The 72,089-nt window shown below is 32.8% G+C and overlaps 1 long non-coding RNA gene across 1 annotated transcript; it reads left to right on the top strand.

The window, feature by feature from the left end:
* Window positions 1–39,741: 39,741 nt before the first annotated feature.
* LOC145254663 (uncharacterized) lies at window positions 39,742–71,832 on the top strand. Its single transcript, XR_013863786.1, has 2 exons — window positions 39,742–40,033; window positions 69,001–71,832. It is a non-coding gene; the product is annotated as an uncharacterized LOC145254663 (long non-coding RNA).
* The last annotated feature ends 257 nt before the right edge of the window (window positions 71,833–72,089 follow it).

Raw genomic sequence — 72,089 nt, 5'->3', positions numbered from 1 at the left:
TATGTACCTATTTACTATGCCTCCCCACGGGACAGAGTTAGACACCAGGGTCGTTTTTTAACGTGGAGAAAAGGTACAAAAATAAAAATTGTCTCAGTCGTGAAGGATTTCTCCTCCACCGAAAGAGAACAAGAAATAGAAGTGCAGCATCTGAAGAACAGATACTACACTTTGATCTTGTCCCGAAGGCCACAGAAGAGCCTGTAAAACATACCCGGGTTGTTTATGTGAAATTTTTACTCTGAAAAAAATAAATAAATAAACGATTTTGTAATAACAACCCTTTATTTTCTTTTCTTTAATTCAAATTAATATTTTATTTTTAGCTTTACGTATGGGCGTAAAAGCTAATCTAAACTTGACAGGAAAACAATTTGGCACACTTAAACAATGAATGGACATTTTTACACGAGGAACGAAATAATGATTACACCGTATTACTATCACCCAAATTCATAGTTCAATGTTTGTAAATAAGTTCATGTATAAATCGTGGTTTTTTTTTTTCCTTTAATTTTGATTCTTTCATATTTTCACATATTTTATTTTGCAACGAATTGAACACACAAAACAGAAATTTTGTCGCTTTACTAAAGAAATCCCAACAAACCGACCAAATTGTTTCGTTTTTTTTGAAAAAGAAATCGTCGTAGTTTTTGGCTTGTTTTTCAAATTGAATTTTCTGGAATGAAAGGTGAGATTTTTTGTAATATTTCTAAATAAAATAATTCAATAACTTTTTCAACAGTGTTAAACATTTAATGGGGTGAAATGTGATATCAAACAGTTTCTATGAAAATCCGACTAAAATAGTTTATAGGCGATAATATTGTTCCTATTTACAATGCCTCCCCACGGGGCAGAGTTAGATACCAGGGTCGTTTTTTAACGTGGAGAAAAGGAACAAAAATTAAAATTGTCTCAGTCGTGAAGGATTTCTCCTCCACTGACAGAGAACAAGAAATTGAAGTGCAGCGAAGAACAGATACTACACTGTGATCTTAACTACTACAAAGGATGACGTCAGTTGTTGCTGTGTTCTTTGCTAAGTTACGCTAAAGATTTATTCGCTTCGGCGAAAAAGCTTTAAAAAACGAAAGTTGATTTAAGAACGAAAACACGGAACCGGAGCCGAAAAATGAAACGAAATAAAATGAAATAGTTTTGTTTCTTTCTAAAATAATAACACAACACTTTTTTCTTTTTACATAATTGTAACACTTAGTTTTAATTATTTTATTTTTTTCGTGCGTACCTAAATAAAATTCAAAAAAAAGTTAGCATATAAACTGAAAATTAGTTCCGTATTTTTTCATGAGAAAAAGAAATATTCAATTTTTACTTTAAAATAATCTCCAAATTTCGAAGATATTGTAGCAAAAAAAACAAAACAAAAAAACAAACAAACAAAAAAAAAAAAACACTATTTCGTTTCATTTCCAATTCCGGTTCGGTGTTTTTATTTTTTTAAATCAACTTTAAGACAAACTATTTTTTCGCGGTGAAATCAACCTAATGATTCATTTTTTGTTGGTCATGATGTAATTTTTTGTTCACTTTATTATTACGCAAAAACATTTAACACTTGTGTTATCTTGAACGACATAAAAAGGACAATCGTGGTTTTAATATCAATCGATTCAAGCCTGACGATATTTTTGTAGTAACGTTGATTATTTTTACATATTTACACATTGATGATATATTCTTAAGATTATGTGTGTAATACTCGAACTGGGTCATCATGACATAATCTTCACAAAACAATGCTTGTGCACTAGGTGTATCAGAATTTTGGGGGAATATTTGACACCCCTAACACAAAACTGCGAATAAAATATTAAAAAAAAACTCATAATTTCTCCTTTTTAAAGTGGGTTGTTTATTATCTTTATGGAATATACTTCTAAAATAAACTATTAAAGTTGTTTTAAAAATAATAGAAATATTATTTTTTATTTTTTAAAAAACAGTGTTTACAAACTGCCGGCGCGCCTTCATGCAGTCATTTTTTTACGTAATGAAATCAATTGAATTTTACGAGTTAAATTTTTTGAATTTTAAAATTTAAAAAATCTATCAAAATTTTATCTATTGGTTAAATTTTTACAATATTTTCAGGGTCAATGAAATTTTATGCTCTTTCCAATAAACCGAATATATTTTAGACGAACGTTTTTTTTTAAATTCATCCCCCTCATTTTGAAATGTCTATTAAAATTTTAATAATTAATTTATATACCAAAGTTTTACATGTCACAAATTCAAGATAAAAGATCAATAAATAATATATTCAAATTTAAAACAAAAAAGAGTAGTTTTGTGCAAATTTACCTGTAAAGTAAAAAGTGTAAAACTTTTTTTAAAAACCACGTTTTTTTTTATTGAAACCTTATAATCTTCTTATATTGCACAGAAAGTTTCGTTTTATTACGAAAATTATTTCTATTTCATTCAGTGTTTTTTTTTTTAGATATTAAAAAAAAAATCACCCCATAAAGTGGTATCTAATTATATTAAATCAAAAACTCGTGTATTTCTTTGAGAAAAGAAAAAAAAAATTCATCAACTGTTTTTTATTTTTAAGGCAAAAAATTATAAGTAAAATGTGACTAGTTTTCAGGTATGGAGGTACACATTTCTTTACACGCAAAGTTAGACGGCTAATGCAGATGTGTGGTTTTTACTTCCTTCTGTCCACCCGTAGTTCAAAACAATAAAAAAAAAACTATTTCTGGTTTTAATAAAAACATAAATGTTTGCATCATGGCGGGATTTTCAAATAGGCGTTTAAAAAATTCTTTTATTTAAAAAATAAATGGATTTTAAAATATAAATATGGATAAATTCTGAACAATGAAGAATGGAACTAAATATTCAATAGTATTTTTATAGGTAAGTAATTTTTTGGAATTTATATCGATTTATTATAATCGGCATAAGTTAAATTTCGTTTATGTTCTTCAAATCTTAAGAAAACCGATTTAAAAAAACAAATATTGCATAATTTGCTATTAAACCTGTTATTTTTTTTTAAATTTCGTTTTTGCTCCTTTAATTGAAAAAAATTAGGGTTTGATTTACATTTTTCAAGTAGTTATAAGCTTCGAAAAGATAGTAAGTTGAATTATTAGTCCTTATCATGTCATTTTTTAATGGCCGCTTCACCTACTTATGCACTTATGTTACAAGGCTTTTTAAAAATAATATTTTAAAGTTAAATTCAAGTCTTACGATATCTGTTTTATTAAATTCTTAGGATCAGGGTTTAAATTGTATATAAACATTCTTTATTTTACACTGAATAAAACGAACGAAATTTGATTTGAACGTCACAAAATAACAAAGATTAACATTTAAAAAAATGAGAAATTAACATGGTGTCGCATATTTATGAAAAACAGGTCTTATAAAACATTAAAAAAATAGGGAGGAAAAACTTAGAACAAATATATATATATCATTTTAAAGATTTTGTGCATTCATTATTCAAGTGAAATATAATTGTAAAAGTCTTGCCTTTGGCTAGAAATATTATAAAAAAAGACATTAATAGGATATTAAAAAACAATACATATTTTAGCGGACAGCAATTAAATCCATTAACTCCTGGTTTGATATGGAACCCTTTAACTGACAGAATTTCCTTTAATATTAATCTTCAATATCGTAATTTGTAGCCCGAAAAAGTAATATTCAAATTATTTTATTAAATTCCTTTTTATTCAAGGAAATATCGATTTTTAATCCCCAAAACTAACCTTGTTTTTAAAATCTTAACTAAATTAATTTTATTCGAAACTTATTTTCCATACAAAATTTTTGCATGAAACTAAAGTCACATTTTTATTTAATATTAACAAATTGTAAAACAGGCTGTGCACAAAGATATTTAATTAACTCTTAAATCATAATTTTTTTAGTTACTTGGATTAGAAATTATATTTTGTGTTCTGACAAAAGTAACGAGTAATGCTATGATTTTATCAGCAATGGGCGAAATTATTACTGCACCATTCTGTAAAAAAATATTCACATTCAATTTCTAAATATATTTTATAAATATTTACTCTTCAAAAATGACATCGATTAAAAAATTATTTTTCAAATTATTAATGGTAAGATTGTCTTCTTTTTTTTTTTTTTTTTACATAGGCATCACCACATTATCAAGGCCAAGAGGCCACTCAAGGATAAGGGTTACAGAGTGTACAGTAGAAATTGGACAATATAGTAATCATTAGTAATGAAAATTTGTTAAATTTGATAACTTATATGGAATGGCTCATCAAGAACTTATTTACGTTAGACTTGAAGACAACCATATTGTAGTCAGCCGGAAAGCAGGAAAACGGAAGACAATTCCACAGGCGTGCAGTTCTAAGAAAGAAGCTTTGTTCATGGAATCTACGTTTAGGTTTAGGCACAGATAAAGAGTGGGGGGAATTATTGATAGTGTTTACAGCTAGACGAGTGTTTCTTGTGAAAGTTTGGCGAGGGGGGACCATAGATTAAAGCTCAGTCGAACACTTTCCATGAAAATAACGATACATCAAAGACAAACTCGCAACATCTCTTCTGTGAGATAGAGGTTGCAAGGAAGAGAAAAGGACATCTACGAGGCTATGAAGTCTATTTTGAACTCTATCAAGGCAGGACAAGTCCTTTCTAGCAGCTCCTGCCCAGATGTGGCAACAGTATTCCATCCTTGGACGTACCTGGCTCTTATATAGATAGAGAATAGCATCAGCAGTGAGATATCTACCGGATCGATAGAAAGATCCCACCATTTTTCCAGCAGCTTTGGCAACAGATTTGATGTACGTGTTCCATTTAAGATCAGGAGTAATGGTCAAGCCCAGAAGCTTGTCAAAACTTGAGGCCTCCTGAAGACGAGAGCCATTCATTTCAATTCAAGTTTTAAGACCGAATCTACTACATTTTTTTCACGAGCCTTACAAAATTTAATCATTAAAACAAAATAAGAAATAATTTCTGAAATCGTTTGAAATTTCGTAGGTAAAAACTGTCCAATGTAAGCAATAAATAATTTTTTTAAATTTCGTAAAACGTAAATAATTTTAATATATTTTCCAACATTTTTTTCCAAAAAATTCAAGAAAAATCGTATAAATCAACGACGTTTGTGACCCAAAATTCAATATATTTTATTTCATCATTCCAGTATATTTTAATATGTAGAAAAGCTAAGATGTACCCCCCCCAAAAAAAATTATGATAAGATCACATAATAAATTTTGTTGTATATTATTTTAGGTGCTAGTGCACTAAGTGATTTGCGCTATTTTTTAATTCATATTTCCAAGTTTAATTAAAGTTTTATTATATGTTTTTTATTCAATTGTAAGGTTAAATTATAGAATAGTTATAAAACACCCTCCCCTCCCCATGTTAAGAATGGCTTTTTAAATAATAACGTTATTATTTCAGCATGGATCAATAAGTGCAGTAGCACCTTATTTTATTTAAGTTTATAATTCAGCTTTTTTTTTTTAAATAAGTCTGTAAAAAAATAACAATTATTTGATTTTTGAAGAATTTAAGAAATTACATTGTTTATGTCAAAATATAGACGAATAACATGCCGTTCCAATTTTCCTAATTTTTTTTATTAAATTCACTGGTTTTGTAGAGAGTAAAAAAATTAGATTTTTTAGAATCTCTCTTTTTGAAAATACTACAAAAATTACAATGAATCAATATTATATTATTTTTATTTAAAAGTTTTTACTGTTATTTGTTATGGAGGTCGAAATTTCCACCTTTATCATTGTCCTACCTACTAAAAATGCATCTCAATTTAAATAAAATCTTTAAAAATTGTATTATAGAATTTGATATTTAGATTTAAGTACAAAAAATGTTCATTTTATTATAAATTTTATCATTTCATTATGAAACAATGTTGCCAATAAAGAAATAATAATCATGAAACAGGCATTTTTTTTGACTGGGCCATTTTTAGTGACTCATTAAAAATGTATGAATTTTTTATTAAAAAATCTCTTAAAAATAAATTATTGAATCTTACATTTTTTTGATTGGGGCATTTTTAGTGACTCATTAAAAATGTATGACTTTTTTATTAAAAAATCTCTTAAAAATAAATTATTGAATCTTACATTTTTTTTGACTGGGGAATTTTTAGTGACCCATTAAAAATGTATGACTTTTTTATTAAAAAATCTCTTAAAAATAAATTATTGAATCTTACATTTTTTTTGGCTGGGGCATTTTTAGTGACCCATTAAAAATGTATGAATTTTTTATTAAAAAATCTCTTAAAAATAAATTATTGAATCTTACATTTTTTTTGACTGGGGCATTTTTAGTGACCCATTAAAAATGTATGAATTTTTTATTAAAAAATCTCTTAAAAATAAATTATTGAATCTTACATTTTTTTTTGACTGGGGCATTTTTAGTGACCCATTAAAAATGTATGATTTTTTATTAAAAAATCTCTTAAAAATAAATTATTGAATCTTACATTTTTTTTGACTGGGGCATTTTTAGTGACCCATTAAAAATGTATGAATTTTTTATTAAAAAATCTCTTAAAAATAAATTATTGAATCTTACATTTTTTTTGACTGGGGCATTTTTAGTGACCCATTAAAAATGTATGAATTTTTTATTAAAAAATCTCTTAAAAATAAATTATTGAATCTTACATTTTTTTTGACTGGGGCATTTTTAGTGACCCATTAAAAATGTATGAATTTTTTATTAAAAAATCTCTTAAAAATAAATTATTGAATCTTACATTTTTTTTGGCTGGGGCATTTTTAGTGACCCATTAAAAATGTATGAATTTTTTATTAAAAAATCTCTTAAAAATAAATTATTGAATCTTACATTTTTTTTGACTGGGGCATTTTTAGTGACCCATTAAAAATGTATGAATTTTTTATTAAAAAATGTCTTAAAAATAAATTATTGAATCTTACATTTTTTTTTGACTGGGGCATTTTTAGTGACCCATTAAAAATGTATGAATTTTTTATTAAAAAATCTCTTAAAAATAAATTATTGAATCTTACATTTTTTTTGACTGGGGCATTTTTAGTGACCCATTAAAAATGTATGAATTTTTTATTAAAAAATCTCTTAAAAATAAATTATTGAATTTTACATTTTTTTTGACTGGGGCATTTTTAGTGACCCATTAAAAATGTATGACTTTTTTATTAAAAAATCTCTTAAAAATAAATTATTGAATCTTACATTTTTTTTGACTGGGGCATTTTTAGTGACCCATTAAAAATGTATGAATTTTTTATTAAAAAATCTCTTAAAAATAAATTATTGAATCTTACATTTTTTTGATTGGGGCATTTTTAGTGACTCATTAAAAATGCATGAATTTTTTATTAAAAAATCTCTTAAAAATAAATTATTGAATCTTACATTTTTTTTGACTGGGGCATTTTTAGTGACCCATTAAAAATGTATGAAATTTTTATTAAAAAATGTCTTAAAAATGAATTATTGAATCTTACATTTTTTTGACTGGGGCATTTTTGTGACCCATTAAAAATGTATGAATTTTTTATTAAAAAATCTCTTAAAAATAAATTATTGAATTTTACATTTTTTTTGACTGGGGCATTTTTAGTGACTCATTAAAAATGTATGATTTTTTATTAAAAAATCTCTTAAAAATAAATTATTGAATCTTACATTTTTTTTGACTGGGGCATTTTTAGTGACCCATTAAAAATGTATGAAATTTTTATTAAAAAATCTCTTAAAAATAAATTATTGAATTTTACATTTAGATTTAAGTAAAAAAACATTCATTTTAGTATAAAAGTTGTGATTTCTGAGGCAACGATAATCTTGCCCATAAAATGAATATTTTAATTTGTGATTACCCAATGAGAAACCACATATATAACCCTATATGTCCCTGGGCCGTGTCCGTCGGGCCCTGGTTGTGATGTACCTCTGGTCATGTTCGTTACTCCCGGCTCACAGGACCATAGATTCAACCTAGCAGGGATACATTCTTTATTGTTTAGTGGTGGACCCCTCAGGGAGACCAGACTCTCACTGGTCACCAGAAAATACTGCTCTGCTGCTCAGGGCACACGAAACGTGGATGACTCTAAGTTTGTGTGGAAACACTGTCTACTTCGGCCATCACTTTGATTTTGTGCTGGATCTGGTCTGTCTCTTCCATCGTCTGGCGTCAGGGCATATCTGAAATAAACTGCATCTTCATTTAGGCTGGCAATCGAGAAGTAAAGAAAAACTCTGGGTCATTTTCTTATAACAAACAAAATAATTATTGATAAAATATTAAGATATACATGGTACATAAAGTTGAGTTATTTGGGTTCCTAATGGCTTCCTGATGCAGGTTGTACAACTTCAGTGTGTTTAAACAATTTCCCAGCTAGGAGCGAAAGCTTCCCAAATTAGCTCTTCTAGGGGTTTGCCCCTCACCCACCGTGCAGGAGGATACGCCGATGTGCACTCCTCGATGCTAACCAGCAAAAGACTCCCATTTCTGAAAAGACAATGGTCTTTATTAAATTGACTTCTTCCTCCTCTGTCATTTGAAGATTACTTCTTTCTCCTTGCCTCTTAATCTCTTCTTTCTCTTTCCCATTATTTTATATTCTTTTTCTTTTCTCTTTTCTTGTGAATTTCTTCTTTCTCTTTCGTACTCATATCTCTCTATAATTCTCTTATTTGCCTTTTTCTTTCTTTCTCTTCAACTCAAATTACTTTTCTCGCAAAGAAACTGTATTATCTCTTAAGGTTCAATTCCCATCACTTGCTTGGTGGTCTAGAACTTAAATATAACAGGAAGGCCAACTGACAACATTTCCCAGACACAAAAACATTTTCAATCTTTTTATTTGATTGTTTTATTTGATTTAATTTACATTAACGTTTTTGTTTTATTTCTTTGGTATTATATTTTCGTCATCTTATAAATTTGTAAGTTAAACCAAAATATGTTGAAAATAGACTAAATGTGAATGCAAACGATAGAAAATGAATTTCGCTCATTTTTCTTTTTGCAGATGATCCTGCTTGAAGACTGTTGCTGAATTTTCTAAAAGATTTACCCATGAAACGATGCATTCTTGTAAAGAATGTAATTATTCTTGTTCTGTTAAATCAAATTTAGTGAGACATATTAAAATTCACACTGGGGAAAAGCCACATTCTTGTGAAATATGTGGACGTTCTTGTTCCAATAAATCAAATTTAGTCAAACATATAAGAACTCACACTGGAGAAAAACCATATTCTTGTAAAGTATGTGGATATTCTTTTGCTGATAATTCACATTTAATAACACATATGAGAACTCACACTGGCGAGAAGCCATATTCTTGTAAAGTATGCGAATATTCTTGTTCCCAGCCATCAAATTTAGTGAAACATATAAGAAGTCACAGTGGAGAAAGGCCATATTCTTGCAAAATATGCCCATATACTTGTTCTGCTAAAGCAAGTTTAAGGAAGCATATTAGAACTCATACTAATGAAAAGCCATATTCTTGTGAAATTTGTGGATATTCTTGTGCTGATAAATCAAATTTAGTCACACATATGAGAACTCACACTGGTGAAAAGCCATATTCTTGTAAAGTATGTGATCATTCTTTTTCTCACGTATCACATTTAGTGAGACATATGAGAAGTCATACTGGAGAAAAGCCACATTCTTGTGAAGTGTGTGGATATTCTTGTTCAGAAAAATCACAGTTAGTGGCACATATGAGAACTCACACTGGGGAGAAGCCACATTCCTGTGAAGTGTGTGGATATTGTTGTTCTCGAAAATCGCATTTAATATCACATATGAGGATTCACACTGGGGAAACGAAATTGGAAATTAAAAGACGTTTCAATTATACCAGTCATCATAGGAGCAACTGGGCTTATGAAAAAGAACTTTAAAAAGTACATAGCAAGCATACCCGGTGAACCAAGTGCAAGTGAAATACAAACGATTGCACTGAAAGGGACGGCTAGAATCCTGAAAAGATCTCTTGGTTGGACTCACTAAAATAGGGGTAAATGTCAGACATCTGGTTGGATGTCCCATCCCCTAGAAGAAAAAGTTTAAGAAAAATGAAAAAAAAAAAAGAGAAAAGCCATATTCTTGTAAAATTTGTGTATATTCTTGTTCTGATCAATCAAATTTAGTAAGACATGTTAGAACTCACACTATCGAGTTCCCAAAATTCACACTTCAAACTGATGAACTAACATAATGAAACAAAGGTCATCAGAACCACCTGCATAATGAAAGTGGCCAAACATTTGAACAAGAACATCTTACAAATGACACAACGCCAGAAAACAAGTCTGCTATAGAAATAGTTCCAAAAAATCGCTAAAAATACACCAAGAGCTTTCATTGTAAAAAATTGGAAGAATATCAAGTATTTTCTGGATTAATTAATCTAGGACTTTATAAATTAGGAAAGCTCTGTAGACTGCCTAGAAAGATCAGAAGAGGATTATAATGGCTGTCCAAGATCAAGACCTTTTTTACATAGGAGTCACCACTTATCAATACCCAGAGACCACTCGTGGATAGGATGATGGTCAATGCTTTTTAAAAAATGAGTGGTCTCAGCAATGACAACAATTACAGGTTCTTCCACACAGAAGTAGAGAGTGTGAGCCACCTTACATCCAGCTGTAACATTCTGAGGGACGGCTACTATACAATGTAACACAATGTAATTATGTACTATAAAATCTGGCAGTTGTATTGACAAGAAGAAGGAAGCAATCTTAGTAAAAGTTAATATTCCCAATGATACTGGGTGAAACAGTGCTAACAGGAAAAAGATAACAACACCAAGCTCTTCTGACATGAAAAGAAATAAAGGGGCAGTAAGAATCTTTAAGATCTCTCAGTTGAAATATATAAGATAGTGGATGAAGATTTAACATCTGGTAGGGTGCCTCATCTCCGCTTAAACATACTTAATAGATAATTGAAAAAATAATTAAAAGCCATATTCTAGTAAAATATGTGGATATTCGCATTCTGATAAATCAAATTTTATTACACAGACACTATCCTCTAGTGTATAAGGTCTCTTTGTATTGGGGGTTTGTCAGGATAACCTAGCATGAAGAGATTTATCTCTCGAAGTTAACCTGACCAAATATTAAAAATCACATAGTATTCGCAGCCTGACTGAATTTACCTCGGTATAGCAAACCAACAGTAGATTTCTTAGGAATGGTACACCTTCTCCAAGTAATATTATCTCAAGTAGCTACACGAAGCTATATTCTCCACAAGACTAGAGGAATTTGTGTCCTGGAATCCAGTAAGAATAAGAGACTATAAAGAAAGATTCATTAAAATGATCAATTGAGGAGAGGAAAATTATGTTCTCAACTTTTTTGCCAACTCAGTGTTGATAAAGAACGTTTATAGGACATTCCAATATCTATGTATCATTTTCATGAGAGAGCATATTCCTCGTAAAAAACGTCTAGAGCCTAAATCTCCCAAGTACCAGCAGGAAAAGAGATTAGAAGAAGATGGTAATGGATCGGACACACCCTGAGGAAACAACCAACAATAACATGCCAGGCCCTGACCTGGAACCCTCATGGCAAGCGGAAAAGAGGCTAACCAATGAACACCTGGAGAAGAAACCAAGCAGTCCAGCTACTCCTGGGGGAGATGGATATAATCACTCAGAACTGTGGATGCTGGTGGGCTGTTGTTGGTGGTTTATGCCCCCCTCCACGGGATCAGTGCAATGATGATGATGATGATGATGAGTTTCTTTTATAAAAAAATTGACAAAATTTTTTACCATATATAGTTATTGCATGTTATCATATGTGATGAAAAATTGTCACTTTTGTGAATTTCTTTTTGCATTTTATTCTTTGTACCCATATACATTGTTCGTTAGATTAAAAGTTTTCCATCAAGATTTCAATACTTTCACTTTGAAAAGAGCATACCCTTTATAAAAATTGCAAGCCATTTTATTTTTCGTTATAAAAATAAATAAAATGTTAAAATATTTACTTTATAATTGTAACACACAAAAAAATAATAATATGATGTACATATAATTAATCAACTAATTAACAATTAATAAATAATTATTAATAACATAATAATAAAATAATATGTTTTAATAATTAATAACATAATAATAAATAATAAATAATAAAATTGAATAAAAATATATAAATGTTTTTATTTAATTTTAAGAACAATCTAGAAAGACTTTTGAGAGAACACAGAAATTTTCTGTTTTCAACTAAAAAGAACAATCTAGAATAATCAGAAAATTCTGTATAAAGGGATGCACCGCTCACAATAAAGTCAGATTTATCTATAATTTCTCATTGACCAAAGTCTTGTATTTTCATCTGATTTTGAAGTTAAGAAGAGTTATTCCCCTTGCACCTTAAGACATTATACACTCAATATTAATTAACATTCAATCTTGTTATATCAAAAACGTGTTTATCTGTAAATGTTACTTAAATGTTTTTGTTTTTTAAAAATAAATATTTCATTTTTATAACTCAGATTTTATTGGTTTTATTTATTCTTTTGGTTTGTTTGTTCATAACCCTAGACAAACGCATTACACTCATATAGAGTTCAAGTGTTCGCCCCAGGTAACGGGCTTCTTTATTTCTGAGAACTTTGACTCAAAGATGTAGCAAAATGTAGTAGGCAAACATCAGGAACAAAGATAGAAAATAGTCAGTTTCGCCCTGCACCGCCCGCCTCTTGAAGAGAGGGATTTCTTGGCTGTAATGACCGTAGAGAAAGAAGAAGAAGGAGACAGAAAAAAGGCAGAAGAAAACTCGCTTCTCACAGATTCGTGGTTCGTCACAAACATGAATCTAAATAAGCAGGTCAATGCTATTTTCGGACAACAACAGTTTTAATGCATGTGCAATGTTTATGGCACGCTGAAAGGCACAGGTGTCTAATTCACCATTTGGTCCGGTGTTGTCCGCATTCATGTAATCTTCCACCCGTCTCGGCAACAGAAGGGCACAGTTTTAATGCATGTGCAATGTTTCTGGAACAGCCAGAATCCAATGCCATTCTTCGACCAGTCTGTAGCTAGGCAAGTTGGTTTGTTTTTGTCGAATATCTGGACACCATGTTCAATTTCACTGATGATGACTGCTTTTGACTCCTGAAAGAGGCGTTCCAGTGTGTCGTCCCAGTTGAATGGTATTCCAGGTTTCAACAGTTGTCTGAATGTTTGCATCCTGTCAGTCATGCTGAAGGCGTATGATACCTGGTTTACAAGTCCAAACCATGATCTCATGTCCGTGATAGGCGTTACTGTACCTCCATCATAAATAAGCAGGTCAATGCTATTTTCGGACAACAACTTTATTAATCCAAAATGATGGAGGTCTGAAATATACAATGACATTATGGTGAGATGTGTATGACATAATAATTCAACTATCTGTTGGATTAATTTAAGATGTGCTAATGGTTAGATTATGATGATGTAATGCACTATCCTCTAGAATCCAACCGCCAGAACCATCTACACACAATCTACAGAACACTGCCTGATTGCTTCCCAGTGTCCTGCCTTTATAGCGGCCAGGAATTATATATTTGTATAATCGCACGAGAGCACATGCGATTCTGCGAGAATTAAAAATAAAAACTCATGGATGCCATCTTGAAACTCTCTTCCGCTCGGCCCGCAGCACAACCACAGACGTATCCGAGGTAAGCTCTTTATTTCCTCTCATTTCAGTTTCCGCTACAAAAGAAAATTAAACAAAAAAAAAAAGAAAAAGAAGGTTAAAAACCAAACAGTCAGTTGCAGAAAAGAAGGTCCTATTGTTTTGCTATCACTATTCGAATTTTTAAAAGCGGAGCAAAACTTCAAACCCGATCCTTACTGAGGAGATAAAAGACTAACACACCTGAATATGAGAAACATACACCAGTTCCCTGGTTATGGATACTTGTTTCTCAAATGGCCTGTTACATCTAAGAAGATGAGAGCAATCTCATGAGAAATGAAGCATTTAAGGAGGTGAGAGGAGTCTACCTTTCCATCAGAGAAAAAGAGAAACCAAACGAAGACAGAAGGCTGGATGGGAGTGGGAAGAAAAATTGACACTGCAATAATCTATGGAAAATACTCAAGCTAAACACGCTAAACTTAAAGAGATGACAGAAGCAGAGGAAAATATTCTTCCGCCTCTGTCTTAATACCTAAAAAAATAAAGGTATAACAAAAGGAATTTGTTTGGTGAGGCTGAGCTAGACTTTATGAGATTAAAGATATCAGCCCCTATGATGATACTCATCATAGGGGTTGATATTTTTAATCTTTGTTTTTTTTAGTTGAAAAAAAAAAGAACATTTCTGTGTTCTCTCCAAAATCTTTCTAGATTGTTCTTAAAATTAAGTAAAACACATTTGCATATTTTTATTTCATTTTATTATTTCTTATTAATTATTTATTAATTATTATAACACATTTTATTATTTATTTTATTATTATATAATTAATAATTATTAATTGTTAATTAGTTGATTAATTATTATATGTATATCATATTATTAATCATTTTATTATGTGCGTTACAATTATAAAGTAAATATTTTAATATTTTATTTATTTAATCTTTAACAGAAGTTGTAAATTAGAAAATCCTATCAAGATTTCTGCAATAGCCGTGACTGTTAAATGCACCACATCACAAATACTGCCAGAACAACACCATCAGTTCTTTGTGGATCCAGACGAAAAGTATGGGCCCATGACATCCCAATAACGATCAACTTCGCCATCTGACCCCCATCTACGAAGTTATTATCTATCTATCTATCTGTCGAGTGATATTGTTAAAATAGTTTATATTGGGAATTATCAATGTGTACATAAATTAGCTAAGTTTAATAAACAAATTAACCGTGAGCAGTTGTGTACATGACAGAGGTCACACGTTAGGTGATGTCTGCTTTGATGATGGCGTAACAGAATTGACTGGTCAAGTGGTCGGGACGATTAGATTGAGGAGTTTGAGTTTGGTCATGAAAGTGAACAGATATGCTTCAAGCCAGGAAGCAGGGCTGTAAAGAACAAGCATGTAGACAAGAAATAGCAGCCTCTATGAGTGACAAAAGATGTCCATTAGAAAATTCAATCAAGATTCCCGCAATTACCGTCACTGTTAAACGCACCACATCACAAATATTCACTTCACGCTTTGGATCCCCTCTATCAAGTAGCACACCCACAGGTCTCCCATCACTATCAGCTGTATATTCACAGCCATTGATTAACTCTACATTATTAAGCTGCTTCATCAGAATGTTGATGGGTGAGGAGGACACACCACAATGGTTACTAACCCTTATACCTAAATCGAGTGAGACATAACACTTTAGTAAATATAGACCCATTCACTGTCTTACTACGACATACAAGCTTTTCACAAATAGTATCTATGAACAGCTTTGTTCTGGGGCACACCTATAAAATAAAAATAAAACTCAGCATGCTGCAAAGGTGCATTTTTACTGAAATTTTTTTACCCCAAACAAGGCACAGTGCCACTAAGCTGTAAGGGGCTACTATTTGGGACAATATTTGCAGATGTAGGTAGTTGGGCAGAGAGATGTCTGCTCACATTCCACTTGGATTTCTGCATATCAGTACAGTCAGGGAAGCAGGGGCCTGAGAGGAAATTCCAAAGTCGATGGAATTTGGTTAGAAGGCTTTCCAACATCTAAGGATCTCTACAGTGTAGGGGTAGGACTTTGCTGCTTGTTTGATTTGTTGATTTATGTTGAGAGGGTTAGGGTTAGGATTATTAAAATAATTGTAAAACAGGTACATTTCAATGATGGAACAAGATTGGAGTTTGGCCAACAAATGTGGAACCTATAATGTTGGCAACTCTTTTTTTTTTTTTTTTTTTTTTTTAAAACTCTATCTAGGAGTGAGAGACGAGTGACAGATGCACCAAACTAAATGTGATAATAATATTCCATGCATGGGGGAATAGTGGCTTTGTAGAGATACAGGATACTCTCAGGTGTGGGTAGCATTCTAGCATGGTAGAGAGATCTCACCTTCCTCACGGCAGCCTTGGCGATTACTATATATACTTAATATATTTGTTCTGATTCATGTTGTTTGTGAATGTTAAGCTTAGGCACCAAGAACCTGTTGTTGATTGATAAGATCATCTTTGAAGGAAAATGCAGAGGAATGTAAGCATTACTTGGATTGATTATCAAAAGACATATACGTGAATACTGCGATGCCTCAATTTATAAAAGATCCAGGTCATAATCAAGAAAGCCATGGCAATAGACCTGTTAAGGAAACTAAATAAAAACCGAAGTGACTACCAACTGAGCCAAGACCGTCAACAAGACCAAAAACAAAAAGATCAACCACTTTTCATGGATGACTTCAGGCTGTATGTCAGTTTAGGCATTGATTTAAGTCGACTCTTCCAGATTTTACATGGCCCTGTCAGTGGGGCATTAGAATACGCCGACTGCCCCCCTGCAGAGGGTAAAAGTCCCTCAATGGGGGTCCTGGATATGACCTTAAACTATATCCAGTGGTGAGGCCCCAGCTTGCGGGCTTTGGGGAGTGTGGAGCCACCCTTTAATTACCATTGCTCCCAGGTCCACTCTGACCCGGAGTGGTAGTACCTGTTAGGGTTTCAACTATGGGTTAAATAGAAACTGACGTGAAAACAACAAATATATTCTATTAAAAAAATTTTTCTTCAAAATCTTTGGATTCGGTATTAAATAACCCGAAAAGGGTTGATATGCCGTAAAACAAAAACAACCAACCAGATTTTACATGCTTCTTTCGAAATAGACCTGTTAAGGAAACTAAATAAAAACCGAAGTGACTACCAACTGAGCCAAGACCGTCAACAAGACCAAAAACAAAAAGATCAACCACTTTTCAGGCTGTATGTCAGTTTAGGCATTGATTTAAGTCGACTCTTTCAGATTTTACATGCTCCTTTCGAAATATTGGAATGGAATTTGGTCTGGAAAAGTGATCTAAGTGCTCAATAAGATCTAAGAAGATGGTTCAAACTGAAAATATACAACTTGACGAGTATACTGACACCAAAAACCTAGAACATGAACGGTACAAATAACTTGGCATAGGACAAAACGACTCAATCTTGTAACAAAAGTAGATTAAAAAAAAAATAGGCAGAGAATACGTGCACCAGGTACGTAAAAATTTTCCAAACACAACTTACAAATAAAAACGAAGTAACTGTCATTAACCAGCTTGTCATGCCAATAGTAACATATGATAATGTCTTTAAAATATTTTAAAAGTTTGAGTAAGTGAAATAGCATGTGAATGTCTCGTATCTGGTAGAATGTCCAATCCCCAGCAAAGACAAAATGATAAGAGAAATGCAATATTCTTGTAAAATATAGAATCATTTTTTTTTTCTCATCCATCAAATTTAGTGAAACATATGTTGCGGACCAGGATATAAAATACCCTAACTCGCTATAAGAAAAAATAATGAAACGAATTGAATGAATAAAACACAGAACTCAAGTGTTGGAATAAAATAAACATGTCGTTTATTTTCTGTTGAGAAATGATGGTCTTCGTGTACACGTTCATTCAGCCATTGACGACTACGTGCATGGAAGGGATAGAGAAATTGCGAAGTGGCAAGCCAGCTGTAGAAAGAAAGGGTTAAACTCAGTAGAAAGTCGCGCACATGTCTGTGTCGATGGGCCTAAGCGAAGGGGAGATAGAGAGAGTAAGTCAATCTAGTTCATGGAGAGGGAAAGCGTATTAAGTGTGCTTGCGCTTGCCCCACATTACAGTAGCAGGGAACGTGACGTTAGAGCATGCGGTCAGTTCGTCGACTAAGCAGGTCGAACGCTGGTCCAGATGCAAAAAGAGGAAGTTGACAGGTTTTGTTGACTTTTATACTAGGGTCAGTGTTCTGACTGCGCATGTCTGGCTTTCACTTTAAAGGAAGTGACGTTTCGCATGTGTGTGTACTTGTGCGCGTATGTGTGTGTATATGTGTGTACGTTAGCGTGTGTGTGTGTGTGTGTGCGCGTGAATGTGAGTGTATATGAGGCTGTGTATATGTGTGGGAAAACATGTTCGAACACATATGAGAACTCACACTTTGTTCTATGACAAAGATCTACAGGTGGGCAGATATATAAAAGACAAGGCAATCAAGCCAGACATTGTAATATGGAACAAGCCTGAAAAAACAAAAAAAACAAAAACAAAAAAAAACTGCGCTCATTATTGCTGTACTAGATGACTACGGCCTTAACAGAGCTGAACGAGAAAAGATAACCAAGTATCAGCAGCTCAAGAATGATTTAATGATGACATGCTCTCTGAAAGAGATAGACATTATACCAGTAGGTGTATCAGAAATTTTGTAGGATTTTTTGACACCCCTAACACGAAACTGCAAATAAAATATAAAAAAAAAAAAAACTCGTAATTTCTCTTTTAAAAGTGGGTTGTTTATTTTCTTTATGGATTATACTTCCAAAATAAACTATTAAAGTTGTTTTAAAAGTAATAGAAATATTTTTTTTTTTATTTAAAAAAAAACAGTAATGAATTTTACGCAACTCAATATTTTTCAATTTTTAAACTTTAAAAATCTATCAAAACTTTTCTATTGATTCTATTTTTACGATATTTTCAGTGTCAATGTGAAATTTTATGCTCTTTCCAATAAACCGAATATAATATTTTAGACAAACGTTTTTTTTTTAAATTCACGCCCCTCCCCCATTTTCAAGTGTCTATTAAAAAGTAAATAATTAATTTACTCACCAAAGTCTTATATATCACAAATTGAAGAGAAAAGGTCAATAAATAATATATTCAAATTTAAAACAAAAAAGTAGTGTTTTTTAGAAATTTACCTGTAAAGTTCAAAGTTTAAAACCTTTTTTTTTAACCACGTTGTTTGTTTTTTCTTTTGTTTTTTTTTTTAAATGAAACCTTGGTCCTTGCTTCTTTAATTGAAAAAAAAATTAAGGCTTGAATTACATTTTTCGAGTAGTTATAAGCTTGGAAAGGCAGGGGGTCGAATAATTCACGCCTTCCATTTTGAAATGTCTATTAAAAAGTAAATAATTAATTTACTCACCAAAGTGTTATATATCACAAATTGAAGAGAAAAGGTCAATAAATAATATATTCAAATTTAAAACAAAAAAAGAAGTGTTTTTTTTAGAAATTTACCTGTAAAGTCCGAAGTTTAAAACTTTTAAAAAAAAAAAACACGTTGTTTTTTTTTGTTTTGTTTTTTAATGAAACATGGGTCCTTGCTCCTTTAATTGAAAAAAAAAAAAAATTAGGGTTTGAATTACATTTTTCGAGGAGTTATAAGCTTGGAAAGATGGGGTGGAATTATTCACTATTTTTCACGACCGGTGGTAATAGCAACAACTGGCTTTAGTGAAAAAGAATCTGGAAGACCAAGCTGTAATGAAATACAGATTGCAGCCATAAAGGGAACATTCTATTAAAAAAAGAGCACTCGGATATAAATCCGAATCATAATGAAATCAAATGTTAGCTCCGGGAGATCTCTTAAAAATTTATCAAGTAAAATTAAAAAAAAAAGTGAATAAAAAGTGACAGCGTTTTATGACGGAGACAGGCGGGCAGATACATAAAAGACAAGGCCATCAAGCCACAGATTTTAACATGGAGTAAAGTGTACTGCACATGAAAACGCCCAAGACAAAATCAACATTATAGATGAATGAGCTGTTAGCACGAGCCAAAAGAAAATGGTCCTTCAACGCTCGCTTTCTTTACAAAAGCACCGTAGGGCATCAATAGTTTCATTGCAGTGTAAGGGAGGTAAGCCTGTCCAATATATTACATGGAGCAAGTCATTATCGATGTCACAGTCGCAAATGACTTTGGCCTTAATAGAGTTGAACGCGAACAGATAGCAAAATATCAGGACTAAAAATTAACCTCTAAAAGAAATAAACATTATACCGGTTGTGATAGGGGCAACTCAACTGGTATGAAAAAAGAAAAAAAAAAAGAAAAGAATCTTAATAAATACTTTGAGACAATCTTGGAAGACCAAACTGTAACGAAATATGTATGTATTCTTGCTCTCAGAATTTTCATTAGTGGACTCACATTGAGGCATTTTTTCTTATTAATATTTTTGAAATATTTGATGACTTGCATAGACGGGAGATATTTTGTTCGTTAAATGTTTAAATCATTTTCATCCAATGTGGCTTTTATTATGTTAGGATTCTGTGAAAAATTAGCACAAGTCTATTTAAAAGTGCAAACAGCAAACATACACAGACGGCAAAAAAAAAAAAAAAAAATCTGCACTTGTAATTTTTTCAAAAACTGCAAATTTAAGCTAAATTTTATGTAACTGTTTAAACAAACTATACCATTGTGCAGACTTTCTTTTTGCCTCCCCAATTTGAAGTTATTTTTTAAATTGACATGAACACTAGAATATTTCAATTAAAAGTCAAATATGAACAGGTAAAATTATAGAGGAATAAAAGGCGAATCAAATGAGGCATAGGTTGTTTAAACAGTTACATTAAATTTAGCTTAAAGTTGCAGGTTTTGAAAAAGTTACAAGTGCAGACTTTCTTTTTGCCGGCACTGTACATTAGGAGGATGCATAGCATGAACAGAAATAACTGAGGAAGATTGCTTGTATTATATATCAACGCCTCGGCTATTAGCAAAAGTGAGGAGTTAATGCCTTGGGTTATGCCAGTGTAGGGTGCTTGATCGACATTCACCGATGCCTGGTATCACAGTCGTGATGTGAGCATAGGTATATGTTTCCCAACTCCTAATAAAAAATAAAAATATTTTGTTGATGTATTTTATATGTACGTGTGTTGATTCAAGAAGGTGATAAAGCTCGTAAGAATATAAAATGTTCAGGAAAGGATTGTGTGGCAGCCGACACTCGCTACAAACACAGGCAGGAGCTACTTCTCTCGACGAGATTTGAAATCAATTTTCTCTCTGGCTTGTCCAATCACAAGCCAGCTCTCTATCACGTGACAGAGTATATAAAAGGTGAAATCTGAAACTCAATTCTTTTTTACTGCTCTGCCCAGAGCACACATCGCCGGGGGATGGGGCCTTTGGCCTCTGGCTGAACGTGAGTACAACAAGCTAACAATGGCTCTCTTCTGACTCCCATTTATTTCCACGTGCTGTACCCGCACAAACTTTATTTATCATTCTACAGGACTACTCTCGTTGATACAACTCACACTCATCCACGACAACATGTAAACACACTGAAGTCTTTGCCCTTTCTTTCTCTTTTAATCAGCTTCCTTCGTACAGACGACTACTACCTATAAACATGCATAAACGGAACTGTTCTCTTCTTCAACCAGCCAGCATGATATTAATTCTATCTCCACACAAGAACACCTCAATCTACTAACCCGTTTCTCCCTTGTACTCTTCTACTAACGCTACTAACGAAAATAACAAATAAAGTTATTTATTAAATGTTAAAATGAGACTTCCATTTCTTTCTCCTTTAATCAGCTTCCTTTGTTCCGGCGACTACTAGCTATAAACACGTGTGGACTGAACTATTCTCTCCTTCAACAAGCTGCAATATATTAATTCTATCTCCACACAAGAACACCTCAACCTACTAACCCGTTTCTCTCTTGTAATCTTCTACTAAACGACACTAACGAAAATGACAAATAAAGTTTGTTTAGAGGAATAAAGGTTTGTGATTTCGTCTTTTATATACTCTGTCACGTGATAGAGAGCTGGCTGACAAATAAACTTGTTTGTTAATATAAAATGAAACTTCATTTCATTTTCTCTCATTTCTATAAATGTTTTGGCAATAAAGTTAATGTTTGTAACTTCTTGTATTGCTAGGACTCTGTATATTTTTCTCTTAATTAGAGTCTGATAAAGCTGGAATGAAAGAAGTGTAATAAAAAGGAGAAAATGGAAAATAATAATTCTTGCTGGTCTGCTACTTCCATGTGGAGAATTTAGATGCGTGACGTGCAAAACGATGTTCGTTGTTTTTTTTGTTTTTTTTTACACATTGATCACCACTTATCAAGGCCCAGAAGCCACTCAGGGATAAGGGTTATTGCAAGTACATTACCTTAGTGTGGAGCTTTGATGAAGTGTTTACTTAAGGGGGCGGTTCATTAGGAATTTGTTAACATTGGACTTGAAGACATCCAAGTTGTAGTCCGGAGGGAAGCAGGCAGACGGAACAGAGTTCCACAGGCGTGCAGTTCTAAGAAAGAAGCTTTGTTTGTTTTACATTGGACTGCAATCTGATTGTTGTTTACAGCAGACTGACTTCAACTGTGATTCATTGGTTTTGGCACCTTTTTTTATAGGTTTCAAACGAAAGCTGTCGGAAAAAATATTTTTAAAATTTACTTTCTTCATAATCCGATTGGATGAAAAAGACAACATCTTTGTCACGTGAGATGCTTTCAGCTACGTTGGTGAAACAAGACAGGTTTTTAGTTTTGTGCACGGAAATTGCATGGGTGTAGACAGCAGATGTACATGCAACTGAAAAATTCCTTGTACAGCTACTTTTAATATTTGTGGCGAGTCGCTACACCAGTAATGAGACTGAACCAAACTATACGTCATTCCAACAATTCCTTTAACTAGCCAGAATAATGATAAGGCAAAATAAGAGCACACAAACTAGGAACAGGTACTACACTTTTATTTTATTGTACTCTATCTGGATACGTATATACATTTCATGAAACGTTTACAAACCTCAAGAGTTAGATAAACTAATTTTAAAGCAAAACACAAAAGTTTATTTCAGACACAAGTTTATTAACAGTGTAAAAGGTAAAACGAAAAAAGAAGAAAAATATAATTTGCGCAGAAGTATTTTTTCTGAATTTACAATTCTACCAAGATTTAGCACAAGGACAATGGAAACATGGAAAAAACCAAATTATTCAAGAGGGGCATCTGAGAAACAACGGTCAAGAAGTGCACCTTTGCATTAACGAGTGGCAGTGCATCAGCAATTGGCAATTCACTACTTCCCTCTCAAAGGAGAAATTAATGCCTGGGAGGTGCAACATAACAAGTAGAGCCTTTAACTCACCAGAATGATGATAACGCGAAACGTTCTCTTATCTTCCCCAAAACTGAATGTCAGGATAACTCTGCCACTGGGAGGTGTTAAAACCCCCATCTTGAATTTGTGTGCCACGCACATGAACCTTAATTCTCATCATGGAAAATTATCACATCGAACGAGAAATTAATTCTTATTTTAAACAATGTTATTTGAAACTACTGTTTCTTATGTGATGAAAAGACACACACACACACACACACACACACACACACACACACACACACACACACACACACACACACACATTTCGTTTACATGCATTAATGACTGTTTTTTTCCCCCAGAAAATAATCGCATTAATTTCAACCCACATGTGACATTCTGTTCATAAAAGGCAGTAATTTAAAACTCCATGCTATTCTCACGAAATTTTCATTTAGCTAATCCTGCATAATGAACATTCATTACAAGAAAACACTTATGTTGGAACGATTTGAATTAATATTCCTAACACGTAAATAAATGTTGTTATTTCATATTCATACAGTGATTTCGAGTTATTTGTCAAGTATCGTTATTTTCCTGAGTCATTTCTATATATTTTTTTTATGTATGTGTGGATGTGATCTTTCTTTTAATCGGCGATCTCGTTAAATTTACCTTTAATGGTCCTATGGATACTCTATTACTTTTGACTTCAAGAGATTCCTGCACCTGCAACTTCGGTCCTAAAAATTGATAGATCCCGATTATGAATTGGTGAACGCCAACTCACACCCTTACACATTAGTGACACCCGGTCAGAGTACCTCACACCCTTACAAATAAGTAACATCACTGAAGGCTTGATTCTTTTTTAGCCTTATTCCTCAGCGTATTACTTTGTGCACTTGCTGCCAATGTCCCAGTCTCTCGAACTTTCTTGCTGACTAAAAGCCATGCAGTTGGTATCAGTTTGCTGACATCCATTCTCTCTATGTGAGGTAGCAGTTGTAGTGCCATATATACATTGTCTGGAAATCCCATTATAATGACAAGTTTGACTGTGTGATCCAGTCCTCTCCCTAGGTATCTTTTGATTGCCTTGTTGTAAATATCAACTCATCCACTTGAACCGTATTAGGTTTTCGTAGGCTTCCAAAGGCCCTTCAGTGAATGCAGCCATTAGTCTCATTTCTATCTGCTTTGTATTTTCTTGTTCTTCATCATTCATCTCAAGATAGAGGGCGAACGCATCTCCATGTAGAAAAAGTGGAATAAAACTGGCGAGGTCTGACACATGTTGTAGCTTAGCTACCAATTTTACCTTTTTTATTCACCCGACTACATCATCCTCTCTACTAAAAGGTGGTATCACATCTTTGCCCAATCTCAGCATCCCGGATTCCATGAGCTCTTCTCCTCTGAAATAGCTTCTAATTAAATACGTTGTTGTTATCTGTATTCGGTAAAGACGTTTCTATACTGCTGGTTTTCCTCTACCAAATAAATATGTCCAGAAAGAAAATGGACGTTCAATAAAATTTATCCGTATGAAATGGAAAAGAAAAGGAAAATTAAATGAAGAAAAAATATTTGTTCAAACTCTTGCTTTCCCACGACTTAATTCAACTGAAACCTTTCACCTTCCATTCTCTCTTTCTCTCTGCTATAGAAACAAGAACTACCGTTGTGTTTTCAACTCGTCCTTTTCATAACGGTTTCTGTCCTCGTGTGCAAATCAATGCCTCATGTATATAACCAAGCCTTCTACAAATGAAGATGTTTTTCTTTCTCTTTCCTCCCTCATTCTGCCATCTGACAAGAGAGCAGCACACCTGTTCGTGTAAGTTACTTTATTCCTTTCACTATGTAATCAATTTATTTTAGACCACAGCAAGAATCAAGAAATGTTATTAGATGAGGTGTTTTAATTTAATCAATTTATTTTAGACCACAGCAAGAATCAAGAAATGTCATTAGATGAGGTGTTTTAATTTATTGAAGCCAAGGAAGCCAACAAGAGATCAGCCTCATGACTGTTAGTACCTACTCAGTGGAAGCCACACGTTCATCCTATGAACAATCGAAACAACTTGGCTGACAGTGACAAAAATGATGCAATAAGAGCTATGGTGGCTCAATCTCATGAGCAAGGGTCTGTATGTGACTTCCCTAAATCTGGTAGACCCCGTACAGTAAGAAGTGATGAGAATCGTGAGAGATTAGCAGAGAGTGTGCCCGAGGATCCATCTACATCAGTAAGAAGAAGATCAAGTCAAATTGGGGTCTCTTGATCAATGTGGTTCCAGAAGGACGGTGCAATGGCGCATACGGCATGAAGAAACATTAAATCTGCTCCAGGAGATATTCGGCAACCGAATAATTTCTTGTGGATGTGAGATAAATTGGCCACACCACTCACCAGATCTCACATGTGAAAATTTCTTCCTTTGGAAGTTACCTAAAAGAGCAGGGATACGCAAAGAAACCAGCCACAATAAATGCCCTTAAAAACAATCTAGAGGAGGAAATTAGGGCCATAAGCCCTGAAACCTTAAGTGATGTGCTGGACAATGCCCTGCAGAGAACACAAGAGTGTGAAAATGAAAACGGTGGACATTTGAGTAACATCTTTTTTCATGACTAAAATTAGACCTTGTGAAAAACATACCCTAGATTGTGTAAATTAAATTAGAATAAGCAGACTATGATATCTTACTATATCTCAAAAAATCACGGAGAGGCTCATCTACCCACATATGAAAATTGGTAAGCATAATTTAAATATTGAGGAAGTTAATCAAATTTATAATCCGTCAGCTTCTTTTGGTACACCCTGTAATAACAAAAGATTTTTTTGTGTGTGTGAGTGTGTGTTTGTAGGTCTAGCAAAAACTTTCGACAGAGGCGATGGTACCTAACCAAACTAGTATCGTTTTAACCCACGATCCTTCGGACAACAAATATCGGAAAATTGGCCAATAACACTAATTCTTTCACCCTCAACTGGCTGGTTTTCTACAGGGAGAGGTCGTTTTTTTTGTGTGTTGGCATTTTTTGCAAGACATCGTATCGTCATATCGGTTTGATTGACTTTTGTTAATTTTAATGTTGTGTACTTCCGGTCAGACGATGGAGTCTTGGTAACGTGTGAAATTTTCTTACACTTTCTTTTCTGCCTTTGCTTCATGGGTCCGAGGCTACCTGCCTACTACCACTTTTCTTTTTAGAATCTCTCTCCATCTTGGCTCTCTCCCCCCCTGCTACTACCATTTTTCCTTTTTAAAACCTCTCTCCAAATGGGCTGCCGACTGTTGTTTTGATCCCCCCCCCGCCCTCATTGCTACTACCACTTTTTTTAACATCTTTGCCTATTTTTTTCACAGACCTACAAACTGGGCAACGCTGGGCACCCACGCTAGTTTAAGAAAAAAGGCATAGCAATGGTGTCATAAGATTTCTCAGTTTGCGGTGACCCAAAACTCTGTTCCATGATCAGCAACATTTCTACGTGAGCATTTTGTCTCTTTGTGGAACGGAATATATAGTTGGTATTTATTTGCTTCCCCACTAAGCAAATTAGGCACAAGGCCGTTTTTTAATGTGGAGAGGGGGGGGGGACAAGCTCCCACCGAGGGGAACTGGATAACGACAATTGGTATAAAGGGTTTCCCCTACATTAACCAAAACTGATTGCTATAAGAGCAATGGTCTGATATATGGGGTTGCCCCCACATATAGTCTTTGATTGCAGTATCTGCCAGGACAGATACTACACTATGAACTTGTATCTTGGCCAGAAGGTCAAGCAATCCTGCGTGAGATTGGCCATTGTGGAACAGAATATATAGTTATAGTCAAGAAACTTACTTCCTAATTTCTAGCGTAACGCTATCGGAAATGGTGATACGATAAGTAAGATCCTTCACTTTTTCTCCCATGCCTATAATTTACTTGTACATTCGATTTCAACAATTTTATTTTTATACTTTCGTAAATATTTATTTATTATATAAATTTATATAAAAACTTTTATTTTTTAAAATTTTAAAAATACTTTTATAATTTCATAAACATTTTATAATTTAATAAATAATTTCATATTTCTTATAAAATATTTTGATCAAATTAGTGATGTAGAGGGCCTGTCATTTGCAAAAAAAGGTGAAGTCCATTGTTATAACTTTTTTTTTTCCAGTCTGTGGTGACCTAAAACCTAGTCCCTCGAATAATTTTAAGGAGTTGGGTTAATGCTTTTCGGGAATAAAATAAATATTTCAACACAAGCTACTGAATCAACGAACAAACGACTTCGTAAAACTTGCAAGGAAAAGGTTTATTGAAGTAAGGCAATATACATATAAACAAAACATATAGATATAGCTGGGATAGAACTTGTCTGCTTTTGCCCGGTAGTTATTCCCAAGTGAGGACCGTCGATACCGATGTAGGCAGAGAGAGAGAGAGAGAGAGAGAGAGAGAGAGAGAGAGAGAGAGAGGGAGAGAGTGAGGAAACAGGTCCGCTCTCTTTGACGTCTCGCTGGAAAAAGGAAGAGTTTTTCTTGTACGGGATGGAAGCAGTTATAGTTCCTTAAGGGGGTAAGGAAGATCCCTGCGCTATGCCTCTGATTGGTCAGTATGTGCCATATCACACAGTCAGGGGAGCCACTGACGCACAAGAAAAGAGTTCTATTTGTTTCTGCTACAAGTCTCTCTCTTGATCATGACACATCTCCAGCCCTCCTCAGTTGCTACAACACTAAAAGCGCTCTGTTTGAAGAAAGAGACCAGTTCTATGCCGATTTGTGAAGGCTTGTACGTTCTGTTCCACATGAGGACAAACTCATTCTCTTTCTTAGAACTGCACGCCTGTGGAACTCTGTTCCGTCTGCCTGCTTCCCTCCGGACTACAACTTGGATGTCTTCAAGTCCAATGTTAACAAATTCCTAATGAACCGCCCCCTTAATTAAACACTTCATCAAATCTCCACACTAACGTAATGTACTTGCAATAACCCTTACCCCTGAGTGGCTTCCGGACCTTGATAAGTGGTGATCAATGTGTAAAAAAAAAAAAAAAAAAAAAAATCAACACTGACACGAGCATTGAAGTAATCAATGAGAATGAGTTTATCCTCATGTGGAACAGAACGTACAAGCCTTCACAAATCGGCATAGAACTCGTCTCTTTCTTCAAATAGAGCGCTTTTAGTGTTGTAGCAACTAAGGAGGGCTGGAGATGTGTCATGATTAAGAGAGAGACTCAATGCCATAATATTATCAGAGATGGAAATGAAGGTAATTTTTTGGAAATATCGGATCAAATAGCAAAACCTACTCCCTATGTGCAGTAACTGTGGTCTGTGGTGTGTGTAGACATAATGGCAGGCATTGCTGGCTAGGAAGAAGGTTGTTCGTCAACACAGCGAGCAAAGAGTGACAAAGTTGTGCTGGGCGGATCCACACCAAACACTCTTTACGCTTAGCAGACTGACAACTTTTTAACTCCGTTTTTAATTTTAAGAATTAGAAAATTTTTGTTACTTTTTCAGCATGTTCTACGGCCATTTTTCATTTTTTTTTTTTCAGAACTCCTGATTCTTTTGTCTCCCAGTTTTTCGTCTGCTAAAATTTAAAGTCCTAAGATATTGAATTAAATAAAAAACAACAACACTTTGTTTGTACAAAAATAACTACATTAGCTCCCAAAGCGAGATATGTCAACAAGTCTAAGTCTTAGACAGCCGAAAGTCTGTCTGAAAATGACGTCAGTTAGTTAAAGGGAGGTAAGGGTGCTGATTTTCTTTTTTTTGTTCCCCAGCAGTGTATCCGTACATTCCTATCATCAACGTTTGTATAACTTTTACCATTTTTAATTGAATTATTTTTCTATGTCATGCCGAAAGTTTCACATTCATTCAATAAAAGAAAATTTTAGAATTTTACATATAAAAATTATGCAAAACCTGTAATTTAAAAAATAATGTTGAAATATTTTTTGCAATTATAATTTTTTGTGTGAAAATATTAAATAAACAATGCTTACTTCAATGATAAGATCAGTAGTTTGAGGAATTAATTTTTATTCGAGTTATATCAAATTCATTAATACGGACTTTAGGGTTTTTTTTCGCAATGTTCCTGTAAACATTAAATATATAATTTTTCAATTATTACAATTTATATTTTCATAAAAAAAAGAAAATAAATAAATTCATGCATTTTTTTACTACTGAAAACCATAACTTTAGTAAAGGTATTTTTTGTTTAAACAAAATAATACATTTCCACTCAGATTTGAATAAAAATAATTAATTCATTATATTTCGCGATCATTATTTGATAAATACTGAAAATTTCATTAAAATTGGTTAATTTCCTGATTTTTTGGTGAATTTTTAAGTAAAGTGAGGGGTCAAAATGTTTATACATTTTGAGCATCGGCATTCATTTTGCGCATCCCTAGTTAACAAGCATCGTGGAATCAATATTTAAAAAAATTTTTTTATTACATTTTCACCCCAAACAAGGCACATTGCCACTTTGGTGTAGGGGGCTACTATCAGGGGCAACAACTACTGGGGTACTATGTAGGGATTTGGGCAGTAAGATGTCGGTTCACGTTACACTTGAACTTCTGCACGTCAGTACAGTTCAGGAAGCAGGGACCTGGAATGGAATTCCAAAGTCTAGCGGTTCTGGGGAAGAAACTACTGGAGTAGAAAGATCTTTTACATCTAGGGATCTCTACTGTGTGGGGGTGGGATTTAGCTTCCTGTCGGGTTTGTCGAGGGTGTTTACGTCATGAGGGCACAAGTGCTTGCAGTTTGTCAGAGCATTCTCCATTAAAATACTTGTAGAACAGGAAGAGGGATGCAATATATCGTCGATGGGACAGAGGCTGAAGCTTAGATGCCAGTTTAAGGCCTATCAGATTGGCGACTCTCTTTTGAACCTTGTCTAGGAGCGAGAGACTAGTAGCAGATGCACCAGCCCAAATATGACAGCAATACTCCATACATGGGCGAATGGTGGCCTTATAGAGGAACAGGATACTTTCAGGTGTTAGTTATTTTCTAGCACGGTAGAGAGAGCCTACTTTCTTTGCAGAAGCCCTGGCAATGCTTTCAATGTAATTGTTCCAACTCATGTTTCCTGTGAACGTTAGGCCAAGGAGTTTGAAAGATGTACTCTCAGATAAAGAGTCGTTGGCCATTGCTATTAGTGGTAGAGAAGGGTTCTTGTAATTATTGAAGGAAACTAGTTTAGTCTTGGCGGTATTGAACATGACCATCCATTTTTGTACCCATTCCACTACAGATTGGAGGTCATTCTCTAGTGTTTCTGCCATTTCTCTAGATATGTGTTCATTTGTTTTCCTGTCATGCCTGTTATAAAATGTGGTGTTATCAGCATATATACCCATCTCAGAGGCAATTTTGTCGGGGAGGTCATTTATGAATATTAGGAACAACAGAAGTCCAAGGATAGACCCTTGGGGCACTCCTGCATTTATATCATATTGTTTAGATGTACAACCGATGAGGACAACCTGGATTTTTCTCTTATCTAAGAAGGATTTAATTATGTTTAGCATTGTACCAGTGATACCGTATGATCTAATTCTGCACTGCAATTAGAATAAAATTATTTTAAGATTATGGCGTAACAGAAGAACTGCCCTGGTGCAAGTAAAAACCAGCATAATGTAAAAATCTCACATAAAAATGTTCCAACATAAAACCACGACGAGACCGGGTTGAATTTTTTAGTTAAAAATAAGTAATAATGGAAAGGTTTTGATCAAATTTTCAATGTTTTTAAAATATATTTTACAAAAATACGTAATATTTGATTATTTTTTGCATATTTAGAATTTAGAAATTTGTGTCTACAAATACCTCATATCCAGAGAGAGTTGAGCTCCATCCTTCTGGTTCGGCTGTTTTACTGGAACTGTCTGTAAGGAGAAAAGGCATTCAAAACCTGCCAAGCTCATTACTGGCGGTTACAACATCGACCAATTTGATTGGTCTAAACAAAGACGGTGGGTGGCCAGATCAGCCAATGAGGGGCTTGCTTATAATTGGAGAATTTCTCACAAGACCCATAAAAGAATGACTTGTAAAATATTCAATCATTTGAGGCCCCTAGTGCTGCTCTGCGACTTTTAGTTTCAGCGGAGATAGAGTTTGAAAATATGGAGACAGACTGACAGACAGACCAACAGACACATGTTTATATATTAGATTTATTTTGGTATAATGGAAAAAGAATTGTCGCGGTGTGAGTAAAAACTGTAAGGTGAAAATCTCACATCGGCCTAAAAATGTTCTGCTATTAGACCACAATGAGGCCAAGTTGCATGTTTTAGTTTTAGATAAATAATAATGCAAAAAGTTTTGATCAAATTTTTATTTTTAGAAAATAAGTAATACTTTATTATTATTATTATTTTTATTATTATTGTTTTTATTATTATTTTTATTATTATTATTTTTATTATTATTATTTTTTTTTATTATTATTTTTATTATTTTTATTATTATTATTATTATTATTATTATTATTATTTTGCATATTTAGAATTTAGAATAAAATGAAATATTTATTGATTTCTGTATTTGTGCACATTTATTAAAAAACATATTTTACAAACAATAAGAAAAACTGTGTAAAAAAACTGTGAAACAATAACAAAAAAAAACAAAAACATAACAGACAACACTTACATCTACATGCGGGGCAGAAAATTTATCTCAAGAAAACAAAGATATGGAAACCTGAAGTCATTCAGCATCCTGCTACGGCACCAAGATTATACATAGTCGAGTCTCAAAGTGGTAACATCTACCAAAGGAATAGGCAATTCATCAGACCAGAATGGAGGAAACAAAAACTCAATTGCGATGTAGTGGAAATGGGAATGACAGTCCAGTGTGTAGACAAAGAAAAAGATAAAGGGTTGACATCAGTAAAGCCGTGCGCCATGTTAGCAGCCAGCTATGCGAAGGTATTCTCAGGCACAAGTTGTATATATATAGAGAGAAAGATCAGAATGTTAATCCAGTTCATGGACAGAGAAAGCGTATAAGGTGTACGTACTTACTGTTAGCTTTTTGCCCCACATACAGTAGAAGGAGACGTGACGTGCACGCGCCTCCCAAAAGGGAGGCAGCTGGTTCGTTGAACCTCTTAGCTCAAGAGCTGGTCCGAAAAAGAGGAAGCAGCTTATTGCTCTTGCTTTTATAGTTGTTTCCGGTGGTCTTTTGCGCATGTGTGGAATTTCTTTTGAAAGGGGAAGTGACATTGCCCATGTGTGCGTGTATGTGAGTACATGTGTGTACATTAGCGTGTGTGTGTATACACATGAATGTGAGTGTATATACGCGAACATGAATATATGTATGTGTGTGTACGTGTGCGTATGTATATGACAAGAAATATGGCTTGAGATGTGAACGCATGTTTTTGTGTGAGACTAGAAAAGGCACGTGCAGATCTGACCAACCGCATGCATCTGAAGCAAGTGCACCACAAAAGGAACTGGACATCAGCAGTATCCCAACACCACACTCACCTCAAAGCAGGTCATCCCCAGATCTTAGCCAGAGGTAGGGGTATGAGGGCCAGGCATCACCTACACATACAATGCAGCTGACTAGTGAATTACATGCCAATGGATTCTGTACATCTACTCTTGAGCTGAGAGGATCCCGCAAATATATAAAGGCTATATAGAGCCCAGCTAGGTGTATCAGAATTTTTGTAGGAATTTTTGACACCCCTAACACGAAACTGCGAATACAATATAAAAATCTCGTAATTTCTCTGTTAAAAGTGGGTTGTTTTTCTTTATGGATTATACTTCCAAAATAAACTATTAAAGTTGTTTTAAATGTAATAGAAATATTTTTTTTTTTTAAACAGTAATGAATTTTCCGAACTCAGTATTTTTCAATTTTTAAACTTTAAAAATCTATCAAAATTTTTCTATTGATTTTATTTTTACGATATTTTCAGGGTCAATGTGAAATTTTATGCTCTTTCCAATAAACCGAATATAATATTTTAGACAAACGTTTTTTTTTTAATTCACGCCCTCCCTCATTTTCAAGTTTCTATTAAAAAGTAAATAATTTACTCACCGAAACTTAAATAATTAATTTACTCACAAATTGAAGAGAAAAGGTCAATAAATAATATATTCAAATTTAAAACAAACAAAAACGTAGTGTTTTTTAGAAATTTACCTAAAGTTTGAAGTTTAAAACCTTCTTTTTTTTAAACCACGTTATTTGTTTTTTCTTTTTTTTTTTTAATGGAACCTTGGTCCTTGCTCCTTTAATTGAAAAAAAATTAGACCTTGAATTACATTTTTCGAGGAGTTATAAGCTTGGAAAGACAGGGGGTCAAATAATTCACGCCTCCCATTTTGAAATGTCTATTAAAAAGTAAATAATTAATTTATATACCTTACCTATATGTCTTATATATCACAAATTGAAGAGAAAAGGTCAATAAATAATATATTCAAATTTAAAACAAAAAAAAAAAGAACTGTTTTTTAGAAATTTACCTGTAAAGTCCGAAGTTTAAAAACCTTAAAAAAAAAAACACGTTGTTTTTTTTTTTTGTTTTTTTTTTCATGAAACCTTGGTCCTTGCTCCTTTAATTCAAAAAAAAAAAAAAAATAGGGCTTGAATTACATTTTTCGAGAAGTTATAAGCTTGGAAAGATGGGGTGGAATTATTCACTATTTTCACGAAATTTCTGATACACCTGGCCCAGCACACTATAACACTAATAATACTATATTCTTCCATGAACTATAAATAATAATAATAAAAAATAAATAAAATAATTAGGTGAGCTGATTCTCAATTGAAGAAGGATGATGTTGTGTTAGTTAAATCCCTTGGACAAATCGGAAGTTAGGAAGAGTTACTTCCCTTGTACATTTTACTGTTATGGCGACTTTTGTAAATAAAACCTGGACGATGTATATGAGTCGGACCTCCCCATTGAAAGATAGTCACCGTCTACAATGTTCAACACGCCATGATGTGTTATCATTTCTTCTTCATGTTGGAACCACTCGATGATTTTAGGCTAAATTTTGTGAATTTAGTGTTTTTTTTTTTTTTTTTTTTTTTTTTTTTTTTTTTTAAAGAATTTTGCCTGTGTTGCCAAATTTAAAAATTGAAAAATATTGAGTTTAAAAATTGAAAAATATTGAGTTCGGAAAATTCATTACTGTTTAAAAAAAAAAAAAAATATTTCTATTACTTTTAAAACAACTGTAATAGTTTATTTTGGAAGTATAATCCATAAAGAAAATAAATAACCCACTTTTAACAGAGAAATTCCGAGATTTTTATATTGTATTCGCAGTTTCGTGTTAGGAGTGTCAAAAATTCCTACAAAAATTCTGATACTGCTACTGCCTTCATTTGTTATTTGGCTTGGACTTCGTGCTTTATAAAAGAAATCATTCTCGCAAGCGACATTGTGTTTGCTTAGCCTGTTAAATGTCAGCAGAAAATGTAAAAAAGAAAAGACAAGCATAATTTTGTAAGTCGCTCATTGGCGAACAACGTATCCAATTAATTTGCATATGTACAAAATTGGTAACGTTTTAATGGGATCAATTCTGAAGCATGGGGTCGAGTGGAGTTTTTTGTTGGACAGCTTAGAACGAGAATGAATCGTGGAAGATAATATTGAATACGCAAGGATTTGTTGCAAGTTGAGAGAAGAAAGGAAAAAATACTTTCGTGCATTGTATCGACAAGAGGATGGTTTGACACTGCCATTTTTTTTGTTTTGTTTTCTTTCCATTTTATAGACTTTTTGATTTTTATATAATTAGGTAAATTTTTATATTAACATCAACTCCAAAAAAACTAACCTTCTGGTGAGCATTTTTTTTTTTTGCCAGATATAACAAACAAAAAACTGGAAACAAAAACAAAAAATGTTGGTGCCTATGCACGTATGTTACCATGCTATATATATATTTTTTTAAATAAAAAGCCTTATTAATAATAATGCTATTTAGAAAGCTATTCTGTGACGAGCATGTGTAACAGAAATGTGTAAGGAAAAATTCAAGATGGCGCCCGACTCTCTCTTTAACACGGTAAGTTCAGGAAAAGATGTTATAAATGTTGCAGCAATTCAATAATCTTTTTACACCGGTTCTGCACGGATTCCAACAACGGTAAAATATCCTCACACGGCACAAGAAGCAACAGCCACACGATTCCCCAGCCAACGCAATCGTCACTCCCCCACATCTTTCCCCTCACCCGCTTTTATCGTCGTTCTAGGCCGGCTAAATTTGCATATTCCGAGAATTCGTGTGACTTTGCGAGACATCATACTTTACAAAAGACGGCAGCCGCCATCTTGGTCTTTTTTTTCTATTTTTGGTCGGTAACGCTGAGCTGGTCTCGAGGTAAGTCTTTTTCCCCTCATCCGTCTCTCCCACGTACCCACACAACACGCAAACACGCGGGCGCTTATCTCCTGGATGCACGTTACAGCATGTGCAGAAGTGTACAAGAATTGTGTGCTAGTGTATAAGTCTGTCCTACCTGCAGCGAAAAGCGAACCCAAGACCCTTTGAGTGCAAGTCTACCAATGAGTTACATCCATCCTATCCAGAGCGATGATTGAGTTTTGCCCAACGGCTATAAAAAAGCAAGCTGATAAGTCATTCTGGGCAGTTGAAATATAACTGTGACAAGTCCTCGGGTTTGTGCATCGGTGCCTGAAAGGGGTGTCTCCCTTCAGGGGCCCTTTAGCTGGAATGATGGGCCTTGCAAGATACTCAGCATCTGGTTCGGTCCTGACATTCAGCTGGAGAAAAATTGGTTGGAGGTTCTGAAAGTGGTCCGGTCCGCGGCTAGTCTGTGGATCAGCAGAAACCTTTCATTAAAGGAGAGACCCATCTTTCTGTTCTTCCTTTCCACCCAGATACACTGCTACATTTGCAACGGGCTCTTTTCAGGTTCCTATGGCTTGGAAAGGTCTCTGTAGTCTGCCGCAATATCTGTTATCTCCATTCTTCTGAAGATGGTCTAGATGTGGATGCCACATGTAGAGTTGCATCTGCACATGCTTCGGCTTTACTATCTGGATCGAATGTGTACACAAAGTAAGGGAAACAGTGGCCTCTGGAAAGAGGACACTAAGAAAGCCTTTCCAGCTTTGAGAAGTGTGCACTTGCATGAGAGGAGGCACACAGGTTGCCCTGAGGTGAGTGCTCCTATTGCGAGTGTTGTCACTCATTGAAGTCCCATTTAAAAGTGAAGGAAACCCTCTCTAACACTCTGCTGTTGTCCCGAAAGGCATTATATCGGGTTTTAGTGAGGGAATCCATTAGAGATGATATTAGTGATGGGCTCCCTTTGACGAAGTGGCAGCTTCGCTCAGTCTGGCCTTGGACGTCTAGGTCAGGGTGTCTCACTAACGATGAGGCTTCTCTGGCCTGGCTGGTGGTTCAAGATGTTCTCTAGGTCAGTAAGAGATTTCACTCAGCTGGCTTGACTATTTCACTGATATGTAAGCGATATGACGATGAGGTCGAGGCTTTATGTCATGTTTTCGTTTATTGTTGCATCATCGTGCCACTGATTGAGTTTGTTGCAGGTCTCATGGCCTGCATCTTGAATATATTGTCTCTTACTCTGGTTCCATTCAATGTCTATAGCAGTTGGGCACCGACAACTGACTGACTTAAAAAAGAATTGCTAGCTGTAATAAGAGGTGTGATTTGGAACACGTATGAAAGTGGTCTACCGATCTAAGGACTTTGTTCCTCACGACCTTATACACATCTTCCATTGCCATTTGAAGGATCGTATTAAGGCTGAGAGGGTTAGACTCTCTTCATCAGACTTTGCTGAAAGGTGGGTATCTGTTGCGCATGTTTGGCAAGTGATTGGAGCAAGGCTTGATTGGTACTTGGATGTGCCTTAGGAAAAGAATTTTGAGAAAAATGAACGTCACCCGTAACCAGTTTTTTTCAGTCAAGAGCAGGTCACGTTTTAGACTCGGTTAACGACCAGTTTTGTAGACATTTATGTTCATAATCTAGCTTATGTGTGATAGTGATCATTAGGTCTAATTTTTAGCTTGTCCCCTAATTTTTTTTATCGCCCTCCCCCCATTCCCTTTCCCAATTAGGTGACAGATCGCTTGATTTATCAGAGATGCGAGTTCTGTTATATACATCAAATAACATGAGTTATCTCCCCTTGACTGGCATTACTCCCACCATCACCATTGCCTGCAACCTCCCACCACACAATCACGTAATAGCAAAAACTACTACTCTTTCTCAGTGTTAATAAAGCTTTTGTATCGTTCACATGTGTCTCTATTCTCTCGATGTTGTTACTAACCCTTTACTAATACAGTCCATATAATACAACAGGTTCTCCTTTCTAAATTTTTGTAATAGGTGTTTTGGACCCGCATCACCCTTTTGACTGGCCAATGGGCTCATCTGCCACAGTTTAGTAAATCGGGGGGGGGGGGGGTCTTTTGTTATTAACATTGTAAATATCATTTTAATTTTGTACATAAAATTTTTCTTCCCTTAACCTTCCTTTTTCTTATATGGGTTTTAAGTAGGTTCTCATGGTATGATGTTCTTATGGTGATTGATGAAGGATGTATATGCTGATGGATGTATAGTATGAATGCAGTATTGTGGTGAAAGTAGAGTGAATGAAGGAACTAGTTAGATTAGCTTAGTTAGCATTAGACTGTGAAGACCATCCTCTCGTCTCCGCTCTTGTTTCGGCCTTGTGCCAAATTTTTCTTAAAAATTCGTTTTGTATTTTTTTAAAAATAAATATTCAGTTGAAATATATTGCTCTGTGTTACTGCATTTTTGATTGTGTCCTAGCGTGCCAATTCGACAGTATTGTTTAGGATTGTGCCATGTCGATCAATGGTGTTGTCCAGGATTGCGTGGACGAGCTTGGTTGGGACTGTGCTGTCACATGTAATATAAATATATATATTTATACATATTTTTTGGTGTTCTCTCTTTCCTCATGAAGCAACAAGATATTTCGCCCATCATGGCCTTCAACCCAAAGCTCGTACCAGCATTTGATGGCAGTGAATCCAGATTGTCAATAGTGGAATGGTTGCAGAAAGCTGAACTGATATGTCATCTGAATGAGGAGGTAGATCTAGTGCATCATTCTGATGTGAAAGTCGGGAAGCGCATATGCTGTATCCCAGCAATTAAATGAGGAAAAGTGAGCGGATTTTGATTGTATAAAGAGAACACTGTACAAAGTGTTTGCTTTGGATCCCTTCACTGCATGAAAGCAGTTTGCTGAACGCCGCCTTTAACCTGAAATTGCATTTGTCTGCCCCTGCTATGCACTATTCCCATGTCCATACAGAAAACAAAGCAGAAAAATGTGAATCCGTCTGAGTAGTGCACAGGTGCCATATTTTCTCCTGTAAAGTGTAATCTCACAAAAATATATGCCACACTATTCCTTAGTTTTGGGATTGAGTTATGTTCGAAAAATCCATATATAATTGTTTAAATTAGCTTTTGTTTACTTGACACTCTCTTACTTCGTTTCTCTGTTTTATCCGCTTCCGCTTTCACGGAATATTTATTTATATACTGTATCCATTGAATAAATGACTAAAATTAACATGATTTTCGCTCAACAAACGCAGCTTCGTATTTTTTAGTCTTAACTTTATGGACAACTCTGCTCTAAACTTGTCAGAAAACAATTCGCCACACTTAACTAATTAACGGACATATAAATGTGGGGTATATGGTTAGAAAAAACAAAAAAAAAAAAAACCCCAAAAACCGTACCAGGCGTACCTATTTACTATGCCTCCCCACGGGACAGAGTTAGACACCAGGGTCGTTTTTTAACGTGGAGAAAAGGTACAAAAATAAAAATTGTCTCAGTCGTGAAGGATTTCTCCTCCACCGAAAGAGAACAAGAAATAGAAGTGCAGCATCTGAAGAACAGATACTACACTTTGATCTTGACCAAAAGGCCAAGGCCGTACCAGGCGTATCTGCATCGCTCTTTGGGGAAGGAGAAGAAAAGGATGGCTAGCTGATTTATATACACGAAAGGCATCTTGGGAAGGCAGGGCATGATGGGAGAAGCTATTTTTCTTTCCTGTCTCTTCCCCTTTTTTTTTTCTAGATAGGAGGATATAAAAGCTGGGAAAAATTCCCTGGACGGGGCATAAAGAAAAGAGTCGCGAACATCTCTTGAAAAGTATTTCGTGTTGCTGACATTCAGATTGTGCAGTGTGACATTGGTGGCGAGAGGCCAGGTGTGGTCGATTGGAAAAGAAGAGGGCAGAAACGTGCTGTTGTCGAGCGATTGACTCACTCCTTCCTGAACCCTAGAACCAAATCCTGTTTGTAACCTTAGAGTATCCATTGGATAAATAAATAAAACTAACAAACGCATCTTCGTATTTTTTAGTCTTAACTTTATGGACAACTCAACTTGTCAGAAAACAATTCGGCACACTTAACTAATTAACGGAGATTTTTACACGAGGAACAAAATAATCATTACACCGCGTTATGATGACCTCAATTCATTGTTCGTTTAGATATTTTGGCGGGTCAGGTTTTTATTAAATAACTTCACATTTAAATTGTGTTTTACATTTTTTAATTATAATTCCTTTATATCATCGTATATTTCCTTTCTTAAATGATTTGGACACACAAAACAAATGTTATTGATTTACTAAAGAAATCTCATCAACCGTCGTCATTAGTTTCGCTATTCAACACAAAAGAAAAAAATAATTTCGTTTTTTAACTTTTTTTTTTTTAGTATTGAATTTCCTGGAATGAAAGGTAAGTTTTTTTTTCTCACTTTGTTTTTTTAATTGTTTTCAATAACATTTTAAACAATCTAAAACATTTAATTAAGTTTATTTGGTATTTCTACAGTTATCGCCGAAAATGGGGACGCCATTTTTTTCGCGCACATGTCGTTAAAATCCGAGGGAGAAATCAGTATTCAAAACTATGACCGATGCCTGAAATAAATAACAAAAAAATAGATAATGATTTTTCGGTTTCATTTAAATTCATTTGTTGTTGACCCTTCAAATTTGCTTTAATTCAAAATGTTTCATTAAAATTATTTATTTGTTCGAAAAAAAAAAAAAAAAACGAAACAAAAAACTATTTTATAAAAATCCAATGTTGCTTTCATTACTAAAATTGTTTTATTAAAATTATATTTTCTTACGCAAACTTTTCAATAAATGTTTTTACAATTATATTTGATAAATTTTTATTCAGTGAATGTTTTGGTTTTCAAATGGTGTTCGCCTATTTTAGACAATTATGAATATGCCATTTTCATTTTCTGTTTTTAATAATAATAATAATAAAAAAATAAGTTTCATGAAAAACTTTCCCATTTTCATTAATTAAATCAAAGCATTTCCAATTAAACAATTATGGATATATGTTCTCTTTCACTTTCTTTATTTACTTTTTTTCATAGTTCTTTCCGGAAGTAATTCATATCTAGTTTATTTCTTTTTTTTTTTTTTTTTTTTATCTATTTCTAACTTCAGCCATAGTTTAAAATACTGATTTCCCCCTTGGATTTTAACGACAGGTGCGTAAAAAATGACGTCTACATTTTCGGCGATAAACTGTAGAAGTACAGTTTATTTTTATTTCAATCCATTAAAAATTTCCGGCATTTTACAATACAAATGCAAAACTAAAAAAGGAGTCAAAAACACTAATTTAACAAATCAGTGTTACCAAAAAGTAAAATAAGTTATGCTGGTACTTATGCACTTATTATACCACGCTAAAATAATAATTTTATTATTTAGAAAGCCATTCTTAAAATGAGGAGGGGAGGGTGTTTTGTAACTAATCTGTACTTTCACCTAATAATTTGCTAATAAAAAAGGGTAAATGTGACTATCAGAATATTCTGGCTAAATCATTGCTAAAAAAAAAAAAAAAAAAAAAAAAAAAAAAAATCGTCCGTGTCCATCAAACTTAAAAACCGAACTGGAAACTTGAAAACTAAATGAAACGAAATTTATTATTTTTTTTTTTTGCTTATTTATTTATTTATTTTTTATTATTATTTTGCTTATTTATTTTTTAATTTTCTTGCTTATTGATTTTTTAATTTTTTTGCTTATTTATTTTTTATTATTTTCCTTCTTTATTTTTTTATTATTTTCCTTCTTTATTTATTATTATTTTCCTTCTTTATTTATTATTATTTTCCTTCTTTATTTATTATTATTTTCCTTCTTTATTTTTTATTATTTTTCTTCTTTATTTTTTATTATTTTTCTTCTTTATTTTTTATTATTTTTCTTCTTTATTTTTTATTATTTTCCTTCTTTATTTTTATTTTCCTTCTTTATTTTTTATTATTTTCCTTCTTTATTTTTAATTTTTTTGCTTATTTATTTTTTATTATTTTCCTTCTTTATTTTTATTTTCCTTCTTTATTTTTTATTATTTTCCTTCTTTATTTTTTATTATTTTCCTTCTTTATTTTTTATTATTTTCCTTCTTTATTTTTTATTTTCCTTCTTTATTTTTTATTATTTTCCTTCTTTATTTTTTATTATTTTCCTTCTTTATTTTTTATTATTTTCCTTATTTATTTTTTTATTATTTTCCTTCTTTATTTTTTATTATTTTCCTTCTTTATTTTTTATTATTTTCCTTCTTTATTTTTTATTATTTTCCTTCTTTATTTTTTATTATTTTCCTTCTTTATTTTTTATTATTTTCCTTCTTTATTTTTTATTATTTTCCTTCTTTATTTTTTATTATTTTCCTTCTTTATTTTTTATTATTTTCCTTCTTTATTTTTTATTATTTTCCTTCTTTATTTTTTATTATTTTTCTTCTTTATTTTTTATTATTTTCCTTCTTTATTTTTTATTTTCCTTTATTTTTAATTATTTTTCTTCTTTATTTTTAATTATTTTTCTTTATTTTTTATTATTTTCCTTTATTTTTTATTATTTTCCTTCTTTATTTTTTATTTTCCTTTACTTTTTTATTTTCCTTCTTTATTTTTTATTTTCCTTCTTTATTTTTTATTATTTTTCTTTATTTTTTATTATTTTCCTTCTTTATTTTTTATTATTTTCCTTCTTTATTTTTATTTTCCTTCTTTATTTTTTTATTATTTTCCTTCTTTATTTTTTATTTTCCTTTACTTTTTTATTTTCCTTCTTTATTTTTTATTTTCCTTCTTTATTTTTTATTATTTTCCTTCTTTATTTTTTATTATTTTCCTTCTTTATTTTTTATTATTTTTCTTTATTTTTTATTATTTTTCTTTATTTTTTATTATTTTCCTTTATTTTTTATTATTTTCCTTCTTTATTTTTTATTTTCCTTTACTTTTTTATTTTCCTTCTTTATTTTTTATTTTCCTTCTTTATATTTTATTATTTTCCTTTTTTTATTATTTTCCTTCTTTATTTTTTATTATTTTCCTTTTTTTATTATTTTCCTTCTTTATTTTTTATTATTTTCCTTCTTTATTTTTATTTTCCTTCTTTATTTTTTTATTATTTTCCTTCTTTATTTTTTGTATTATTTTCCTTCTTTATTTTTTATTATTTTCCTTCTTTATTTTTTTTATTATTTTCCTTCTTTATTTTTTATTATTTTCCTTCTTTATTTTTTATTATTTTCCTTCTTTATTTTTTATTTTCCTTATTTATTTTTTATTATTTTCCTTATTTATTTTTTATTATTTTCCTTATTTATTTTTTATTATTTTCCTTCTTTATTTTTTTATTATTTTCCTTCTTTATTTTTTATTATATTCCTTCTTTATTTTTTATTATTTTCCTTCTTTATTTTTTATTATTTTCCTTCTTTATTTTTTATTATTTTCCTTCTTTTTTATTATTTTCCTTCTTTTTTATTATTTTCCTTCTTTTTTATTATTTTCCTTTATTTTTTATTATTTTCCTTCTTTATTTTTTATTTTCCTTCTTTATTTGTTATTATTTTCCTTCTTTATTTTTTTATTATTTTCCTTCTTTATTTTTTATTTTCCTTCTTTATTTTTTATTTTCCTTCTTTATTTTTTATTTTCCTTCTTTATTTTTTATTTTCTTTCTTTATTTTTTATTTTCCTTCTTTATTTTTTATTTTCCTTCTTTATTTTTTATTTTCCTTCTTTATTTTGTATTTTCCTTCTTTATTTTTTATTATTTTCGTTTATTTTTATTTTCCTTTATTTTTTATTTTCCTTCTTTATTTTTTATTTTCCTTCTTTATTTTTTATTATTTTCCTTCTTTATTTTTTATTATTTTCCTTCTTTATTTTTATTTTCCTTCTTTATTTTTTATTTTCCTTCTTTATTTTTTATTATTTTCCTTCTTTATTTTTTATTATTTTCCTTCTTTATTTGTTATTATTTTCCTTCTTTATTTTTTATTATTTTCCTTCTTTATTTTTTTTATTATTTTCCTTCTTTATTTTTTATTATTTTCCTTCTGTATTTTTTATTATTTTCCTTCTTTATTTTTTATTATTTTCCTTCTTTATTTTTTATTATTTTCCTTCTTTATTTTTTATTATTTTCCTTCTTTATTTTTTATTATTTTCCTTCTTTATTTTTTATTATTTTCCTTCTTTATTTTTATTTTCCTTCTTTATTTTTATTTTCCTTCTTTATTTTTATTTTCCTTCTTTATTTTTATTTTCCTTCTTTATTTTTATTTTCCTTCTTTATTTTTATTTTCCTTCTTTATTTTTTATTTTCCTTCTATATTTTTTATTATTTTCCTTCTTTATTTTTTATTATTTTCCTTCTTTATTTTTTATTATTTTCCTTCTGTATTTTTTATTATTTTCCTTCTTTATTTTTTATTATTTTCCTTCTTTATTTTTTATTATTTTCCTTCTTTATTTTTTATTATTTTCCTTCTTTATTTTTTATTATTTTCCTTCTTTATTTTTTATTATTTCCTTCTTTATTTTTTATTATTTTCCTTCTTTACTTTTTATTATTTTCCTTCTTTATTTTTTTTATTATTTTCCTTATTTATTTTTTTATTATTTTCCTTCTTTATTTTTTTATTATTTTCCTTCTTTATTTTTTTATTATTTTCCTTCTTTATTTTTTATTATTTTCCTTCTTTATTTTTTATTATTTTCCTTATTTATTTTTTATTATTTTCCTTATTTATTTTTTATTATTTTCCTTATTTATTTTTATTTTTTTTTATTTATTCATTTTATTTTTTTAAATTTTAGTTCAGGTACGCATTTACCAGAAAAGATGTATTTCCATGTTATTATTTTAGTAAGAACGAATTACTATTTATTTTGTTTCATTTTTAGTGAATTTTATTCAAGTACGCATGTAAAAAAAACAAAACAAAAAAACAAAACATTTTTTTTTCGTTTTAGTAAAAAAAGATAGCGAAATAGTGGTAAGTGTGCTCTGGTTGTCCAACCTGCATTGCGTTTTTATTCCGAAAGCCGTTCTTAATATGGGGAGATTGAAAAATAAGAAAATGCCTTTCAGAATAAACACCTCCAACCTCACTGTGTTAAGAATAACTTTCGGAATAAAACCCTTTGCAGGTTGGACAACCACTGCTCATTGACCGAAATAGTAATTTGTTCTTACTAAAATTATAACAGGGGAAATACATCTTTTCCGGTAAATATATACCTAAACTAAAATAAATAACAAATAAGTGCAGCAGTCTTCATAGCTTGCGTTTTTTCCTACATATAAATTTTGTTTCATTTCATTTTTAAAAAATTTTTTTACACGGTGGTCACCACTTATCAAGACCCGGAAGCCACTCAGGGATAAGTACAGTACGTTAGTGTGGAGATTTGATGAAGTGTTTACTTAAGGGGGCGGTTCATTAGGAATTTGTTAACGTTGGACTTGAAGACATCCAAGTTGTAGTCAGGTGGGAAGCAGGCAGGTGGAACAGAGTTTGAGTTTCCAGTTCGGTCTTTCAGTTTGATGGACATGAACGATTTTTTTGACAGTGATTTCGCCAGGGTATTCCAATAGTCACATTTACCAAAAACGATACCCTAAAACTTAATTAGGTCAGTGTGTTCCATTACACCAAGACGTCTCAGCATGTGGTGATAAATTGACGACTTTTCCAGGTTTTTGGGTATCCTGAAAAGGAATATCACAAGAAAAATTAGTGTAGACAAATAGTATTCGAGATACCTGTATTTTGAAATGTAAATCACGGACGCCCATGTTTGAACGGGCAGCATGTGAAAGCGGCAAACCCTCGGTTTTTATTTTTTCAGTGCAACTCTGAAAGCCGTTCTTTACATGGGGAGGTTGGGGATGTTTATTCCCAAAGCCGTTCTTAACATGGGGAGGTTGGGGGTATTTATTCTGAAAGGCATTTTCTTATTTTCAACCTTCCCATGTTAAGAATGGCTTCTCGAATAAAGAGGCTGGACAACCAGTGCACATTGACCGAATTTTTTTGAATTTGTTTAATGGAATTAGCTAGAAATAATGTTGAATACACGTTTGCATTTTGTATATAACTTCATAATTCATCTGCACGTGTTCACTGAACCATTTCATTGAAACAACAAAGATAGCGGTTAATTCAAACTATTAGAAATTACATTGCATAATATAGTTATTTATATCTGCAAAACTATTTTTCTGCAAATGCACTAATTTTGCCTGCGATATTCGTTTTCAGCATACCAAAAAACCTATAAAAATCATTTTTTTAGGAAATGTTGAGGCATTTTCAGTCGGTGTAATGGAGCACATTGAACTTTAATTGTAACTTGAAAAAATAGTACGGTACAATAAGTGCATAAACACTGTTACTCTTATACTGACCTGGATAAGTATGTTGTGTTTTGACTTATTTTGAAATGTGTATTTACCTTGAAAAAGAAGTAGTGTCGAGTCTTAAGTTAGAACAAGAGAGAAAATGGCTGACATAAGACGGTCATCTTGAAAATCTCGATAATCACTCAAAAATCGAAAATAAAACAAAATACTGCTAGCAACCCATGTAGTAAGTGTTTCACAACATTTATTTATTATATATTTGTTTTTGTTTTTACTACGTTTTCGTTTTGTCGTCTATACTGCAAAATGACCAAATTTCTGATTGTGTCATGCTGGATGACAATGGATTAAAAAACAAACAAACTGATTTTAAAAAAGAAATCTAAAAATGTGATTCAACTAACGTTTAGATTTGACTACAAAATCCTGTTCACGTGAATATAACTTATATTCTTTATAAAAAGGAATAATATTTTGCACAATAAAATAAACACAATTTTTTTCCCCTTCTCTTCTTACACAAAAATACAATTAGATTCTATATTTTGTGGGTGATTACATGGTAACGTTCTTAAAAGACATAAAAATAGAAAACATCATTTAGGTTTAAAAGTGGAGGATCACTTGCCTGTGTAAATTTAACATACAATAAGCAACCACTCACAAGCCAATTATTAGAAAATATAGTTGTTTAACAATTCTTTTTCAATGTTTTTGCAGATAAAGCAAAATTTGTGAGATGGGAGATGTACCTTAATTAAGCTTATATATAATGAAATGTAATTTGCTTGAAACATTGTGAGTTATGTATTTGCGGAAGTGTTAGAAGGAATGCAATGTTGTTGTGTTTGAGGAAGGAAGACCAAAAGCGATATATATATATATATATATATTTAAATAAGGGAGTAGTCACCAACAATGTGTATTTTTTAACATTATTTTATTATTCCGTGTCTTGGTTTTTCATTGAGAATTATGTTTGGATCATTGTAATAATGTTTTTAAGTCATTGAAATCGTTTACGTACGTTTCAGACGGTCTGATGCGTCCTCGTCAGAAATTATTTTCAAATGTGTAAAAATGGCGATTTTCGTTAGTTTGAAGTTTTTCCAAGGGGTGGGGGCTTGTAAGTGTTTATTATACATTGGTATGCTTTTTTTTTTCTTTTTTTTCTTTTTTTTTTGGTTTGTCCAGGGAGATTTTGACCTGGCTGTAGTCAGTCAGTCGCTATTTCTTTCTGCTAATGTGTTTTTTCTTTTCCTTTAGGGTGGGGTAGGGTGTGTGTGTGTGTGTTTATGCGCGTGTGTGTGTTTGCTTTTATTGGTTTAGGAATGTGTATATTGTTTTATAGTATTTTGGGGTTATTTGCTTTCTTAGAAAGGCGGGTGTGGTCCGAGGTCGTTACTAATGTGTATATGTGGGGAGGGGGGACTGGCTCTTCTGAAGTAAGGGTAGGGGTGCTTTCATTCTATTTTGATATTTATTTTTTGGATTCTTGGATTTTAGTATTATGATTTTTTTCGTTTTAGTCTTATATTATGTTTGTTTCGAAAGAGGGGTGTATTTAAAATAGGGGATTTTTTAATGTTTCTATTTGTCTCCCCATGTGGGTATGGCCAGACCCAGGATCGGTTCCTAGTGTGGGGAAGATTTTGTTCCCCAGAGGGGGGGGCATTGGGGGGTGTAGGTATGGGAGGGGGATGATAGAAGGGAAGATAGTCGTTTCAGTCATGAAGGGGTTCTCCTCCCCTGACTGAGGAGGGAGCGAGGTGTTGGAACAGATATTATACTACAGTTCTAGGTGTCTCCTAGTGTTGTTGGTTTCGAGGTTAAGTAGGGTTGATATTGTTCAGTGTGTTGTATTAGAGATAGGGGTGTTATGTCTGTGCGTGGTTGTATGCGCGCACGTGTGTGTGTTTTAATGTGTCGGTTCTGATTTATGTGTGGGTGTGTGTATGTGTATGTGTATGGGTGTGCATGCGAGTGTACCTTGCATTTCATGTTTTTGTGTGATGGTATTAGGTTCTGTTCAGTTCAGGAGTGAATTTGGTGATGAAGTTTTCTGGAGGTGCAATTTAGATCCTTTTTTATTTTGAATGTTTGTGCTGGGTTTTTGAATGTGTATGTGTTACCTTCTATTATTATGTCACATACTCCACATCACGGTTTGTTGCATTTTGTAACTCCTTTTGTAGTATGTGGGACGAGTTTTGAGGAAGTTAGGATGTGTTTTAAGTTTTTGGGTTGGCGTTTGCTTTTTATTATTTTTGTTGTTTTAAGTATGTTGTTTAGTTTGTCGTTCTGATTGAGGAGGATAAGGTTTTTTGTTATCTGTGTGAATAGTTCTGGGTTGTTTGTGTTGTGTGTAGAGACATATGCTAGAATTTGTTCTTTGTTGTGTTCTTCTGGGATTCTTAGTTGGTCTATTGGAATTTTTTCAGCCAGTTCAATACCTTTCTGTATTAGTGGTAGTGGGTATCCTCTTTTCCGCAATGTTATTTGTAGTTCGTTCAGTCTAGTTGAACGGAGGTGTCTGTCTGTTACTATGGTGCAGACTCTACGTGCTAGGGAGTAGGGTATTGATTTTAGACAGTTTTTAGGATGGTGGCTTCTGAAGTGGAGGTATTGCTGAGTGTCTGTGGGTTTGTGGTAGATGTCTGTGATTATGTTGTTTTTTATTGTTACTAGGATGTCTAGGAAGGGTAGTTCTGTGGGGCTTTGTTCTAGTGTGAAGTTTATTTTTGGGTGTAGATTTTGTAGTAAAGTGTGGAGTTCTTTGATATCCCCCCATGAGGTTCTCCAGAGGATAAAGCAGTCGTCTAGGTATCTTTTCCAAGATTTTATGAAGAGTGTTTTTATATTGTGCCCATACTTTTGCTCTATCCTTTCATAAAGGGTCTCTTCTAGGAAAGCGAGTGTAAGGGTGGCATATGTCGGTGCCATTTTGGTACCCATCGCTGTGCCTAGTATTTGGATGTAGTTGTCTTTATTGAATTGGAAGGAGTTGTTATTGAGGATTATGTCGATGCTATCAATCACGAATTGTTTATTGAATCTGGGGTGTAAAGTCTGTGTATGTTTGTCAATCCAATATGCGATAGCTTCTTTTCCTAGATTGTGTGGGATATTGCTATATAGGCTGCTAACATCGAATGTGGCTAGTATAGTCCCATCGTCTACTGTTTGTGGTAGGGAGCTAAGGAAGTGTGTGTTATCTCTTACAAAACTTCTGACTAGATTGGTGAAGGGCTGTAATAGTATATCTATTAGGTTGCTAAGTCTGCTTGTTGGGCATGATGGTCCTGCTACTATGGGTCTGAATGTGAGGTCGTTGGGGTTTGGTGTGCTTATGTATTCTGACTTTTGTATGTTGATGGCATGTCTTACTTGGTTAGATTTGTGTATTTTGGGTAGCCCATAGAAGATGTTTGTTTTTGTTGTGAAGTTTGTAAGGAAGTCTTTTTCTTTTTTAGTTAATGTACTATTGTATGTTGTGCAGAGTTTTGTTATTTTAGATATGGTTGTGTCGTCTATGTTGGAGCTAATTGGTTTGTAATAATTTTCGTTCCCTAGTGATTCTGAAATTTTTGTTTTATAGAAGTTCTTATTCATTATAACTACTGCACTACCTTTGTCTGCTTCCTTTATAACTAAGTTGTTATTGTGTTGGATTTTTTTAAGTGCTTGATTTTGTTTTCGTGTTAGATAACTGGTGGGGTTTTCTTTTTGTTGGGGGTTGAGGTTCCAGAGTGTTTCAAAGAAGGTATTTAGTTCTTTTGTGTTGTTATATTTGTTGAGGAAGTATGTTGATTTGATCTTCACTAGAGAGTCGTCTGTTGTGTTATCACTGTCGTTAAGTATATCTATGAGTCTAAATTTGCGTTCAAATTCTTTGAGGTCTTTCTTTAATTTTGCTATGTTACTTCTGGGAGTTGGGCAGAATTTGAGGTCTAGTTTTAGTATTTCAATTTCGTCCTTTGTAAGCGTCTCTGTAGATAGGTTGATGACTTTGGGGTTTTTGTTGTCTAGTCTGGTGTTGTCATTTTGTGAGGGATTCCTAAAAAATGATTGTGAGGGTCGTTAGTTTCGTTGATTCGGTTGGGAGGTTGGTTGTGTCGTTTTGTGGGGGTGTATGGGTTATGATGGTACCTGGGGTATTCGGATTGGTTGTTTGTGTGGGGGGTATTTTTGGGGTCGGTTTTGTACTGTGGGGTATTGGGGATGGGTGTTGTAAAGATTGTTTTGTATTGGGTGGTATCTATAGGGATGGTTTAGTTCCATTGGGTTGTTACGGTGGGGGTTGATAAGTAGGGGAATTTTTTGGTGGTTTGTGTGGGTGGGGTGGGGTAAGAGATAGTGGGTTCTTGGCTGAGTTGGGTGACGTGGTTGGTAGTAACTATTTTCGTATTGTTGTGGGAGGTTGTATCTTTTAGTGTTGTCATGTGGTAGTGGGTTGTCGGTTGTTGATATGTTGTTTTTTGGAGCATTTTGGTAGTAGTATTTGTGTTTGTATGATGTCTGTGTTCTTGTGTGGCTGTGTGGTGTTCTATGTGGGAGTTTTGGTTGAGTTTGTTGGTGGGGATGGGTGTATGGTATGGATGTGTTCCGGTCGTTTCGTTGTGTGTGTTTGGGTCTGTTGTGTAGGTATGTTTGAGAGTGATGTGTGTCTCGTTTCTTACCTTTGTTTTGGAATCTCTCCAGCTGTTGGAATCGGGTATGTTTCGGTTTTTGGTAGGTTTGACTGGTCATGTTCGGTACTTGTTCGTTTTTTTTCTTTTTCTGGAAGATTCTTTAGCCAGGTTATCTTCCTTTCGATAATTCTTTTGGATTTTTCCTCCTCCTCTCTGCATTCAGACTCCAAAAGTCCAATAAGGAATTGGTGGGTCTCCTTGGGGCATAGTTTTCTGATATCGGTGAGTATTTTATCGTCGATTTTGGTGTATTCCTCTGTGAGGTGTATCTTTCTGTCCTCCTGTATGTCGATTTCAGCTTGTAGTTTTGATATGTTTAGGGCTTTTTAAATTTTTTTTCTGCTCCTCTGTGTCTTGTGGTGTGACTTTTTCTTGGAATTTGTTTGGGATAAACTGCTCCTCCATGGTTAAAAATGTCCTGTAGGTTAGGGCGGTGTCGCTGCATTTGACTGCACGGTAGTAGGCCATTTTTCTCTTTTTAATAAGAGTTTTCCATGTTTGGAGGTTTTTTTCTTTTGTTTTCAGCGCTTCATTCCGGATATGTGGTTCCTTTAGATGTTCTAAATGTTCTTGTTGTTTTTTTAGGAGAACTATAATTTCGTCGATGTTGGTTAGTATCTTATCCTGTTGGTGGGATATCATGAGGATTATCCTGTCCATTTTTTCATTCAGTTTTAGAATTTCATCCTCGAGATGTTTGTTTTCCATGTTGAGTGTTGTTTGGGATTCTGGTGTATCCTCTACAGGTTTTTTGCGTGTTGGTGACATTCTGTCGTTGTAGTTAGATATATTTATATAAAATGGGTTAATAAATTCCAACGAAAGAAAGATGTATATTTAAATAAGGGAGTAGTCACCAACAATGTGTATTTTTTAACATTATTTTATTATTCAGTGTCTTGGTTTTTCATTGAGAATTATGTTTGGATCATTGTAATAATGGAAACAGCTTCAAAATAATGCCAATCTTCCAAACAGACAATTATTTTTATTTACTTACACAGGAAAAAAACTTCATCACCAAATTCACTCCTGAACTGAACAGAACCTAATACCATCACACAAAAACATGAAATGCAAGGTACACTCGCATGCACACCCATACACATACACATACACACACCCACACATAAATCAGAACCGACACATTAAAACACACACACGTGCGCGCATACAACCACGCACAGACATAACACCCCTATCTCTAATACAACACACTGAACAATATCAACCCTACTTAACCTCGAAACCAACAACACTAGGAGACACCTAGAACTGTAGTATAATATCTGTTCCAACACCTCGCTCCCTCCTCAGTCAGGGGAGGAGAACCCCTTCATGACTGAAACGACTATCTTCCCTTCTATCATCCCCCTCCCATACCTACACCCCCCAATGCCCCCCCCCCCTCTGGGGAACAAAATCTTCCCCACACTAGGAACCGATCCTGGGTCTGGCCATACCCACATGAGGAGACAAATAGAAACATTAAAAAATCCCCTATTTTAAATACACCCCTCTTTCGAAACAAACATAATATAAGACTAAAACGAAAAAAATCATAATACTAAAATCCAAGAATCCAAAAAATAAATATCAAAATAGAATGAAAGCACCCCTACCCTTACTTCAGAAGAGCCAGTCCCCCCTCCCCACATATACACATTAGTAACGACCTCGGACCACACCCGCCTTTCTAAGAAAGCAAATAACCCCAAAATACTATAAAACAATATACACATTCCCAAACCAATAAAAGCAAACACACACGCGCATAAACACACACACACACACACACACACACACACCCTACCCCACCCTAAAGGAAAAGAAAAAACACATTAGCAGAAAGAAATAGCGACTGACTGACTACAGCCAGGTCAAAATCTCCCTGGACAAACCAAAAAAAAAAAGAAAAAAAAGAAAAAAAAAAGCATACCAATGTATAATAAACACTTACAAGCCCCCACCCCTTGGAAAAACTTCAAACTAACGAAAATCGCCATTTTTACACATTTGAAAATAATTTCTGACGAAAATAATTTCTGACGCATCAGACCGTCTGAAACGTACGTAAACGATTTCAATGACTTAAAAACATTATTACAATGATCCAAACATAATTCTCAATGAAAAACCAAGACACGGAATAATAAAATAATGTTAAAAAATACACATTGTTGGTGACTACTCCCTTATTTAAATATACATCTTTCTTTCATTGGAATTTATTAACCCATTTTATATATATATATATATATATATATATATATATATTAGTGTTGGGACGATTAATCAGAATCAGATAAATTTTAGCCTATTTTCTGATGCCAAAATCGATTCCTTAAATTATCTTTTTTATTTAATTCTTATTTAAGAAAATTCTTCTACTGCTTGTAGTAATAATAAATATTTATTGATTTTAAATTTCCAATAAGACTACAATCTCTAGACCACCCCCTCACAAGTGTTTTTACACTTGAGAAAATATAGGGACATTTAAGATGTGTTTTTACAGTAATTGGGACAAAATAACACTTTTATAGTTAAATAGTTAGAGATTTATAAAGAATTGGAATCGGTAATTGTATCGGAATTGGGAAAAATATTGGAATCGTCCCATCACTAATACGTATATATATATATATTACATAAAAAACGCGAGCATGAAAAGTAATATGGTCAAGATTAAACATGGAAAAGTAAAAGGACTAGTTGTTAAAACTGGAAAAGAAAGACAAGATATTCTAGTAAAAAATATAATAAATTTGTAACTTAAAATATTGCAGGATTAAGAATTAAAAATAATTCAATTTAACATTATATAATCAATTCTTAATTAATACTGCAATATTTTAAGTCATAAATTTATTATTTTTATTAGAATATCTTGTCTTTTTCTTTTCCAGTTTTAACAACTAGTCCTTTTACTTAATCATTTTACTTTTCATGCTCGCATTTTTCTATGTAATCCATGATTTTTTTCAGGCTTTACTTTAAAATAATATTTTCTCTCTGTTTCTTTTGTTACCTGTGAATTATTAGTGACAGTACAGCTGAGTGATTGATCGTGAATTATTAGTGACAGTTTTTTTTATATTTTGTTATGTCATCATCTCTGCCGTTTCCAGCCAATTTGAGGTAGCATAACAGATTTGGTTGCTATGGTAACCAACAGCCAATCAAAAGAAAAAACGTCTTTCCATTCCTTACAGATTCCTAGAAATTTTGAACACCAGTAATTTTATTATAACTGAATGAAAATTGAAATTTTTTTCACAATATAGCTGAGAAAGTGACCTATGAACTGTAAAAATTGTTTGAAATTTGGTTGCAAAATGAGTGTGCAGTGAAGCTTTAAAGCAGTTCTAAATAAATAAAACTAACACTTAACCATATATTCAAACCGTGTTTGGATGAGATATATATATATATATATATATATATATATATATATATTATATCATTCAAACACGGTAGCATTTATATATATATGTATATATTTAATAAGTTTTTAATTAATAAGGTTTACTTGAAAAATCAAACATTTATGCAGTAATAATGTGTGTGACATTATTCTATAATACATTTTGAGGAAAGTCCTTTTATGTAATTGTGGGTGCTTCAAATCTTCAACTATGTGAACTTGGAATCCTTATTAGAAACGGGATCACAGAAAATATCTCAGCAGTAAATTTAAAGTTATTAAATTGTGTATTCACAGTTGACTGAATTAGCATGTTTTTTATTTGACATTTTATTTTGTGTATTTTATTTTATCTATGTTAATAAAGTATGTGCAGGAATATTCAATACAGCTAAGTAATAGCCACTATCTTATGTAGTTTTTGGACACCTTTGCAGATACATTCAATCGTGATAATAAAATACTACATTACATCCTAAGAGCAACACCATCACAATAGCAACATTGTTCAAGGAAGGGGTACTTATTTTGCTCTCTAAATATTTAAACCTACCACCGCAATCAGTCGACACTGGGAAGAAGTCTACATGCTCCACGGATTCTACATTTACACTGGTTATAACTGGCTCATACATACACAGATACACCATTATCTTTCCCATAGTAGGATCAAATAATTATAAAGTCTCCCTCGGGAAAGTCTACTGCCTCAGATTGGTTGCCTGCTAATTCTCTTATTCTGGAATTAGATTATTCTAAACGAACACTTCACAACATTATAATATGGCATAGCTAGGATAAATACTGTTTCACATGGCATCAATTATAAATAATAGACATCTAATTTTCAACATATAACAACAGCGAATGAATCGTCTACCCCTTTTAAGTAACTAATGACTATTTAGCTTTGCTACACAAACATAAATTTACTACTAGGTATAATACATATCTTCTAGTTTTTCCCTCTTTTGACCAATATTACATCAGTCATGTTTTAATGAATAATGTTTGCTTCTTTTTCCTTTTACACCTCTAATTTTACATGTTAACTAATTTGTTAGGATGACACTTTCTTTTATCATTCTGCTTGCTTACAAGCAAAGGACGATGTTTACACAAATATATATGCTGCAGTTTGATGAATAATGTTCACTGATTTATTTATAGATTCATACATACACACTTACAGTATTTCTTTTAACATTCATTATATTCTTTAAGGATATATGCATTTTCTGAAGTCCACTGAAATAATTATGTGGTTATTTAGGAACCCATTACAAATGTGAGGAATGGAAAGTGTTTTGCAACTATTGCATACTTTCACCTAACAAATTAATAACAGATGCTGTAAAGCTTAAATTTAACTGAAATATACTTTTTAAAGATTACTGCAGTAAAATAATTGCAAGGTGGATTCTGAGAATACATTCTAACAAAAAACGCTTCTCTACAGGAGGCAGTAGTGCTAAAAAATACAAACATCATAATTGCTTGATTACAGAAAATGAAATTAAATACTTAAATTTATCCTAATTTTGTAACTTATTTTTAACAATTCAGCATGTTAACATGCATAAGTAAAATAAAGAAATATACATAACATCCTTTAACATTTAATAAATCAACTTCTAAACATGATGCAATCCTGCTGAAAACCTATATAGCATCTTTGAAGTCTTGATAATCGCTCAAAAATGAAATACTGGAACTCTTAAAATTTGAGAATTATTGGCATTTTAACACGCATTGCTAACTTTTCCTTGTGCAGGCGATTCTACCATAAAATATAAACAAACACATATTACTCTTTCCTTGTATGGACAGACCATTCACAATGTAAGCACAGCATTGGTTTGGGAATGTAAATATGCACAAAATACCACCACTACCCCTCCCCCCCCACAAAAATGGCCCTAAAAAATAAATTCTTTTACGGGTACCAATATTTATTTTTCTATTTTTGATCGATTATCAAGACTTTAATGATGCTATATTTGTTTTTTTCATTTTTTTTATTCCTGTTGACGATTTGATTTAATTTTATATTCTTGATCGATTACCTAGACTTCAAAGCTGTAACTTATGTGGATACGTTTTAGAATTGAATAAATGATTTCAAATAAGTAAAAACACCGAAATATTATGCAGGAAAGTGTCAAAGTAAATTTTATTGGCTACAGAAACACTTATTTGTTATATATATTTTGTTACCACTTTTACTTTCAGTGGAGTATTTTATTTTATCTTATTTTTCTGAGTGATTATTGAAACTTTAAGGATGTTATCTTTGTTTTGTTTTTATGTATGTATGTTACCATGCTAAAATTATTACGGTATTGTAATGATTCGGAACACAGAAGACAAATGATAACCAGTTAATAAGGAATGGGTGTATGTGCATCTAGATTAAGCTTGCTTATATTGATTCAAGTATGTGTATCATATGATAGTGCTAAAGTAGGGGAAGAAAGGAAAATTTTATGCATAGCGTGTGTGCATTTAATGCATGTATATTAGAAGCCCTTCTAATGTGTATTGTCATTGGAACAAAGTTAATCTCCAATTTTGAAATTTTTGTTTGAATATCTGATTTCTTAATTTTTAAAATTAAACATTTACTTAATCTTATTATTAACCCTTTTCGACCAAATTGTACTTTCACGAAATGACCTGTATAAGAAATATTTCTTACTCTTATGGCTTTTCAACCCAACTAGTCTTTAAAGTACAGATCTATGCATGGTTCAACATTGTTGTGATTTTTTTCCTTTATCCCCTTCCTTTGAGTAAAGAAGAACATAAATTCATTATTGAAAAATGTATTTATTGTATTTAAAAAAATCCTCAAAATGCTGTTTAACCTGAATAGGGTTTTTGTTTTATTATATCAATTTATTTCTATGAGTCTGTAAACTGTATTGGTTATTTTGGAAAAATATTAGTTCTACAGTAATTTTATTAAGATATTTTAATGTAATATGTGTGTGTGTTTGTGTATGTGTGTGTGTATGTGTGTGTGAAGTACAACATTTATAAATACATTTAAACATGATGGGCACCAAATTCTCTAAAGCTCTTTCAACTATCACTTCATCAAAGAAATCGACAATATAATTAAAATGATATTGACAAAAATCAAGAGCACTGGGGGAATGTAAAGGACCGATTAAAATAAATAATTTAAACATTCATATCTTATCCTAGATGGAATGTCCTGGTTTATACAGGTCTGCAAATGCTACGGAGTATGCAACAAATCTAGCATAACGCTGGCATTTAAATCGATAAACAGAATTACTGTAATGAGTGTAGGTACACTATCCCTGTGAAAATAAAGAAAGACAGGTTTTACCAGGAAAGAGGGAAGAAGCAATTAATAATAGTTATAATAATCTGCTTATTCAATTTTACAATATTATCGCCCAGTCAATGTAATCTTAAATAAACAGGACCTTTTAAAGGCCCAAATATTTTAACGGATTTGTAATCTTCCACAATTTTGTTAATAGTCATTCAATTATTAATGATTATTTCTTTGATCCTATCTAGTTCAAAGTCCAGTTGGCCTACTGAAGAAATTATGACAGGTTTATGTACCAAAGTATAAAGTCAGTCGACCTTTCATGATTTTTACACAAAGGCCAGTTTACATACAGACCAGTAAATGTCGTTTTTTTTTGTAAATGGTGGTGGGAAAGCCACCTCTTGAATGTTCAAGAAAAACAAAAAAGTTATCCTTTTCACTTTTCATCGTAAATTGTAAAGCACAATAAAGAAGTTCAACCTATTACAGAATGGCGCTGCTTCACTTTGTGATGCAAATCTAGCAAAAGTGTTGTGAATGTAGGTACACTATCCTTGCGAAAAGAAGGAAAGGCAAGTCTTGTAGTATATGCCAAACGCCAGGAACGAGTGAAGAAACGATTAATAATACTTCTAATTATCTGCTTATTCAATTTTCCAGTATTATCCATTATCCAAAGTAATTTCAAATGGAAGGGACTTTTTAAAAGCCCAAATATTTTAGTGGATTTGCAACCTTTTTGTTAATTGTCTTTCAAAAGGTCTTCTGGATAACCATTATTAATAATTATTTTCCTGGTCCTATCTAGTTCAGAGTTCAGTCTGATTGGTGAAGAAATTATGAGAGATCTATGTACCAAATTATAAATTAAGTCGACCGTCCATGATTTTTGCACAAATGAAGACCAGTTCATGTACAGGCCAATAAATGTCGGGTTTTTTTTTGTGAATGGTAGTGGGAAAGCCACCTCTTTAAACGTTCAAGAAAACGAGAAGAAAGTTATCCTTCTCACTTTTCATCGTAATGAAGAAGTATTATCCACTATCCAAAGTAATTTCAAATGGAAGGGACTTTTTAAAAGTCCAAATATTTTAGTGGATTTGCAACCTTTTTGTTAATTGTCTTTCACAAGGTCTTCTGGATGACCATTATTAATTATTTCAAAAGGTCTTCTGGATAACCATTATTAATTATTAATTCTTTCAAAAGGTCTTCTGGATAACCATTATTAATTATTTTCCTGGTCCTATCTAGTTCAGAGTTCAGTGAAGTTTTGGTGAAGAAATTATGAGAGATTTATGTACCAAATTATATCGTTTTTTTTTTGTGAATGGTAGTGGGAAACCCACCTCTTTAAACGTTCAAGAAAACGAGAAGAAAGTTATCCTTCTCACTTTTCATCGTAATGAAGAAGTTCAACCTATTAAAGAATGGTGGCGCTTCACTTTGCGATGCAAACAGCAAAGGTGTTATCAACATATTTAACACAAGTAGTGGTTTTAATTCTAAAACTAACCCGAACGGATTTGTAACAATTAACAAAGATAGCAGCTAAAGTTAGGGATAATGGACTCCTCATTGAGATCCTGTCGACGTGACTCTACATAATATAAGCAAAGCTAAACTCTGCTGATTTAGTACACATTAGTAGAACAAGGATGAGTCAGGCGAGCACTCTGAAATGTGTTTGTACGAATACATTTAATCTCATCTAATGGTATATTGGTAAAAAAACTGAAGACATCAAAATAACAAAGGATGCCTTAGAACCTGCATCTAACTAACATAGGTATTTAACAACCACTGAGTCAAAGGATAGGTCAGGCGGGCACTCTGAAATGTGTTTGTACGAATACATTTAATCTCATCTAATGGTATATTGGTAAAAAAACTGAAGACATCAAAATAACAAAGGATGCCTTAGAACCTGCATCTAACTAACATAGGTATTTAACAACCACTGAGTCAAAGGATAGGTCAGGCGAGCACTCTGAAATGTGTTTGTACGAATACATTTAATCTCATCTAATGGTATATTGGTAAAAAAACTGAAGACATCAAAATAACAAAGGATGCCTTAGAACCTGCATCTAACTAACATAGGTATTTAACAACCACTGAGTCAAAGGATAGGTCAGGCGGGCACTCTGAAATGTGTTTGTACGAATACATTTAATCTCATCTAATGGTATATTGGTAAAAAAACTGAAGACATCAAAATAACAAAGGATGCCTTAGAACCTGCATCTAACTAACATAGGTATTTAACAACCACTGAGTCAAAGGATAGGTCAGGCGGGCACTCTGAAATGTGTTTGTACGAATACATTTAATCTCATCTAATGGTATATTGGTAAAAAAACTGAAGACATCAAAATAACAAAGGATGCCTTAGAACCTGCATCTAACTAACATAGGTATTTAACAACCACTGAGTCAAAGGATAGGTCAGGCGAGCACTCTGAAATGTGTTTGTACGAATACATTTAATCTCATCTAATGGTATATTGGTAAAAAAACTGAAGACATCAAAATAACAAAGGATGCCTTAGAACCTGCATCTAACTAACATAGGTATTTAACAACCACTGAGTCAAAGGATAGGTCAGGCGGGCACTCTGAAATGTGTTTGTACGAATACATTTAATCTCATCTAATGGTATATTGGTAAAAAAACTGAAGACATCAAAATAACAAAGGATGCCTTAGAACCTGCATCTAACTAACATAGGTATTTAACAACCACTGAGTCAAAGGATAGGTCAGGCGGGCACTCTGAAATGTGTTTGTACGAATACATTTAATCTCATCTAATGGTATATTGGTAAAAAAACTGAAGACATCAAAATAACAAAGGATGCCTTAGAACCTGCATCTAACTAACATAGGTATTTAACAACCACTGAGTCAAAGGATAGGTCAGGCGGGCACTCTGAAATGTGTTTGTACGAATACATTTAATCTGAGTCAAAGAATGTTGGGCAGAGGCTATCCTAGATAAAATGACCCGCATTGCTAATGTATTTCAAAAAGACCATATAGCCCGGGATGTAGTGAGTTATAGGGTCTAATCCTGTCATAAACTATTTGAAAAAAGTTTCTCTAGAAGTGTAAGCCATGTTTAGTTTCAGAACAGTTTCCGATGGTTAGTTGTTCTACACAAGTCCTGAGAGGTGACTGGTTTGCAGTAGAGAGTTCCACGGAGCAAAAGATTCTTATCGTGTCAAGACGGAAAAAAACATGTGAAATTGCTACAGAAAGATTTAATATTTATGGAGCAATTCTGTTTTCTGATTTGTTGGTAACACAACGTGAATTAATTCGATTCGTCAGTTCCTAGCAGCATCGTTTATAAATAGAATCTCCTGACTGTGCGGAATCATACCCCATTATAGGACAAATATTGTAACAGTTTCTTTTTAAATAATGCATTTTATGATTTTGGATTCAATCTTGCAAGCTTTATCAACTAATTTGGCAGGATCAAATTTACGAAATTTAGATGCATTGTTGAAAATAGAGCAAAAGTGTCATGTTTGTTATTTGATAATATGATTCATATCTCTATGCAAAATTTTTACTAGCAAGCAAAAAGTATCATTTATGGCAACAAAATTTGCTGATAAGTCAGCATTACAAAACCTATTAATTAGCATTACAAGTTGATTTGTATTTTGACCCCTCCCTTTACTTAAAAATTCACCAAAAATCAGGAAATTAACCAGTTTTAATGAAATTTTCAGTATTTATCAAATAATGATCACGGAATATAATGAACTAATTATTTTTTATTTAAATCTTAGTGAAAATGTATTATTTTGTTTAAACAAAAAATACCTTTACTAAAGTTATGGTTTTCAGTAGTAAATAAAAAACGCAAGAATTTATTTTTGCTTTTTTTTATTTAATTCAACTATATAAACAAACAAATAAAACGGTAATTTTTTTACCTTTGTTTCTATCTTAACATTTAAAATGATTACTTTAGGTTTTAGGGTATGCTGAAAACGAATATCGCATTTAAATTTTATGCAAATAAGTAGTTTTCCGGGTATTAAGTAATGTCATTTCTTATGTTATCGCTGGTGGCCATCTTGGAATGTGCAAGTGCCAAACGCACATACCAAGATGGCCACCAGCACTAACGTAAGAAATGACATTGCTCATATCTGGAAAGCTACTTATTTGTGGAAAGTTTGAACGCGACATTTGTTTTCAGTATGCCTGAAAACCTTCAAAGGTCGTCATTTTAAGAGAAAAATGTTATGGTGGAAACAAAGTAAAAACTTACAAAATGCATCACAATGAAATTCTTTATCAAACCGCCTAATTATTATTATTATTATCATTATTATTTAGATATCCTCAGTTAAAAAATGAGTTTGTTTTACAGATTCGAAAAAATGGTCTTTGCAATGAATTAAAAATAAATTCAAGTTCCACAATATCTTTCTTATCTAATTATTAGGTGAAAGTACAGAATAGTTAACAAAACACCTTTCCTTCCCCATGTTAAGAATGGGTTTCTAAATAATAATGTTATTATTTCAGCATGGTAGCATAAGTGCACAAGTACCTTGTATTTGTTATATATTTTTGTTTTTTGACTACTAAAAAACACAATTGTACCTCCAGTACAATTAAGAAGTTATAAATAGCATTTTATTGTTTTTTAACATTGTGCTAAAAGCATTAAAAACAACAAAATAGTATTGTTTGGAAATCAAAAAACTGATTTTTCTGCTTTTGTTTTGAAAGCAGAAAAAACAGTTTTTTATTTTTAAGAGAATATAAACGAAACCCATTAATGCACTGACTTTAGTCAACTGAGCGCTGGTCAGTGCATAGCGAGCCATTTCCCCCATTAAGCGGATTTGAATTTCTATAAAAGATAACATTTTAAAGAAATTTCCGCACAATTAATAATGATCAAATATATACATATTCTACATGAAAATAATTCTGAATCTATATAAAAATGGATGATATATGCCGATTTATCTTATCAATTTTTAAGTATTCTTTGTCAATTTTGTTTGGTCGTAACTTTGCTTCCTGTGGTCGCAAAAACATAAATCAAATCTGGTATAGATGGACTTCTATGCTTATATAGCCTGTAAAATTTCAGTCATATCCAATCAAATTTGACTCCATGCATATGTATCCAAATGTAACGTATAAAATGTAAACATTGCAAAAACAGTTTCCTTTTTTGTTGTCAGTTTTTACCGTTTTGTTTTTCGTTTTTAACTTGGAGCATAAAAACATTGAACGCATAAAAGCAAAATAAATTAACATCATTGAAATGCTTATTTTATTCTCTTTCCAGCAATGTTATTATTTTAAAAATTGACCCACAAATAAAAAAGATATGACTTGTTGAAGCACATTATGTATGTAATATTGCCAATGTTCACGAAAATACAGCGTGTGATTGTAATGCTATAGTAGTCAGCCAATTAATTGGTAATCATCGAGTGATCAAAGGCTGATTAATTGGTAATCAGCCAATTAATTGGTAATCATCGAGTGATCAAAGGCTGATTAATTGGTAATCAGCCAATTAATTGGTAATCATCGAGTGATCAAAGGCTGATTAATTGGTAATCATCGAGGCTGATTAATTGGTAATCATCGAGTGATCAAAGGGCAATTAATTGGTAATCATCGAGTGATCAAAGGCCAATTAATTGGTAATCATCGAGTGATCAAAGGCCAATTAATTGGTAATCATCGAGTGATCAAAGGCCAATTAATTGGTAATCATCGAGTGATCAAAGGCCGATTAATTGATAATCATCGAGTGATCAAAGGCTGATTAATTGATAATCATCGAGTGATCAAAGGCCAATTGATTGGTAATCATCGAGTGATCAAAGGCTGATTAATTGATAATCATCGAGTGATCAAAGGCCAATTGATTGGTAATCATCGAGTGATCAAAGGCTGATTAATTGGTAATCATCGAGTGATCAAAGGCCAATTAATTGGTAATCATCGAGTGATCAAAGGCTGATTAATTGGTAATCATCGAGTGATCAAAGGCCGATTAATTGATAATCATCGAGTGATCAAAGGCCGATTAATTGATAATCATCGAGTGATCAAAGGCCAATTGATTGGTAATCATCGAGTGATCAAAGGCTGATTAATTGATAATCATCGAGTGATCAAAGGCCAATTGATTGGTAATCATCGAGTGATCAAAGGCTGATTAATTGGTAATCATCGAGTGATCAAAGGCCAATTAATTGGTAATCATGGAGTGATCAAAGGCTGATTAATTGGTAATCATCGAGTGATCAAAGGCTGATTAATTGGTAATCATCGAGTGATCAAAGGCTGATTAATTGGTAATCATCGAGTGATCAAAGGCTGATTAATTGGTAATCATCGAGTGATCAAAGGCTGATTAATTGGTAATCATCGAGTGATCAAAGGCTGATTAATTGGTAATCATCGAGTGATCAAAGGCTGATTAATTGGTAATCATCGAGTGATCAAAGGCTGATTAATTGGTAATCATCGAGTGATCAAAGGCTGATTAATTGGTAATCATCGAGATATCAAAGGCCGATTATTTGGTAATCATCGAGATATCAAAGGCTGATTATTTGGTAATCATCGAGTGATCAAAGGCCAATTAATTGGTAATCATCGAGTGATCAAAGGCCAATTAATTGGTAATCATGGAGTGATCAAAGGCCGATTTATTGGTAATCATCGAGTGATCAAAGGCCGATTTATTGGTAATCATCGAGTGATCAAAGGCCGATTAATTGGTAATCATCGAGTGATCAAAGGCCGATTAATTGGTAATCATCGAGTGATCAAAGGCCGATTAATTAGTAATCATCGAGTGATCAAAGGCCGATTAATTGGTAATGTTATTATTTTAAAAATTGACCCACAAATAAAAAAGATATGACTTGTTGAAGGCTGATTAATTGGTAATTGGCCAATTTGCTAATCAGTACATTCCTAGTTGAGAATAGATAACATCTTCTTAATGTAATTTGTTCTGATCCATTACCACAACTCCTGTCCCTATTGTCTGGTTTACACATATAAATATTCAAATTTGATATTAATGCTTTTATGAGTTGAAAAAGCATTTTATTCCAGACAAAGTCGCTGTGGTCTATAGAAGTGTTAATGTATCTGTGTTCGAAGTCAACCTACCTAGATTTAATTTAAAGAAATAGTATCAAGGGAAATATAGAAATGGTGTTTGAGTTGAGAAAACACAACCTTGCAGGAAGAGAAAATAATGAAATCTAATCCCTTAAATAAAACTTGAATTTTGACATTTAAGACAGTATTATATAAATTATTTTTTTTACTCAGGTTCACCCCTAACAAGATACAAGCTACTATTTGGGAGTGTGTGCATTTGTATTCTTAATCCAGCAGGCGAAAGAAAAGGCGTAGTAGCGGATATGATAAGGCAATTGTCTATCTCATTGAAATTACTTTCAGCCAGAAGTTTTGGGTTCACTCCACTGGACATGAGCATTGGAGGTTCAGAGGGTGTTTATCTGATGCGCAACAGATACTACAGCTAAATTGCGCAAGCAAGTTAGGAGCCAAAGGTGGAAAGTCCTGTACTGAAGGGTAAAGCACTGAGGCCCCGACTAGTCATCGTCAAGGCTGACGGACTGCATGATGATGATGATGAATAATTGGGACTATGCCTAGGAAAGATTAACAAGATGTTGGTTTACATTACATTTAAACTTCTGCATATCAGTGCAGTCATGGAAACAGCTAGCATAAAGGGAATTCCAAAGTCTAGCTGTTTGAAGGAAGATACTATTAGAGTAGAGAGCTTTCTGGTTTTGGAGACCTCAACAGTGAAGGGGTGTGATTTTGTTGCTAGGCAGGCTTGTCGGGAATATGTATGTTGAAGGGGCACAAGTGCAACGAGTTCATCAGAGCACATTCCGTTAAAATACTTGTAAAATAGGCACAGAGAGGCGACAATGGGACAGGAGTTGGAACTTAGTTGACAAAGTGAGACCTGTTTTCCATTTTCTGGAATCATGTTGCATAGAAAATTTATTACTGATACTTTCAGAAGCAAAAGAAATAAGAAAAACTTGAAACCTTTGACTGCTAATCAAAGTTGATGAAAAGTACTGATATAATATTCAAGTTCTTGTGCCATCTTATTGATATGATTGTGCGTGATGGGTCGAAAACTTTCTGGAGTTCTGTTAACTATCATCTAATCCAGAGAAATCGGTAAAAAAAAAAAACATTTACAAAAATAAAGAGTCTGGGAGAAATTTGAAGTGCCAGAACTGTTACAATATATTTTACTAATCATGGGGTATGATCTCGCACAGTCAGGCGATTCTATTTATAAACGATGCTACTAGTAACTGACAAATCAAATTAATTCACGTTCTGCTATCAACCAATCAGAAATCAGAATTGCTCCATAAATATTAAACCTTTCTGTAGCAACTTCGCATATGTTTTTTTTCTGTGTCACGATGAGAAGAATCTTTTGCTCTGTGGATTCCAACTCGAGAACTGTCTACTGCAAACCAGACACCTCTCAGGACTTGTGTAGAACAACGAACCATCAGAAACTGTTCTGAAACTAAACATGGCTTCCAACTCAATATCTGCAACAGATTTTATTAAGAGTTATATGAATAACAGAGTAGAGGAGATAATAATTGTAATTTAGAGGTCATAATGCTCCTAGAAGAACTAATTAAAATAATATAATTAGACATTCATGTAAAATGAATATAACTGCATCTAAAGAGGAAAAATATACATTAGTGCTTTTCATGTTATTTGGATTCATCGGACTACTGTTCTCATCTTGAGTGTCATTTTCACTATGTTTTGGTGAATGTAATCTCCGCCCTTCCTCAGGTATATCTTGTTGAACTTGGGAATTTTGAATGGAACCCTTTATTTACTTCACGGGTGTAGCATGCTCTTGTTCCATCAGCCATGACTGGATAGAGATTTTAAGTAATATGCAACTGTATTTTAACTTAAGAGAATATCAATTTTACAGTTGATTTTTTTTTTCCAAGTATGCTGGTGAAAATTCTCGAGTTCAGTAGAAACATTCCCAAGTCTGACAAGACCCACCTGAAGAAGGTCGGATGTTACATTGACCAAAACGTGAAAATGATACCCAAGATGAGAGCAGTAGTCCAATGAATCCAAATAATACGAATAATCAATCCTCATCTAAAAATTCAGAAACATATTAACACTTTTTTATTTCCATGTTTAAAATAAAATATAATTTGGTCTAGAATATATTCAAAATAATACTTGAACATGCATAAATACATATACTCAAACATGTTCACATATATGCATATAAAAACATATACACACATATATACACACTTACATAGGGACACATATGCATATATACATCACTCATGCATGCATACACCCATACAATTACATATTAATACATATATACACATACGCATATACACACATGCATTTATACCCACATATATACAAACATAAACAGAGATACATACATGTACATACATACACATAGGTTTGGGGACCAAATAAGTTAGTAAAAGATAAATAGGCAAGTAAAGCGTATTTATAATAGTATTCTGAGCATTAATCTCACTTCAAATACTTCTAACTTAAAAATATAAGAGAATCGTAATGAAAGAATCCTAAATCTAAGGTATGTTTTAATGATGCGATTCCGATTCCCCCAAAATACACGATTCTTACGATTAACGATTCTAATTCCGATTAATCGTCCCACCACTAATTCTGAGCACTCCTGTAGCAATGCACACAGATTCTAATGGTTCTGTGCCAACTAAGAGAATTATTCTTTTAGTATGTCTTTTATAACTTTAAAGGATAAATTTAGAATTTGCAAGTTAAATCAAGTAATATTGAAAAATAAAACTGTGAATGCAAACACTAAGGAACTAAATTTCTTTTTTATTTATAAAAAATAAAGTATAATTCGGTCATTGTCTTGGTCTATAGGATTCTCATCTACCTATACCTACATCCCCTCTTGTTTGGACTTAGAAATTTTCACTTGAATACACGCTGACATGCCTTGGTCTATAGGATTCTCATCTACCTATACCTACATCCCCTCTTGTTTGGACTTAGAAATTTTCACTTGAATACACGCTGGCATGCCGTGGTCTATAAGATTCTCATCTACCTATACCTACATCCCCTCTTGTTCGGACTTAGAAATTTTCACTTGAATACACGCTGACATGCCGTGGTCTATCTATTGATACAATCGTGCATAAATGCATCTTCCATTGTGAATCTAGGTTTGCAGATGTGGAGCATAACCACATCGTGTTTAAGACAAGAACATAAAAAGGCGACAAAAAGGTTAAGATTAACGGATCTGAGGTTGCTTCTGAATGAATATTTAAATAAATGTCTTGAGGTGCAACATTTATGCATAGATTTAAATTGGATTAGCAGAAAACTCTAGAGCTCTGTTAATATGTTGATAGTGAGACATGATAACTCACTGGAGAAAAGCCATCATCTTAGGAGAAATCAATAGTTTATACATAGATTTAAATTGGATTAGCAGAAAACTCTAGAGCTCTGTTAATATGTTGATAGTGAGACATGATAACTCACTGGAGAAAAGCCATCATCTTAGGAGAAATCAATAGTTTAATCAAAGAATATTGTGAAAAATAAAGAGTCCTGGGGAAATTTGAAGTGCAAATAATGTAATTAAACATTTGTGTAAAAACAATTAAAATTGCACCACATGGGGAATATATATTAATGCTTTGTTTTTATTTCTATGATTATATGTAAAAATAAAGTATAATTCTGTCTAGAATATGTTCTAATAAATACCTCTATAGAATGGTTCTGTGTGAACAGAGGCAATTATTCTTCTGTTCCTTATAATATTAAATAGTGAATTAATTTTCAATTTGTAAGTTGAATACACGCTGACATGCCGTGGTCTATCTATTGATACAATCGTGCATAAATGCATCTTCCATTGTGAATCTAGGTTTGCAGATGTGGAGCATAACCACATCGTGTTTAAGACAAGAACATAAAAAGGCGACAAAAAGGTTAAGGTTAGCGGATCTGAGGTTGCTCCTGAATTGCATAATATTATTTAATTTATTATTTGGTGTTGACCATACCACTTCTGTGAATATTTAAATAAATGTCTTGAGGTGCAACATTTATGCATAGATTTAAACAGGACCTTCAGAAAACTCTAGAGCTCTGTTAATATGTTGATAGTGAGACAAAAGAACTCACTGGAGAAAAGCCATCATCTTAGGAGAAATCAATAGTTTAATCAAAGAATATTGTGAAAAATAAAGAGTCCTGCGGAAATTTGAAGTGCAAATAATGTAATTAAACATTTGTGTACCTCTATAGAATGGTTCTGTGTGAACAGAGGCAATTATTCTTCTGTTCCTTATAATATTAAATAGTGAATTAATTTTCAATTTGTAAGTTAAATAAAGTAATATTGACAAATAATGAAACTAAATGTGAATGCAGGTACTAAAAATGATTATTTTTGTTTGCAGATGTTCCTGTTTGAACGCCTTTGCCGAATTTGAGTTGACCATTATTTTCTTTAAGATTTCCTGGTGAAAAGATGTATACTTGTAAAATTTGTGGATATTCTTCTTCTGATAAATCAAATTTTGGTAGGCACATGATAATTCACACTAGCAAAAAGCCATACTCTTGTAACATATGTGAATATTCTTGCATTGAAAAAAATAAATTATTTATACATATGAGAATTCACACTGGGGAAAAGCCATATTCTTGTGAAATGTGTGGATATACTTCCTCTTTTGCATCAAGTGTAGTTACACATAAGAGAACTCACACTGGAGAGAAACCATATTCTTGTCAAGTATGTGACTTTACTTGTTCTGCTAGATCAACTCTAGATAAACACATGAAAGCTCACACTGGGAAAAAGCCATATTCCTGTGAAGTATGTGATTATTCCTGTTCCGTAAAATCAAGTTTAGTTACACATATGAGAACTCACACTGGAGAGAAACCATATTCTTGTAAAATATGTAACTATGCTTGTTCTCTTCAAGCAAGTTTAGTGACACATATGAGAATTCATTCTGGTGAAAAGCCATTTTCCTGTAAACTATGTGAATATTCTTGTACTCAGAAATCACATTTAGTGCGACATATGAGAACTCATACTGGGGAGAAGCCATATTCTTGTGAAGTATGTGACTATTCTTGTTCCGTAAAATCAAGTTTAGTTACACATATGAGAACTCACACTGGTGCTAAACCCTATTCTTGTGAAGAATGTAAATATTCTTGTTCTACTAAATCAAGATTGTTGGTACATAAGAGAACTCATACTGGTGAAAAGCCATATTCTTGTAAAATATGTAACTATTCTTGTTCTGTTAAACCAAGTTTAGTGACACATATGAGTACTCATTCTGGTCAAATGCCATTTTCTTGTATAATATGTGGATATTCTTGTACTCGTAAATTGCATTTAGAGAGACATATAAGAACTCACACTGGGGAGAAGCCATATTCTTGTAAAATATGTGGATATTCTTGTTCCGTTAAATCAAGTTTATGTACACATATGAGGATTCACACTAGTGCTAAACCCTATTCTTGTGAAGAATGTGGATATTCTTGTTCCGTAAAATCAAGGTTAGTGAGACATAAGAAAATTCACACTGGAAGTAAAATAAAACAAAAAAGTGAAAAGACATTTTCTTGTAAAATATGTAAATATTCCTGTTCGGTTAAATCAAATTTAGTGAAACATATGGGATGTCACCGTTCTACGAAAAAATCAAAGTAAACACTATTTGAATATATTAAAAACTTCAAGTATAAATTTTTTCCAAACATGACTGGATTAAGCATTAAATAATCCATGTGATTCCACTTTTCTACAAGACAACCAAACTAAACACTAGAACTATTTGAATATATTAAAAGCTTGAAGTATGAAAACTTTTTTCCAGAATAATGAGATTAAGCATCAAATAGCCCAAAACGGGTTTATATACAATCAACAACGAAAGCAAAACCATGTAATCCCTACAGCCACCTACCTTGAAAATGGAATGAGTCAGAAATGAAATGGAATAAGTCAGAAAGAGTGGCAACCTTGGTTGAAGTGAGTATCCCTAATGATGGAGGTCTGAACAGAGCTGAAAGAGAGAAATAGACCAAATATCAAGGTCTCATGTATGATATGAAAGAAACTGGAATCTTAGGGAGATATCAATCATACCAATTATTATAGGTGTTACAGGGCTCATGAAGAAGAACCTGAAGTCCTACCTAACTAATATTCCTGGTGAACCAAGTACAAAAGAGATCCCTAGCACAATTCTATTAGACGTGAAAAATGAAACCAACTTAGTTGAGAAAATATTGCCAGGAAGCGCACGGTGTGATTACAAAATGGAATGCCTTAGCTTATTGTGGGGCTAAAAGTCAGTGGCAATCGGCCCTACAACTAAAAGCTGACAAAAAAAGCGAGAAAAACATGAACATCTATGGCAAAGAAGAGATGACAAACGCAGTTGATACAGCCGAGAACGAATATAAATACATCCAGGTTTATTTTTTCCAAAATAACTGAAGGAATTTGAAGGACTTAGACTGAGAGTTGAAGTCCAGCTGGCGTTTAATCATTGCTGGTGACTGCAAGAAGGCACTGACTTGCAATGTTGGGCTGCTGGAATTAAGTAAATCGGCAGTAAGTGGCTACTACTTCTGGGTTAGGCTGCTGTTGAGATGTGGGTAGTCTAACCTGTTTTGTGGTGAAATGACTGTTGCTGCATTGGGTTGAGCCACTGATGGGCCCAACCTCACTGCTCGGTGATCTAGCTGTGACTGTTTATTGAAAAACCTGCTGTATTTATACTCATTCAGTGGACATACTTGTAGACAAAATGGCTCCCAGCGTTAGTTGTCATTTTTACTTGTGATTTATGTTTGTTTTCTTGTTTTAATGTACTGTATGGAGCTTATGTTTACTTACCCATATCAAATTGAAGCTGACAAAGTCGTGGATGTATTGGAGTCGGAATCATACTCTTACTATGTTCCATGAGATAATTATTCATGTCAATGTACTTGCCAGAGGGTCGTCAGTTGTGACATTGTTTTGAATTTAATATTTTTTTGATGAGTGTTTTTTTTTTGTTGAAACTGTGACAAGCTATTGGCAATCAGCTACTCTCCTCTCAAAGAAAGACTTGTTGGGGACTTGAATAAATCTCCTGAAATAAATAAAAAGAAATACACTACCAAATAATGTGAAATAAACTTTTGTTTATTTTTGTTTAAAAAAAAGAAATTACTTTTTAGTGTGCGCCAAAGTGGCAATCGGTACAAAAGAAGGAAAGGAGCAAAAAGGTGAAGACTTGAGTGCGTGAGAAAAAAAAGGTCTGACTAAAAAATTGTCAGAAATACAAAAAAAACGCTCACACACACATACATACACACACACACACACACACACATTTTCGCTTTTATATATATATAATTCTATGAATTAAAAATTAGTTTTGCATAAAAAACTAAATACACATATAGATTTAACCATTGTTAACAATCTTAGACAATAAATATTAACTATAAATAATAAATTAAA

This window comes from Euprymna scolopes, chromosome 30 (genome assembly GCF_053919585.1).
Source record: "Euprymna scolopes isolate OS-2025 chromosome 30, ASM5391958v1, whole genome shotgun sequence".
NCBI classification, from domain to species: Eukaryota; Metazoa; Mollusca; class Cephalopoda; order Sepiida; family Sepiolidae; genus Euprymna; species Euprymna scolopes.
This window is presented reverse-complemented; position numbering and strand designations above follow the sequence as displayed.